The sequence below is a fragment of the Manis javanica genome, chromosome 13 (genome assembly GCF_040802235.1).
Source record: "Manis javanica isolate MJ-LG chromosome 13, MJ_LKY, whole genome shotgun sequence".
Lineage (NCBI taxonomy): Eukaryota > Metazoa > Chordata > Mammalia > Pholidota > Manidae > Manis > Manis javanica.
In genome coordinates, this window is record NC_133168.1 from 37,286,962 (window position 1) to 37,359,050 (window position 72,089).

At 35.4% G+C, this 72,089-nt stretch overlaps 1 protein-coding gene across 1 annotated transcript; it reads left to right on the plus strand.

The window, feature by feature from the left end:
* Positions 1-1,770: 1,770 nt before the first annotated feature.
* Positions 1,771-53,411, plus strand: RFX6 (regulatory factor X6). The gene is made up of 19 exons (XM_017661862.3): positions 1,771-1,993; positions 2,294-2,450; positions 5,238-5,361; positions 7,095-7,156; positions 18,293-18,370; positions 19,440-19,467; positions 33,436-33,543; positions 36,802-36,879; positions 36,995-37,108; positions 39,173-39,222; positions 41,611-41,770; positions 42,712-42,856; positions 44,143-44,252; positions 45,194-45,311; positions 46,770-46,892; positions 47,524-47,730; positions 48,813-49,325; positions 50,164-50,376; positions 52,708-53,411. Exons 1-19 carry the CDS (start codon positions 1,771-1,773, stop codon positions 52,881-52,883), a joined length of 2,787 nt encoding a protein of 928 aa, XP_017517351.3. The 3' UTR covers positions 52,884-53,411.
* The last annotated feature ends 18,678 nt before the right edge of the window (positions 53,412-72,089 follow it).

Below are 72,089 nucleotides of genomic sequence, written 5' to 3' on the forward strand. Positions count from 1 at the left end.
AAGGCAAAAATTCACTAAGGGCTTTAAATGCTTGGTTTGTGTCCATTGATTAATTCGACTGAATAATCGTCAGATATTGTTTGTATGACTTATACACACACACACACACACACACACACACACACACATTCAAACAGGATGTCAAGTGGTCAGTACTTCTAAAAATTCAGAAAGAATTCCCAATAATTTCCTGAATGTTTTCCTTCTGATTATAAGTGGGCAGTCTTTTTGTGTACACACAGTTAATCACTAATACTCCTTTACAGAATGAGTCTGAGGGTGACTATAAAGGTGAACATTCTAAACTTTAGCATTATAGAGCTATGCTCTGGACTGAGAAAGCTCTGAGGCTTTTGGGGACTTGGTAGGGGAGATTGATGTACACAGTTGTACCTGCGGGAACTGTAGTCTCAGAACTGTGGGTGCATGGATGGGTGAATGTCTCTAGCCTGGTCCCAGGAGAAAAACCTTTGACAGAGAAGAGATGACTTTTCCAATACATGGTTTCCTCCAAAATGGGAAAAGCTCAAAAATACCCATAATATTGGCATTTTAAAGTTATAAACTGGGTAATCTAAGGCAATGCTCTTAGACTCCTCCCCATAATTCACCCTTCAGTCCTCCATCACCTTGGTTCCCATTTTTTCTAAGTTAAATTTTGATGTAATGTAGTTTAAATATTAAATTCAAGTTCAGGGGAGATTCGTCTAAGGCTCCACTAGAAGACGACAGTTTGTAGGGTGTGGTGTGGCGATATGAACCAAATCAGGATCCTTGTTTTTCCTGGAAGGCTGGAAGCATATGGTAAACACAGGGCATTTTTGTCAAAATCACAGAAGATGGAAGGAATGAAAGATTATATTGTTCTCAGGCAACACAGACCGCAAGTCTCTACTGACTTCTCCTTCTTAAAGAAGGCACAAGTTATCGTTTTCCACCACACGTGACTATTGCCATTTTGAATTAGAACATTTCAACAAACGTCCACTGCACCACCTCGAGGTATAAGAGATGAGGAATCGCCAGGGACGCGTTTGAAAAACAAAATACTGCACAGAGCGAATGCGTCTTTTCCTCCAAGCTCAGGGCTAGATCCTCCACGGCAGCCATGGCCCAAGATTTGAGCCCTGTGCTCCCGTGAGCAGGGCAGTCTGGACACGTGTGTGATGCGATGGCCTCTGACCCCAAGTCATGGAGAAGAGACTACTCCGAGACAAAATATAGCCGGGCCACGTAGTGTGAAGCTGCGCGGTGCTCTGGGGTCCTCCCCTCCCTGGCTGTGCACAGCCAAGGCTGCCTGGCGGGTGCAGCGTTTATATTTACTGAGAATAAGGATGGGGACCGTCGCATGCCCTTCCTCCTAGATGGGAGTGGAGCTTTCTCGGATCTTCTCGGGAGCTCTGGGTGTTAAACGTGTCCTCGGGCCCAGAGCAAAATGACAGAAAGGGAGGAAGGAGGGGAGGAATATGTGGAGAACGGGACTCCCTTGTTTCGGGCGACAGGGGCGCAGGTGAGGTAGAGAGTTCCCAGGTGAGCAACTGCCCGGCCCCAGACAGGGGAGAAAGGCAGTGCCGCCTCGGCGCACTCAGTTCCCCGGGCGTCTGAGCTGTACCTGTCCGCTGCCTTCCTTCTCCGCGACTCCCCGGGCCTCCGCCCCCGCCCCTGCGGCTCCAGGCCCCCAGCCCCGCCCCGCCCCGCCCCGCCCCGGACTCGGGGCTCCGCGGGCAGCGGGCCGAGCCGAGGGTGCCCAGGTCTCCCGCGGCCAGGAGGATGGCCAAGGTCCCGGAGCTGAGAGATGCCTTTCTGCAGGCTCAGCCTTCGCCCCAAGTTTCCCCTGATGTCCAGGAGGAGTGTTGTGTGCAGCTCCTGGGCAAGGGCTTGCTCGTTTTCCCCCAGGAAAGGGAGTACCTGGCGGCTGAAGCGCAGCCCGGGGGCGCGCTGGGCAGCGGGGAAAAAGGGGAAGACCCGGAGCTGCCGGTGGGAGTTAAATCAGGTGAGTGGGTGCTCTGCCCCCTCCAGGGACGTCACGGGGACTCGGAGGAATTCTGAGAAGGGCATCCCAAAAAATAAACACACCGCAAACACCCATATATGTACAATGTTTTGTCCAGAGGTTTGTGTTTCCCCCAGGGAAATGTTTATCAGCTAGAAATTAAAGGATTTCGCTTAGCTTTTTTCCCACTCGCCTTGCCGCAGCCACAGGCCACCCCATTTGACCCCAAGGTGCTTTTAGAGGCTACGTAATTGATTTTATACTCAGATTTTCTTTATCATCCTTTCAACTTGCAATCAGAAATGCACCTAAGCAATGGCAACTTTTCCTCTGAAGAAGAGGATGTGGACGGTCACGACAGCAAAACTAAAGCAGCGGATCCGTACCTCTCTCCGAAAAAAACCATCACGCAGATTATGAAGGATAAAAAAAAGCAGACTCAGCTCACTCTGCAATGGTAAGACTCGCCCACAGGGCCACCTTTAAGCACCTGTTGCATTTTATTTATTTTTTGATATTTTTATTGAAGTATAGTTGATACCCGACATTATATTAGTTTCCAGTAGCACCTGTTGAGTTTTTAAAGTCAGTATCTTCAGAACCTTTGTTTTTCTCAGTTTGCTTCTCAAACTTTTTAGGAGAGGTTTTAAAAAAAACATTAGAAAATTATCCACATTTATTTTTCACGGACTATTTGGTATGAAGACATATTCTGGTACTGATGAGAAATAATCTGCAATACAAATAAAAACCACATCACTTTGTTCATTAATGACTAAACTATAATTTCTTCAAATGTAAGCAATAATGAGTGTTTTTATGACTTTTTTGCTTGACATGCAGTCAATTCAGTCTTAATATATTTGGTATTTGGTAGCTTTGTGTTAATAAACATGATTCTTAAAAAAAACAAAAGGAAGAAGTATCTTAATATTGCCTTTACCCAAAAGAAGGCAAATTAAAAATTGTGTATTGCGAAAATGTTTGAGTTAGAAGACATAGAAAAATTAAGATATTAACTTAAATAAATGTTTGATTATTTTTATAGCCCCTGACATGTATAATTTACTATAGTGAAATAAAATCAATTTTATTTTGTAGAAAATCTTATAAAACAGAGTTTATCAGTAGGCTTTCTACATATAGAGCATATTTTGTAATATTGATCCAAAAGAAAGAGGGATCTAAAGTAAAAACATAATATTAAACTTCCCCACATAGTTTAAGTTAAGAAATAACTGTATAAATCCCCTCCCAAATTCCAAATAATAAGCAAATAAGTAAAGAAGTCCATCTATTTACTCTTTAGTTAAGTGTAATCTTAACCTCAGGAAAATACAGTAGAAAAAATAGTATCTAAAAATACCAGTAAATTTTATTTTTATGTATTTCAGTGTTGAATTGCAATTTACATATACCAACATTTTGTGATTATATACTTGAATCCTTTCAAATATATTTGAAATATAAACCAAATATTCATCTAAAGTTATGGATTAACTATTGAAAGTCTTAAAAATATGCTAGAGCAATAAAATAAATAACTGAACTAATTATCTGGAATATTTAGACTATATTTTCATTAGGATAATGGGGGCAAAGTGTTTGGATTTTAGAATATTATGAAGGTCTTTTGAATGATCATTTGCATTTTTTCAGCTCAAATTGAGTGAATGGAGATAAACTTGGGTTTTAATTCATAAAAATAAGTGTATTATTACTAAAGAATAAAAATGCCATACCCAAAATTAACAATGTACTTCTGCTTAGGATAATTCAGTATTTTGAAGACAAAGACAATGCCTACAACATCAAAACTGCTGGTGAAGGTGGGCATTATAAGCATGTCATTAAAATATGATTTTTAAGTAGCTGAATATTTCTCAGTAATATTCATAGTTTTTGAAAGTGCAAGATGCTGTTATTTTGTTGGAATTTTCCACACCCTCTCCTAAAAAAGAGCATTACATATTTTTCTAAAAAATATCTAAGTTATTTGTATTTTGAGAATTCTCCCTTAAGGTTATAGATTATACTGGAAATGTTAAAATTTAGAACTGAAAATTCAAGTGAAAACTCTGGGTAACTCCCAATTTTCCCTGTCCACCAGGTGTTTGGTTTAATGTATGTAAGTCTTATTGGGTCTGGGTTCTTTTTTTCCTTCTTGGTAGAAAAATGGATGATGCTTTACCTGCTTTGGGACCATCTTTAGCTTTAATCTCATGCACCCTGGGAATGAATATGTTAAATCAGTTATCTTGAAGAGTTTCACTCAATCTTAGTCTAAATGCATGCCATACTCTATTACATTGTTCCTGTACAGTAATAATTATAATTTTACTATACATAAAATGGGTATAAGTAAACTTTAGCCAAAATCACCTACTGAATTATTAGAAAAACTGGAAATAGAGTCTACAAATTCTAATTTCTTTGTCGTTGTTCAGGTATTTATAACACTTAAATAAATATGATTGCATTTATACAAATTGTGTTTAGTTGTAATTGCAGTCATCCAAATTAAATAGAATTAGCTCTAAATTGTCAAAGTTTGTATAATTATATTTATAATAAAGAGTTGAATTTCTATATGTCATGTTTGGAGGCATCTATAGAGTATTACATTGTTTTGAGTATACAGGATGTTTTAGGTAATTCTAGTATGATCACAGCAAAAAGGTATAGGGATAGAAATACTACAGTACATTTCAAACTTAAGTGAAGTGAGTTTACTTTTATGTATTTTTAAATAAATACATCACCATGATTCTCTAATTCAGGGTTCAGAACTAGTGAACCCTTTGTGAATGAAAGTAAGAGATTGTAGGCATTTGCCAACACGAAGCCTAGCAGCCCTTTAATGTTGAGAATGTTCTTTTAAAAAGCCATCATCTTCAATTTCACTATTCATATTTGTGTTTCATAGTCCGAAGCGTGATGAACAGTGAAAATTTTCATAATAGTCAGATGTATTCTTTGGATGTGGACCAGGCGGGAATGGCTTTATGTTAGCCATGGTATTTTAACTGCACTAGCAGGTGTTCACTGGGGTTCTTGCTCTTCTGTCATTAATCTTTGTGATCTGATTTCCAGTAATATCCAGAATAAAAAAAACAGACTCATGACTGCTTATGACCTCATCTATATGAGTCTATATTCAAAGTAGGCGTTACATCAATGTGAAAGGGTAAAGGAAAGGAGAAGTAAAGAAAAGGTCTGACCTAATGTTGGCCTTTCTTCTTAGGCTTGAAGAGAACTACATTGTATGTGAAGGAGTTTGCTTACCACGGTGCATCCTTTATGCACACTATTTAGATTTCTGCAGGAAAGAGAAATTGGAGCCAGCCTGTGCAGCCACCTTTGGAAAGGTAAGGGTACATATTGGCTATATTACTGATAACTTAAGTCCAGTCAAGCAGATGGTTTGCAGATAAATTTACCTGAACATATTCTTTTACAGAATATTAAGAAATTTGTTTCACAAGCATAAATGAAATCTCTTATGGGCTGTATTTGGAACTACTACATATTTTACCTTGATTTTACCTACTGCATGTTTTACCTTGAACTACTATAAGTTTGGAATATTTGAACTCTGGCTTTCCGAAGGTTTAATGTGACCTTAAAAGAAACTCCATTTGAGTAGACCTCTCAGAGAGGGATACATTAAAGAGTGTGGTCATGGCCTATACTGAGAAGCAAAATTAAGTGGAGGTGACAAGTGTCTTGTTAATGCAATTGGTGATTATGTTTATTATTTAGCTAGCCCAAGTATATGAGTTTTTAATAGATTTTTTATTCCATTACACAAGCAGTACTTTCAATTCGTGATTTCACTGCGAATATGTTCATACCTCAAACTCCAAGATTTTGTAATGGAATTGGTTACATTTATCCCATTTAAAAACATTCTTTTCTACCTAATGTGTATGGTGAGGATGGGAATCTATAGAACTGACATTACTATAGTTATATATGTTTATCTCATTGTAAGATCATTGTGGATCAGGAAACATATTGGTTTCCTGGGAAAGCCTTGTTCTTTGAGATTCTTGTCAGTGTTTATTGTCTAAGAACCTAGGATATTCCAGGAAAACTTAAGGAGCTTAGGTGTCAAATATTGCATGTCATATAACTGAAATCCAAATTGTAGCCTGTAGAGGGACTCATTGTCCAGAAAATAATGAATACTTTGGTTTGACTTCTCAAGTCTTTTATAATAAAATAATTTATGAACTTATTTTGAAATCTATTTGTTTATGGGAAGCAGTGTGATATGGTACATGGTAATCCAGTGATAGGTTCTAGCCTAGACTGTGACTGATGTGTTGTGAGACCTCTGGAAAGTACTTAACTCTCTTCAAAATTCACTCATTCTGCAAAATGAGGAGGTTGAATAAGACAACTTCTAATGTCCACTTTAGCATTACTATTTATTAGTCCACCTTATTCCAGTAATTCTTAACTGTTTGAGGACTTACGAAACACCTTGAGAATCTGATAAAAACTACAGAACTAGTCTCCAGGAAATTAACACATATATAAAGTTTGTATGGAGCACTCAGGAGGTAATGTACAGATCTTGTAAGACCCAGGTTAAGACTTCTGTTTTATGAAGAAGAGAATTTTGTTCTTCAATTAGATTCTAATTTTTAGCAAATTTAGAGAAAGGATTATAGAAAAGGAAAACTTTTAAACACTACTGTGGAGATCCAGTAAGGTAGAGAAAGTTTCATGTGTCCTTTCAGGGTTGGAGATGATATTTAATGGTAGGTAAATCTATGGATAAAATTGTTGTAAAGCAACCCAAATATCCCCACTAAGTACATAAAGTAATAATTGCTTTGATAATGATATCAAGCAAAAGCAGATATTAGCATGATCTGCTTTGGAAATTGAGACAAGGGCAGTAGAACCATCTCATCAAAGAAGTAGCTCCCCATGCCAGTGTATTATTGCTTATCAATGTGTGTATGATATTTTTCCAGACTAGCTGTTTACTCAAAGTTCAACATTTACTTTCTAGAATTAATTAGTTATGAGTGGCTTATAATAGAACCACACACTTTCTAAAATCTAAACTAACTGACTTTCTTTTTAGACAATTCGCCAGAAATTTCCCCTCTTAACAACACGGCGACTTGGAACCAGAGGCCATTCAAAGTAAGACACATCAATGAGCACATGTCAAATATGTATATATGATACCCTGTACATGAGGATGGACACAATACAAGTAATTGTCTTTTTCAGTGAATAGATCCAAGTATTCTCTTCTTGCTGAAGCAGACTTTCACCAACTGTAAGAACTAAAAAGAAAAGAAAATGGATTTAAGAATAATGTTTAAAGAACAAAATTTATACAGAACAATCATAATATATTTTTTATGATGAAATAATTTAAGTGAATCATTTTCATAACCTTTATGATTATGAAGGTACCAGTGTCATGCAAGGGATATGCACATGGCTACACAAGTAACCAAACAGAATCCATGACATTCCTTAGAGCAATAAAGTCAGGAGTGAAGCGTGGTTTGGGGTCTTTCTTTGGTTTTTGTTCCCAGACAACAATTTCTTAATATCCTTTTCCCTACAAGACAAATGTCTTGCACAAATGACCTCTGAGATCACCTCCACTGTAAATATAAACATAAAATAAGCTGCCAGACATTCTCTCTCTTGATAACCTTAGCTTGTCTTTTCTCTTGTGGCAGTCCTTGTAGTTACAGCTTCTTGTCCATCCATTATTTCTTTGGTCCACTGCATTTTCAGTTTTTCTTTTCCTTCTATATACAAGCATATACAGATGTCTTTTATGTCAGTAAAAATAAAATCATCTCAAACCTGTTATATTCTTCACAACTGCTCTGTTGTTTACCTTCACTTTGCCATTTCTTGAAAAAGTAGCTATCTGTTCACTTCTCTTGTCCCTGATCACGTACTCTGTCCTTGTCTATTTCTTTACCTGGGCAAAAACTCTGTGGCTCATTTCTACTGTTACTCATCTTCCCTGGCACCTGTCTATCATTTGAGTCTCCTGATATGTCCTTTTAAGGTAAATAAACACATAGAGCTTCCCCTATGGCTTTCCATCACAGCACTGCCAGGTCGCTCTACTACCACGCATTTTCTAGTTCACCTAAGCATCTCTTTCTGATCTAGTTCAGCATTGTCCAGTGAAATAGAATGCACTCACATATTTAATTGAAAACTTCTAGTAGTCAGATTAAGAGTAAAAAGGAACAGATAACATTGATTTTAATGTTTTATTGAGTCCAACATACCCAAAACATTATCATTTACCATGTAACAAAATTAAAATTACTGTGATATTTTATACTCTTTTTTTCCTATTTGAGACCCTGTGTGTATTTTACACCAATAGCACAGCTCAAGTCAGACTCGTCACTTTTCAAGTGCTCAGTACCCACCTGTGCCTATTGTTTACATTTTGGCCAGCTCAGCCTTGGTCACTTGTCAAAACATAGATCCTACTTTATAAATTTGCTTGAAGCTGCAAGTTTTCCAAATTGACCATCTAAACTTGAATCAGGTTCAATCATATCTCTGTCATGCTCAGAAACTTTGACCAGCTTGTGACAAACTTCTCTCAGTTTGACTTTCAAGGTCCGTTATGATTTAGTCCCCAGCCATTTTCTCCCTTATCATCTACTTCTCATGTCTCAGAATATAGTCTATGCTCATGGTGAATTACTTACTGCCTGGTACCATTTACTTCATCCTCACCTGTCATTCTTCAGTTTATGCTGTCTTCCTCCATGGAAAATGCCCTTTCTTCTGTGGGTATGCTGAGATTGTATTCATTTAAAAGAATGTCTCATCAACTTCCTCTTTTTGAGTCTTAGTCTCTTGTAGGGTCTTCTTCTGCACCCTCATAGAAGTTTATTGGTATTATCTTAATGTGAAATTTATTCATCTTCTCTCCTCAAAAGATAGTATTTTGAGGATAGAGACTTTGTCTTATTCATTTCCATACACTTTCTGTTGTCTGCTACATAGTAGATTATCAATCAATATTTATTTAATTGATTCATATTACTGTTAGCAGTCTTGTGGCCTGATAAAGAGAAAGGAAATGTGAGATTGAAAAAGACAAAATTGGCCCCATGAGCTTGGCTTTTTTCAAAGTTTAATCAGTTTCACTGATTGATTTCTAGTGAATTTGATTCGTACTAAATTTTGTTTGTGGAGGAAAGATCATTAGTGTTTGAAGTAGGTAGATAGTAGAAAAAGGCACTAAGCAATGCAGAGATACCCTCTTCACAAGATCTGCAAGAGGGCAGGCAGGGAGGCCATAGAGAGAGTCAATTAATCCTAGAAGGAGCCTTTAGGATTAGGGATGAATCATTAACCCTGTCCATTGTGGCACAGTGAGGCTCCAGCCTTTAGCTTTATGTAACAGTATGTGCTAACTTCAGGCAATTTGTTTGATATCTAAAAGCTGCTGTGTCCAAGAGCAATCACCAATAATTTGAATTTTTTTCTCCCTTGCTGATATGCCATTTGCTTTTTATTAGGACTTGCCTATTATATTTGTGGCATTTTGATATCATGGAGAAAAAGAAATTATCCATATATAAACTAAGTATGTTGAAAGATATGGCAAGATACATAGTGTATGTACCTTGCAACTGGTGATATTGTGATGTAGTTATTCTTAACCAGATAGTTTTCTTGTCTTCATTAACTTCTAAGAAATATCCTTAGATTTTTTTTATCTTGGAAGATAATATATCAAAAGGCAGTATCACCTAGTTTTTAGGAGTGTGAAGTTTAAAGTTGGACAATTCTAAGCTTTAATCCCATACTTACTTGTACAGTAGAGCTGTATGACATTAGATCAATTGTCCAGCTTTTCATCAGTAAAGTGGGTTTATGATTTCTGTTACATAGGTTTGTTGTGAGAATTAAATGAGATAAAGTATAGGAATGAAAGGAGAAATAAATAGGCTTTCAACTTCACTATCCCTAATAATATAAAATCAATCACTCAATGAACCCCTAAATAACCAATGCATTTAAAATGTATTATTTCTTGAGCACTACACACACACACACACACACACACACACACACACACACACACACACACACCACACAAACACACGTACTCTATCATATGATTAACTTTACTCCTTACAATGACAATACAAGATTGGAGTTTCTACATTTTATGAATGAGGAAACTGCAGTTCAAAGACTATTGGCTCACCCAAGCCACACAGATACTATAAAATAACAATGTTGGCATTTAAATCAAGGTTTATCTGGCTCTAAAGCTTGTGCTTTGTATATTAGCAAATCCTACTTCTTTCTGATAATAGTCATATCAACAATACAGCTGTGTAATTGAATTTTTGACTTTTGAGGAATGAAGTTTCATTTTTCTCATCTAACAGTTTGAAAATTTATTAACATATTAGATTCTTCTTCAAAGAGCTAACAACATTTTCTCAAGCCTCAATCACAAGGCATTTTAAATTATTTTATGTTTATTTAGATATTTGTTTTATATAAAAGTAAATTTGTAGCAGAAATGCTTTTAACTTTTGTCCTAAACATATTTCTGTTTGTATATTTACAATCATTATTTCTAATGGCTGTTTAATATTTCAGAATTTACATTTTATGAAAAATAATCTCATGTCTGTAGAAATAGAAGCCATTGATGAAACAGAGAAATATAAATGACAATTTAAATTCCTCTAATGCACATTCCTGAGAAACAGTAATTCATAATTTCTCCCAATTTTAGCAGTAATGTGACAAAATTTATTGTCATAGTGTTTATGATAGTGCCTTAAACATACTGCCCCTAAATATATATTAAATTATTTAAAAAATAATAATAAATTGGTATTAATTTATTTTAACTTCTGTAGAGTGTATATTAAAATGTATTAACATTATAAAACTGTTTGATAATGGTTATTTAAACTCAAAGTTTGCCAAATTCTCATAAATAGCTAATGTATGTCTGATTATTTCATTAGAATCTTTCAGACAGAATTTATTTTAGATATGATTAATTCAAAGGATTCTTTATTCTGAGCACAAGATAGTACCATTGTTTATAAAACTATCCTTAGATGGCTTTTGGGTTCATGGAACAGTGTCATACTCCAAATTTTACCGGTCAGTGAATGAAAACCCAAATTTGGGAAACACTGATCTTTGTGGCAAAAAGATGGTTAGTAGAGTCTAAAAAATCGGAATGAATTCTGTGTCTCTCTTCAAGTTCTGTTTCTCTGAGTTCTGACATAGTTTAGTATTTAGATGGTCAGTTAGTGCTCACAATTCACATTTGTGCAGATGCTATTTTCTTCCCTGATAAAAAAGTAAAAGGTGAAAAAGTTTAACTAAGTAAAATGAGCCGAAAATGTATTCAACCAAAAGGAAGATATAAAATATTTAAAATAAATACATCAAAAATAAACATAAAAAATCCAGAGGACAGAATCACTGTATAGGGCCAGATATAATTTATCTCAAAATTAGAAGTTGAATAATTTGTTTACAGTGATAAATCTGATGTTCCACACAAGAAGCCATTGCTGCTGGAGGCTACAGAAAAAGGTCTCCAAAGATTAACACTTGGGGACAGAAAGCCTTACCTAGAGCATCTAATCTTGGTGTGCTTTGGGACAAAGCCCAAATTTGCAGGAACATCAGCATCTCAGCTTTCCATCAGTGCCTTCACTCTACAGTCCCCTCCCTGCCGAGGGAACCAAAACGCCTCATGGCAGATGGTGTGCATTCTCAATACCAAGATTAAAACTGACTGTGCTTTTGTGTCTTTTCTTCTCTTTGATGTACCATCAATGACAAAAATATACACGTGATTTTTTTCTGTGTGATAGTTCTAATTTAGACTTCGAATAAGTAAAAATGAAACAAAATTCTACAGGTACAAAAAAATAACTAATGAAAGGGAATTTTTGTCTATTTTATGTTGCAGATATATTCTATCAAGAATAATAATCCATTCATATTTATATCGATGTACAAATCATTGTGCCAAAACTTTTTAAGATGCAAAGAATAGTAAGATAGGGTATGTGCTGTGAAAAAACTTTCACTATTAATATTCATTTATTTAATAAGCATTTTGCTGTATGTCCTGGTGCTGACTAGGTCCTAGGGATACAATGATAAACAAAAAGAGCCTGTATGCCACCCTTGCTCAGAATAGCAGAGTAGAGAAGGTCATGTTAAGCCCACAGAGTAGATTTAATGCACACTGTAGAATGTTTGATTTGAAGTTACATTTTAATTTCTTGTAGACTTTGATCAGTTGAATCTCGGTTTTCAGACATGATGGACAAAAGCTATTATCTTATTTATTAGTAGTGATTTAGTGGGTTAATAAAACTGATATGGCAGCTGCTCTTATCATAGTAAGTTATTGCAAGTCCCTGAACAGCTTAATCCCATCATTTCCTTATCAGTTATCATTTGTGTAGTGTAAACTAACATCAGGGCTACTAGCTCAGTAGGAACATATGTTTCAGGAATTCTATGTAATGACTAAAATGTAAAAGAAGAACTATGGGTGGAGGTATAAATTGATCAGCAAATGAAGAAAAATATTAAGCACCCTTGAAATACTTTTGTAGTAAAAAAGAATAGCAATAATTTCGTGTCCTATTAAAAATTTCTTATATTTTATAACATGTTCACTTTAAAATGTGGGCATAAACATTAATTAATAGTTCTTCATTCATAACATGTAAATGATACCTGTCACTTGATGTAAGGCTACCAACAGTTCATGTTAATGAATGAGCATAATTTTGTTAGTTAATCACAAAGACAACTTGTTTTATGCAAACATTTTCTTAGCGAAATTAGGTAATCATACCCAGGAATTTTAAACACTTATCATATTTACCTTTTTTAAGTAAAAATGGATAAAAATCATAAAGGGAGAAAAAACTGTAAAATGTTTGAGAATCGGTATTAAGAGTAACCCACAAAATCCGGGTTGGATTGTGGTATATAAGTTAAAATCACTGGCTATCCCACTGTGAGTAAAAACTCACTTTTTATTTAATACCCACTAGCATGTGTTCTTGTTATACAAGAATATTTCTGGAAAATATTTCCTAACAAGATTTATCTTAGGGAAATAAATTAACAACAAAATAATGCTAGAGAATGTGGCACACGAGATGAAAAATCCATGTATACTTTGTACGAAATTACTCTCCCCACTTTTATGAGGTTTATCTTTAGCTGTTACGAAGACAGAGAGCTGCTCATTTATTGTCTCTTCGGTGTTCTCAAAGTCACTAAGTCATTACTCAGATGATAATGTGTACCTAGTAAGGCCAAAAGGAAAATTAAAGGGGAAAGATATTTTTGTTGGCTCCAAAAGGAACTGGGTATGATATGTGGTAAAGCATTACATAGTCACTGCAAATACTGAGATTTATGTTCCTAGCAACAGTCTTTCTACCTAAATACACTGATTTTATTCCCTTTATATACATTGTTTAAGTGTACAACTTTTGTTCAACCCCATTATTTTATTGGTAACCTGGAAATGCATAGTGCTAGTAAGTGGTTATTGAGAACTGTGCCTTTAAGAGAATTTGTGTGTTATCAGTTTCTAGATTCCTAGCAGGATACATTGATTCATACAATATGGGAGGGTTTTTCTTTACAGTAATTTCTAAGTGGGGATGCAATGAAGGAAAAAATACACTTCCTTTTCTTCAAATCTTATAGTTTAGTAGAGGAGGTCAATCTTGTATACACATGCCAATGGTATGAGCTGTAAAACTACATAGGATAAATGACCAAGAGAACAGTTCAAAGAAGAGAGAGATTAGTTTGCTTGCAAGACCAGGAAAGCTTCATTCATTAAAGCTATGCCTTGAGGTTTGAGTAAGAAATGAAGGCATGAAGGGAGAATGGCACTCCTCAGGGAGAGCTCAACAGAGTACAGGCACCAGCAAAGGGAAGCACCAGTTATTTGTGGAGAGCAAGTAATTTGGATGGTAATGGGTAAGTTTATATAGTGCTTAGGGCAAAGTTAAAGGAGTGGATTTCATATTAGACAAGAAGTTCTTTAATCTCTTCCAAATTTTAAATTGTGTCAATATGTTTAAGTATATGATACTATTAACGTACCCTTAGTTGACAAATTCCTATTTATAAAATTTTCTTTATGGCACATTGTTAATTTTAACTTTTTTCATGGTACTTAGTCCACAAATATTTATTGATTTCCTGTTATAAGGAGATTACATTCTAGAAGGAGTCTTTGTATGGAACATCAGTTATGGAACATCCTGATCAATGGTGTATAGGTCTTAACGATTCTTGTTAGTTATCAATGCTTATATAATTCATGGTAAACTTAAAAGAGGGATTGTATATGCTGAGTGCAAACATATTTTTACTATATTTCACTTAAGAATTTATAATTATAAATAGAATTGAGATACAAATAATATGTGTGTGTGTATTTTTGCATCTCAAGTATGGTGGCACCATGGGCTATTGAAACAAAGCATATGCTCTGTGGGGCTATGGGCTTGTATTTTGTCCTCAAACCCATGAGTTTTCATACACCTTTTCGAACAAATCACATAACCTTTTTGAACCTCTGCCTCAAAACAGAGATAATCTTTACTTGCAGGCTGCTATGGAAATTTGAGATAAGACATACATAAAGTTCTTTGCATGTAATAGATACACCATAAATGGTAACTATTTCTATTATCACCTATTGTGTGCTTTAATTTTAGTACATAAATTTGGTATCACAATTCTTTCTTTGCATGCTTTTCTCCCACACAAGACTGTCAGCTCTTTCACGGCAGAGACCCTCTTCTGCCTTTCTGGATCCTCAGCACCAAGCACACAGTAAGCACTTCATAAATGTCTGAAGAAAAGAAAGGAATTTCACTTTCACTGGTTCCCTATCAGCTGGCACGTTTATAAGAATGTATTGATAGAAAATGCTCAGCTACATCAACATTCTAAACTATGAGGCATTGCCCTTGATAAAAGAACATGCTGTTTCTCATTTGCAGAATGGAATGCCGGCCAAAGTGGCTCCTTGGGTATTGGTGTGTGTCTGGGTTGATAGTGTCATTTACATTTGACCTACAAATAAAACACACACATATTTTAGAGGACCTTATCATGTGTGGGAGGCTTAGATATGAAATCTTGACTCTGAACATGGCAGGAAGCATTAAATACTTCTTTTTGTAAAAATATTCTGCCCTAATGATTGGAAGGTAGAGGGCAAAATGATACAGTCATTTTATAAAAATAAGGAACAAATGAATTGTGTAATGAAAATACCCTTTCCTTAGAAGTCATAAGAAAAAAATTAGAAATCCATATTCATAAGTATTTATTGGGTCCTAAAAGGTGATGCAATTTCTACAAAAAGTGATCATTAGGATATTTGAAGATGGAAGTAAAATGTGCATCCATGCTGGCCAGTGCGGTCGCCACTCCGTTACTGGCAGGTGGTCTGGCTCAGGAGGGTGTGGACTAGGGTGGAACTCAGAGCACACGTGCTCCTGACCTGATTTCCATGTCTATCCTCTAATTGTATGACCTCTAATATTTGCTGAACTCACAGTCATCTCTTTGACTTAACGATTTTTTTCTGCTGCGTGTGAAGGCAATGTAGTTTCTTCTCAATCTGCATGGCAAAACACTATGCCATTGTATATTCTTTACTTGTTGAAAAAAAGGATTATAGATGAAAAACAAGATCAGAATCATAATAAAACAGGATTATCACTTTTTAAAGCAATGTTTAATGTATGTTGCTTCAGCGAGTGGCTAAAATGTAGTTTTTTAAACTATACCATCTGTAGAACAAATAACGTGCTTTACAAAAGAACAGAAATTACTATGTATGGCCACTTGCTCTCAAACATCCTTTGCTTTATTTCTTCTAATATAAAGACATTTCCTTTGATATCTTAGTTTTAAAATATAATAAAGGAAATATTAATACTTATTTCAGACTCTTAGGTTCATTAATTCTAATAGACTTTGTTGTATATAATCTATATATGCTCATTTGGTCATGGTTTTTAGGTATTTCGCTTATCTGTTTCCATCAATATAGCTGCTTTTGGTAAAATCTTTGACTTAAGATTCCTTCTTTTAGTTTCTAACTGGAGGCTTAAATCAGTTCAATATTTTGGAATTTCCAGAAATTTCATATTTTCTTCATTTCTCCCTTTGTTCCAATATGCATTAAGGGTTCTTTTTCCTTCATCTACCATAAAGTTATTTTCTGTACTGTAAAAATGGAGCTGCTATGAGCCTCCTCTGTTCAGGTTAACAGACTAATATTGTCTTTCTACCAAAATTAAGAACTTGGAAGTTTGTTCCCAGTCTTCCACAATCATAAAATGCCTTCATTTACCTTCGTTATCTCCCCAATACCCTTTTTCAAATATAACAGCTCTTTCTGAAAGTATTTCTCTGTATTATACACATAATTTTTTCATATTTAAAAACTCTTTCCTTTCCATCTCAAATGGCCCAGGGTCATTATAGGTGACTTCTCTGCCCTTAGAACCTAGCAGGAGAGAACCTACCTCTGAACTTCACACTGCAGAGGGCTCTGTTCTGGCCTTCCACCAGTGCATCCCTTCCCCAGGGGAAAGGAGTCCATAGCCTGAGTGAATGTGTCCACCCAAAGACCCCCTTCCAGCCAGGTTCCAGGCCCCACGGCCCTGGAATTCCCTGTCCACACAACCCTAGGTCTAAGCACTATGTGGGTCTCTTTGCCATCCATCATCTGGAAGATACTTTGTTCTACCAGTGTACATTGTTCTGAGGGTGGCCAGTGGCCAGCTCTTTGGGGGAGCAGGGTGTGGATGGGTCTTGGATGTGGAGGCTCTGTGTTTTTACCAGAGGCCCCTCACAGTAAGAAAAGGAGCAAGGACTGGGAAGAGAAGGTGAGGGTGGCTCTTCCCCACCACCATGTCCCCACATGGAACTACAAGATGTAAGAATTCTAAACCCAAACCTACCTACCAGATCATTGTCAAGAAAGGAGGACAAGGACATTTTATTTAGCAGTTTGTTAGCTTAATCTATATTTTTAAAATATTTAGATATATAGTATGTGATCTGTGTTTGTACTGCTGTCCTGGGCCTTGAAAATCTTTAAGGGTGGAATTGTTCTGCCAAGTCCTTTATTACTGAGGTCAGAAAAGGGGCTTTGAAACTCAGATCCTTCATTGTCTGATGCACTTTAAACATAGTTGATGCTAAGTAATGAAAGTTTGTATATGGTTACACAGCAGTCAACTAGAAACCCCCTTATTCTCTTTTATCATTCCTTTTCTGATCCTAGATTAATGCAAATTTCACTGACAGGTTACCAAGTAGGTAGTGGAGCTGCATGGGGGAGCCATGGGGAGAAAGTGGAAGAGCACAAGATAGTAGGCTTTGGCCACCCTCACTAAATACCCATTATTTGACTAACTTTTGTATAACATTTGTAGCAATTGTGCTAAAGTGTGTAATAAGTCAGGATCCTGCAGGTTTGCAGACTGAGCTCCAATATGAGAATAGATTATATGCTATGCTTGCCTGTGTCTCAGGATCCACGGACACATTCATAAGAAATCATAATACTGTTACATTCCATGTTTCACATTTCCATTGATTCAGGACATAGTTTTTCCCCCATTGTTGCACAAAAGTTTGAAGTGAAAATGACAGTGAATTAGGTTTCTCATTCCTCAAGAGGAAAATAACTTTTAAAAGAGCAGACACTTCATACGTATTCCTATGCATGACATCAATATCTTCCCCATGTATAATTTCATACTCTTTTCTCCAATAGGTATACTACAAAGGAAAACTATAATTTTCTTGTTCACCTAACTTCAAATTGAAAAAGCAATTTGCCAATAGATATACTTGCCATGCTTAGAGCCAATGCTGACATTTACAAATTTATGTGCCTACATTTAAAATGCCTACATTAAAATTTTCTTTTGTTTTTGAAACTTAATATTCTAGGTATCTGAAGGGGTTTGGCAGTAGGTGATTTTCCTTTTTTAAGCCCAAAGCCAGAAATAAGACCATAGTAGGACTAGTAACCACCAATCGGGAATTTAGCACATTAAGATGTTACTTGAAATAAAAATTCAGGGAAGGATGTTGATCAAAGGGCTGTAGCTCTTATTTGATGTCTACTTCATTGTACTTTAGTCTCTTTTTCCCCTTCAAAAAACTCCTTCATTAACACAGAGCTGGTTGCTCTCCTTGCTTTAGGTATCATTATTATGGGATTGGCATCAAAGAGAGCAGTGCATATTACCACTCCGTGTATTCTGGAAAGGGCCTGACCAGGTAGAGTTCTACTATCTTCAAGAAAAGTCCTCTGCATTTACCATTTACTTAAATACGCAAAATAGCTATTGAATAAGTGGCTTACTATTGTTGCTTATTTTTAATGTTTTAGTTTAAGCATCAGACCTTAACTTAAATTTTGTATGGACATTTACAATGATGTGGTTTAGATTACTGGATAATTTATATGATTTGCAATTATTATTGGGAAATTAAGGGTGAACCAGGTGTCCCAGAGCAATGAAAAGGAGAAATCAGGGAAGAGGAATTGCCTTCAAATTATTATTTATATACAAGGCTGAGTCTGTTTTCAGGCTATAGTCAATAAAATAAAGGCAGAGAATTATAATTTTTTCCCCCAAGAGATAACATGTTTTAAATATAGATGTACTTGTTCAAGTACATTACAAAGATGAAAAGTTTATTCTAATCATCTCTAATCACATATACCTTGAATACCAACTTAAACTCAGTAAGCTAAAGCTACTGATCTGTTTCAGTCTTTGTGAAAGAACAAACACGAATGAATATAAAGAGCACATTTCTCTGATTTGTCAGTATCAGGAAGAGCTCATTGACAAGTGAGGTGACATGCAAAGAAACTAGTGATAATATACAATTGTTATTTTTTAAATACTGGAGCTCTAAATAATTAAATCTGCATCTGAGATTGCCTTACAGTATGATTTATCAAGAACTGCTCTTAGCTCTCAAAAGAATGAATTATTTTTAACAGTAAAGTAATTTTTGGAAAAAAATAATTATAGTCGCCTGAGTCATACTAAGGTGAACTCAATATTGTGATGAACATACTGGCAGCTTCTTAGCCACTGCTCACTGCAAAGTGAAAATACCGTCTAGGACACAAATGTTTAATATTAAGTGCTCTTTGCTTGCCTCAAATTTTATCTGATTTCCCTAAGTATTCATTTTATTTTTCTTAATAGATTATTTTTCAGCAAATTTGAAAATCAAATTTCTCCAAATTTATTTATTTCATTAATTATGATATGAAGTTACTACTTTTGTATGTATTTTTTAATTAATGGAAAATGTATTGATTTTTAAGGTTTTCTGGAAGCAAGCTGAAGAATGAGGTAAGAATTATTTTCATTTCTATTTTACATCTCTGTAATACGTATTACTAGCTGGACAATAAGCGTTAATCACCCTCATTGGCAAATACAGAAATAAATGTTATTTATTAGGAGTTGATTTGAATGATTTAGGACTTCAGGAAGAGCTAAGTTAGATTTGAGGCAACTAATGATTCTTTACATGGACCTACTTAGGAAACAACATCCAATTAACCGAGGAGGGGGAGTTTTTCAATTATCCTCATCTGACTAACTTCAAATTGAAAAAGCAATTTGCCAATAAATACACCTGCCATGCTTAGAGCCAATGCTGACATTTACAAATTTATGTGCCTACATTTAAAATGCCTATATGTAATTTTTGTTTCTGATTGCCTTAGAGAAAAACTTAAGAGATTGCCAAAGAAAAACCATTAGTGATCCAAGAAATTTCCATTCAAACATAAACAAAAAGCCAAAAGCTGAAGATATGGAAAGAATTGATATTTGGAATATACCCTTTTAGACAAAACCTTTAATAGTTGTCAAGAAGCTCAAATATTATGCTATGGTTTGTTTTAACCACTTGTGTGTGTTCATTTGTGCGTGTGTGTGTGTGTCTAGTAGTCACTTTGCTGATCTCTTCTCCAGATTGGGGATGGGGCATGGATGGTGGACGTGGGAAGAGGAAAGGTACATCATGAGTGCACGTGCGTACACACACACACACACACACACACACACACACACACACACACACACACTTTCTTTCTGGACTCCTCTCCCCCTCCCAACTCCCAACCAGTGAACAGATCAGCAAACTGACTTTATCTAAATGAGTTAGAGTACCATTAGGGACTGCATGGCTAATTGGGCACATGATAAGACCTTCATTATCCTCAAGTTAACTAATCATTAAAAAGAGGTGCCATAGAATGAAAAAGGCACATGACAATGTAGCGTGTGGTAAATCTGGACCTGAGGTAAATTGCAACTCCATTAGTTTGATGAAATGATGCAAACATGTTATCTTAAGAAATAATATAAAAACCCCAACCCTCTGAAATGACCAATTTCTTTCCACCAGTGCTTTTAATACATTTAATGGCTAATTACATAATAAAGCCCTTTATATTGCTCTTTTTATCAATGAAATAATAGCTCTTTATTAGATAAACAATTGTGAAAGTGAAAAAATATTTGACTTAGAAATACACTTCAGTTGACTGAAGTTTATGTCAATAGGGAATTTAAGTAATTTATCTCAGGTGTTCCTTCTACCACACTGATGAGGTTGGTGGTACTAATGTGCTATCAACTGATAGAACATGTGCATGATAAGCCTTGCTATATAGAATAAAATAAAAATGTTTCTCAAGTTTGTTTCTTCCATAGAAGAGTACCTTACAAACTCAGGTATAGATTTTGTTAATCAAATTAAAATAAAATATTTTGGTTAGGCTATGCAGACAATTTTTCTTAAGATACCAAAAGCACTAATAGAGCATCATTCTATTATTATAGAAACTAACACAATTAAGGCCTTTTTTTTAGCTTAAGGATCAGAACAACCTTAAATATTTTTAAATGATGATAAAATATTTCTCTAACAAAGTTGAAATTGTAAAAATAATTTTGCTTTTAGGATAATCAACCATCATAGTTTGCTCAGGATGTAAGACTTTCAGTGTAAGGTCATTTGAACATTAATAACTGTGAGGCAGGGAAAATAGGTGTTAACTTTGCTAATTTACAGCTAAAGAAACTGAGGCTAAGAGATGTATTCACTTTTTAAAAAATTATGAATTCAGTTCTATTTTTTAAAACATATGATCAATATAATAATCAATAGATATATGGGAGTTACAGGTACTAGGGGATAAGATAATAAATGGATAGATTTGATATTTTATAACATAGCAGGAAAAATTATAAAGGGTGAAATGGAGGTTAATATAGTTTAAGTGGTTAAGGGCATTTCCCACAAGTGAAATTTAAGGAAAGAACCTAGAATAATGGGAATTTGGAGCAGGAGTGGACTGGGGGAAAAGAGACGAACAGTGGTGCAGACACTGTTCCAGATGGAACAGCATAGATTATGGTTTATCAACAGTGGTATTACTCACATTTTGGGCCAGATAATTCTGTGGAGTATTGTGTTGTGGAGGATGTCTTGTGTATTATAGAAAGTTTAGCTATATCTCTGGATTCTACACACCACATTCCATTAACATCCAACCCCCCACCCTCCTTGTGACAACAAAAAATGTCAAATGTCAGCCACGGCATATGGAAAGGCAAGCAAGAGAAGCATCATGTTATTAATATATGGATAGTCTGAGTAGGAGAATATGTGGGCTAGGATAATAGCCCTAGGGAGGGAGAGAAGTGACTGATTCTAACTAGGAAATAATGGAAGAGAAACAGGTAGAAAGAGTAGAAAGATAATGGGTTCAACTTGGAACTTGTCATATTTGATGTGTTTGTGAAATACCCAGTACAGACTTGAAATGGGCAGTTGAATATATGTAACTAGAAAAGGGGACTTAGTCATATATTTAGTTTGATGGCAATTGAAGCCATGGTTATGGGAAAAAAATGAATAAAAACAGAAGAGGTTAAAAGAAGAGTTGTGAGCATGGGGAAGAAGAAAATGGTCAGCAACGTAACTGAGGAGAATCCAAAGAGGTAAAAGGGAAGGAGGTGAATTAGTGGCACAGAGGCAAGAGAAAAGAATGCTTCCAATGGAAGGGAATGCTCACTACTGAAAATGGTACTGAAAGGTCAAGCTATGGATTGGAAAAGATCTATGGAATTATTTGAGTGGAGATAATTAGTGACTTTGGGGAGAGCATTTTTAGGGAGCCTGGGGTTTCATTGCTTTGTGATATAAGTGTGATATAAGGTGTCATTGAATGTAACAAATTTAGTCAAGTTAAAGGTGGTAGTTGGAGGAGGACTTGAAGTTTAGTTTTGATGATTAGACTGTCATTCTAATGTTGGTAAAACAAATCCATTTAAGAGTACAGACTAAAGACAAGAAAAAGGAGAAATTGAGAGCACAGGGTCACTGATGAGGGAGGCAGGGAAGAGCATCAGCATGCAGGACATGGTCCTAATGAGAAGGAACACTGCTTTCATTAAAACAGGAAAGAGGAAAGGATAAATTCAGGTTTGAGTAGATTTTTAGATTTTGTGGCAGGAACTTGAGGTAGTTTGGTAGATCTTCTCTCTGAGGTATGGTCAGTACTCAGGTCATCTGAACTGAGTCAAAATCATGGAGAGGAGTTTGAGGAGTTTAAAGAAGTCCCATCTCTTCTCAGTCAGGATGCCAGAGGGACTGTAGCCCTAATGCCCCAGAGCACCCACGGTAAGTACAGAATGAGCTCTTCTATGCATCTGGAACGGTACTAGCTGAGTGCCATCCTTCAGAGCATTGAGGAAATGGTCACTTAAATACTTTTCTGTAGGACTCAATTTTCTCACAGATCCCTGCTGAGAGAAGTGAAAACAGTCTCTGAAGAAAAGAAAGGTATGACAATTTTAAAATTGTAAAATTTAAATTCCAGGAACCAGTAGAAATGCAAAATATTTAGGAGCAATCATAATAACAGAAGCATACTACCTGTTCGAAAACAAAATACAGGTATAAAATAAATTTTTAAAAGAAAAGGCCAGGACTAAAAAATCATGCTTAGTCAGGAATGTTAGGTATTATAAATGTGCCAATTCTCCATAAATTAATTTAACATTTAATACCATAATACAAATTTGAGTGGGTAATTTATTTTTTGGAAATGATTAAAATGGTTATAAACTTGATAAAAGTAATAGTTAAGGAAAACAAACAGGTCAAAAGGCTACTTGTCTGGCAGATATCAAAATATGACACTGTGATGCTGACTGAAACGTAGATAGAACAAATCTACAGTAGAGATTAGATATCTGAAAAAAAAACAGTATATGTAAGATTTTAGTATATGATCAAAGAAACATTACAACTAATGAAGGGAGAAAATATTTTTCAATGAATTATCTTCAGTCCTTTCTGGAGAAAGATAGAATACTAAGTAAATAAAATTCTCCAGGGCATAATGCTAGAAAAATGGATTATTTTGGGGAAAAAAATTACACCTTCTACCTTGTATGAATTCCACGTAAATTATGAAGTATAAAAAGAATATTTAGAAAGAAACATAGGTGTCTATTTCATTACTGGGTGGAGAATGTCTTTCTAAGCATGAAAACAATTTAAGAGATTTCAAAGGAAAAATATAAATACCCAGAAGTTGAAAGCTTCTTTGTATCAAAAACATGATATACAAAATTTGAAGTCAAAGGAAAGACTGGGGAAAATATTTTCAGCAAATATGACAATGGGATAATATCTCTACTAGATGAAGAAATCCTATCAATTTGTAAGAAAACATGAAGGGTACAGGAGATGCTCATCAATGGTTGGAGACAATAACTAGTAGAGTGGAAGATGCACACACCCTATAAGTGAATTCCTCAAGGAACCTTACACACACTGTTAACAAGGAGGCATGTATGAAGATGTTTGTTGCAGAATTGTTTATAATCTCAGAATACAGGAAAGTAATCGTCCATTATGATATAATGAAAGTATAATTTTTTATGTATTTACACAAGGGAATACTATACTGCTTTGTAAAGGAGTAAACTGTAGTTATAAGAATCAAATTAGATTCACCTGCAATATAAAGTTGAATGAAAAACAATTGTTGAATGTATAAGGCTGTATACTATATGTTACCAGTTTTAAAGCAGTAGTATACATTGCCTAAAAATATTTACATATGAGGTAAGTTTTAAGAGATTTGAAGGAATGATACAAATCAAATATAATCTTTTGGAGAAGGAAGGGAATGAGATTAGGAAGGGCAACAGAGACTGTTTAATATTTAAAATGTCTAATGTCTTAATCAGAATGGTAAGTACATGGATATTTATTACTTTTTATCTATACCTTTGTTTTAATTTTAAATAATTCATAATATAAAAGCAAACAAAACAAAAGAAATAAAAAAGGAAGATGGTAAGAATAATTGTCAGTCAGTGGTATGAATTTTATTTACAATTTTTTATTCATAAATGTACACTTCTGGGAATTTACCCAAAGAAAACAAGATCACTAATTCAAAAACTTATATGCACTCCTATGTTCAGATCAGCATTATTTATAATAGCCAAGATATGGAAGCAACCAAAATGTCTATTGATAGATGAAGAGATAAAGATGTTGAACACATATATAATGGAATATGGTTCAGCCACAAAGAAGAATGACATCTTGCCATTTGTAACAACATGGATGCATATAAAGGTTATTATTCTAAGTGAAATAAGCCAGACAGAAAAAGCTAAATACCATATGATTTTACACACTCATGTGAAATCTAAAAAGCAAAACAAATGAGCAAAAAGAAATAGACTCATGTACATAAATAAACTGGTGGTTTCCATGGGGGTTGGGAGTGGGGGGATAGTTGAAATAGGTGAAGGTGATAAAAAGGTACAAAATTCTAATTACGAATTAAAGTACTCATGGGGATGAAAGTACAGCATAGGGAATATAGTCAGTAATATTGTAATATCTTTTTATATTGACAGATGGTAACTATACTTATCATGGTGAACATTTAGTAATGTAGGTAATTGTTAAATCACCATGTTGTATACCTGAAACCAATGCAATATTTTATATCAACTATACTTCAATTAAAAAACAATAAAAATTCAGAAGTAAGTTCTGGTCAAAAGAAAAAGGTTTGGAATGGTCTCTGACAAGGTAACTGTAATACATTCCATAAGTGAAAAGCCAAGAATAATAAAAATGTCATAAGTAAAAAAAATTAAAATGTAGTGGTTCAAATTTCAAATGTCTTAGTGAATGTCTCAGAATTCTTTAATCTTTAGGAGTGAAACAAATAAACAAACAAAACCTAGTTTTAATACTTTGTCCTAATAAAAAAAAATACCTTTTTTTTCAATTAATCTAGTGAGCCAAATTTTAACGAGCTCTAGTAATGAAGTTACCGTAAGTCCCTTATTTCATACATTTCCACAGGAGTTTCCCTGATAGCCTGAGTTTCCTTCTCCTTAACATCAACCATTCATGTCCAGTTTAACAACTTAGTACCGAGATAAATAACAAATCGTCCCTCCTTGGTGTATGCTTTCAAATATTTGTAGACTGTTATCATGCTCTCTTTTAGTCATCACTTAGCCAAACTGTGCAGCTTAAATCCTTTAATCTTTCCTCATAAATCAGACCTTCTTGCCTCTAATCATATTGTTTCTTTTACGTAGTTCCTTCTTGTTTTCTTTTGGAAATAAAATTCTTAATAGTTCACCTGAACTGAAATTATCAGCTGAGGAAAAAAAACAAAACAAAACCAGACTACTGTAGCTGACCTGTGATCTGGCACTTCTTTTAGTGCAGTTAAAAGAGCAAAAATATTAGTGGAATTAAAATAATCATATTTTACTTTTTTCCCAACATTTTAATCCCTTCTTTCTTTTTGTATTACACATTATGGATACATATTATTATTTGATTTACACAAACTTTGTGCACAATTATTAACGTATTCATATGCATTTAATTTGTAAATTTTTCCTTGCCCATTTTTGCCTCCTGTTGATGTTCCACACATGTTGCTAGCTTTTATTACACAAAACTACTATTTATCAATACTGCAGCTTTAAATAAATGTTAAAATAAAAGACATACACTTTGTTCCTTACGTGTTTCCTTAGCACTCTAACATTTTTTACTGGGAAATGTACTATTGGTAACACACACAGTTTTAAAAATAGAAGATAAAAAAATTCTGACCTACTTCTTAGCTTGGAAGAGAGAAGTCCTCTGTGTGCCTTCATCCTAATCACTCCTCCCCCACCTACCAAAGGTTACTGCTCTCCAGAATTAGATGCTAATCACTGCTTTGTTTTTCCTTAAAGTTTATCACTTATGACTGTATACCTAGACAATGTGATAGTTGCACAATATGAATGTAATTAATACCACTTAAGAATGATTAAGGTAGTCAATTTTATGTAGTTTATATTGCCCAGTTTATTATTGCCAATGTATTGCTTATTATTTGCCTAACATAAAAATGGATTCACTTTTTCTGTGACTTTCTGGTTTCATTCAACATTAGATTGTATGATTCATCCATGTTAACATGTGTTGTTTTAGTACCTTGATTTGTAAGGCTGCATAGTATTCCACTGTGTGAAAATATCACAATGTATTTATTCATTCCATTATTGCTGGAATTTTTTCTTTGCATTGCTTGAAAAACAGTATTGCTGTCAACATTCTCCAGGTACACATGTACAGGAGTGGAATTTGGGTCCTAAGGATATACTCATGTGTAACTTTGTAAGTCAAGAACAAATTGTTTTCCAAAATGATTCTATCAATTTAAGTCTCTAGAGCTGTGTGTGAGCATTCCTTTTGCTCCATATTCTCTTGAACACTTCGCATTGAATGGTGTTTTATTTTTTGCCAGTCCAGTGGGTATAAAATGGTATCTGTGATTTTCATTTGAAAATTGCTTTTTATCATTACATTAAAAATATGAGTTTGATTATTATTTTTTGGATTTTATTGGCTAATTCTCTTCTATGAAGTGCTTGTTCAGATCACATAATTTTTCTATTTTAAAAATTTGATTCTTAGTTCTTTTTATATTTTGGATACTAATATCCTGTACATTATATGTTATAAATAATTTATCCCTGTTGGTGGCATGACTCAGCATTCTGAGTGTCTTTTGATGAAAGTAATTTTTAATTTTAGGGTTAGTGTTTTTTGTGTCTTGTTATTACAAATCTGTGTATTCCAGCACACAAAAATTTTTTTCTATATATTACATGAGTTCTTATTTCATCTATAATTGATTTTCTCAATTTTTAAAATTGGTAAAATAAGTAAAACATAGAATTTACTATCTTAACCATTTTTAAGTATATAGTATTAAGTACAGTTGTTCTGCAACCATTATCACCATCCATCTCCAGAACTCTTTTAATTGCATAAAACTAAACCTCTATAGTTATTAAACAATACCTCCCATTTCCCCTTCTCCTTGGCCTATGAAAACTACCATCTTACTTTCTGTCTCTATGATTGTGAATACTCTAGGTACCTCATATATGTGGAACCATACAGTATTTGTCTTTTTGTGACTGGCTTATTTTATTTAACATTAATGTCCTCAAAGGTCATCCACATTGTAGCACATGTCAGAATTTCCTTCCTTTTTAAAGTTGAATAATATTCCATTGTATGTATATACAACATCTTGCTTATCCTTTTATCTGTCAGTGTTTATCTGGATTGCTTCCCTAGTTTAGCTATTGTGAATAATAATGCTGCTGTGAACATGGGTATACAAATATGTCTTTGAGATTCTACTTTCAACTCTTTTGGGTATATACCCAGAAGGAAATTACTGTATCACATAATTCTACTTTTCATTTGTTGAGGAACCACCATACTGTTTTACACAGTGGTTATTCCATTTTACATTGCCACCAACTGTACATAAGGGTTCCAATTTCTCCACATCCTTAACAACACTTGTTATTATCTGCTTTTTTTATATGTATACACTAGTCACCCCAATGGGTGTGAAGTTGTATCTCATGTGGTTTTGATTTTCATTTCCCTAATGATTAGTAATGTTGAAGATCTTTTCATGTTCTTGTTGACTACCAGTATATTTTCTTTGGAGAAATGTTTATTCAAGTCCTTTGTCCATTTTTCAAATTGGATTGTTTGTTTATTTGTTGTTGAGTTTTAGTTCTCTATATGTTTTGGATATTAATCCCTTATTAGATATATGATTTGCAAATTTCTCCCATTCCATTGATTGCCCTTTTACTCTGTTGATGCTGTCCTTTGATTCACAAAAGTTTTTAATTTTTGAAATGTCCAATTTGTCTATTTTTTTTTTGTCTATACCTTTGGTGTCATATCCAAGAAATAATTGCCAAATCTAATGTTGTGAGGCTTTTGTCATGTTTTCTTCCTAAGATTTTATAGTCTTAGGTCTTATATTTAGGTCTCTGATGCATCTTGATGCATTTGTATTTGGTATTAGGTAAAGGGCCACCTTTATTCTTTTGTGTGTAGATATCCAGTTTTCCCAGCACCATTTGTTGAAAAGACTGCCCTTTCGCCAATGAATGTCCTGGACACCCTTGTCCATAATAATTTGACCATTTTTGTGAGGATTTATTTGTGGGCTTTATTCTCTATTATATTCTATTAATCTATATGTCTGTCTTTATGTTAGCACTGAATAATTTGATTACTGTAGATTCATAGTGAGTTTCAAAATCAGGAAGTGTGAATTTTCCAACTTTGTTCTTTTTTCAAGATTATGTTTTCTATTGGAGATTCTATATTAATTTTAGAATAGATTTTTCTATTTCTACAAAAACACCATTGGGAGTTACCTTGAATCCGTGTATTGCTTTGGATAGTATTGCCATCTTAACAATAAGTGTTCCAGTTCATGAACATAGACTGTCTTTCCATTTATGTTTTTTTAAATTTCTTTGAGTAATTTTTTTTGTAGTTTTGACTGTACAAGTCTTTCACTTCCTTGGTAAAGTTAATTCCTATATATTTTATTCTTGATGCTATTGTAAAACTAGTTGTTTTCTTAATTTCCTTTTCATATTTTCTAGTTATAGAAAAAAATTTTGTGTGTTGACTGTATCCTGATACTTTGCTGAACTCATTTATTAGTTATAACAGGTTTTTTGGTGTGTATGGAATCTTTATAATTTCCTACATACAAGATCATATCTTCAGACAAAAATAATTATTTGGATTTAGTCTTTTCTTTTTCTAGTTCCTTAAGTTGTAAATATAGGTTTTTGATTTGAATCTTTTTTGGTTTTTAATATAAGCATGTATAACTATAAATTTCCCTCTTAGCACTACTTTTGCTGTACCCTGTAAGTTTTGGTATGTGGTGTTTCCATTTTCAATCATCTCTAAGTATTTTCTAATTTCTCTTAGGATTTCTCCTCTGATCTATTGGCTATTTAAAAGCATGCACACATTTGTGAAGTTTTCAAATTTCTTTCTGTTATTGATTTCAAATTTCATCCCACTGTACTCAAAGAAGACACTTTGTAAGATATCTAGCTTTTAAAATCTATTGAGACTTATTTTGTAGGCTAACATTATGGTCTATCTTGGAAAATATTCTTGTGTACTTGTGAAAAGTGTGTGTTTTGTGTTGTTGGGTAGGTGTAAACTTACGGTCTTCTCAAGTCTTTTCTGAGTCTGCACTTTTCCTTGGATATCCTCAGTGACTTTCTATTACTTCGGTAAGTGTAGTTGCTAGTAAATATCCTAGTCTTTAATGTCTGCTTCTCAAAAGAGGGAGAAAATGAAGGAGAGGAAAAGCCTTTTAACTGCCCTGGAAGTTACTTCAGCCAGTGATAGAGAGGCTTGCAACAGTGGGATGGTGTGAGGATGTTATAGAGCTGCCTGCCTCCGTGTCTTCACCTCTGTAAGCAGAAAGCAGCAATTGGTAATCAGTCAGAACACAGATCTCCAATATTTGGAGCACAAAAACTGTATTGCCCAGCCTGGTTCCCACGGCTGTGAGAAAGCTGCTTCTCCAATTGTGCGTTGCTGCTCTGGGGCTGTGGGTGGGAGATGGGAGCTGCTACCAGGATGAGAGCTGAAATTGACCAGAATTACCTGGAACTACTGTACCAGCCTTACCCTAGAGGTCATCAATAGATTTCAGAGTTCAAAAATAGTTATACCAGACAGAACCTGCCTGTGCAACTGTTGTCTTGATGGGAAGACAGATTTCTGATACTTCCTGCTCTGCCATCTTTCCAGGATCCTCCCCTGTAATTGATTTTTAAGTATTATATGAGATAGGAAGTCTTTTTCTAATCTCTGGTAATCTGCAGGGCCAATTTTGTCATGTATACATGGAACATTTTGGGGCTATTTATTCTATTCTAGAGTTGTTTTAGCCTATCCCTGTGTAAATATCACTGATTTATTAAAGCTTTATGATATATCTTCATATCTGGTGCTACAAATCTTTTTTCCAGGTTTTTCTTTATAAGGAATGTTATGTCTATTCTAGGTCTTTTGCATCTCCACACACATTTTAGACTCAGCTTATTGAACAGAAAACTCTGATAGGATTTTATTGGAATTGTGATAAAAAAATAGATTTGTATTGAACTGACATTTCCAAAACATTGAATCTTCATATTCATAATTTACTTAATACCTTTTGATAAGTTTAATTTCTCATAACTGTTTTGCACTTCTTTTGTTAAACTTATTCTTAGGCATCTTTTAATTTGTTATTTTATGTGGTATTTTTTAAAGTACATCCTCTTAATACTTATTCCTTAATTTTAGAAATTCAGTTGACTTTTATTAATCTTCTATTCAGCAACTTTGCTAAAGAGCTTTTGTTAATGGTAATAATTTTTGTGCAATTTTATTTTTTCAACCACATTGTCTAGTTTTGTTTCTTCCTTTTCAGTACTTAATCTTTCATTACTTTCTCTGGTCTTATTCCTCTGGCTATTAACTCTAGCATAAAGCTGAATAAAAGAGAGAAGAATGGGCAACTTTATGTTATTTGTGATTCTTAAGAGAATGTCTATAGTCTTTTATCATTGAGTATGATATTTGCTGTGGATTTTTGATAGATATCTATTGAATAATTAAGTGGAGTTTTCCTCTTTTCTAGCATACAGGGGGAGAGGGAGGAACAGAGAAAAAGTAAAAAGTGAATGATAGTTGGACTTGCAACAAATGTTTTTTTTGTATCAGTTATAATGATTATATGTGGTATTCCTTTTTTTTCTGTTAATGTGGTGAATTTAAGTCAAAATTAGCTATAATCATCCTGTAGCCAGCTGGATTTGGTTTGCTAGTAATTTGTTTTTTTTCAGGTACTTTTTCAGATATGATAAAAGCAAAACTGGCCTATAATTTTTTCTTTTTTGGTCCTTGTCCAGTTTTGGCATGGAAGTTTTCAAGTCAGTTGGGAAGTGGTCCTTTTTTTCCATTATCTGGAAAAAACCTTTTAAGTTTTAAATGATCTGTTCCTGAATGCTTGATAAAACACACCTGTTAAAGCTTCCGGACCTGTTTATTTTTCCTTTTGTAGAAAGATTTTTGATTACTAGTTATATTTGTTAATGAAAATGAGACTATTCTGATGTCCCTATTTAAATTTATACAACATGATGCATTCCCATGCTTTAGTTTTTGTTTCTCTGTCTCTCTTTTCCAATTTCATAAAATTACATCTTGGGATGAATAAACATGATTTTCTACCCAAGAGAAATGATATAAGAAAAAAGTGTAAATTTTCCTGAAATTAGAATTTAGGTCCATTGTTGTTATGTTGTTATGTTATGTTGTTATGTTGTTATGTCTATCAAATGTTAGTTTCATATTTGCCTTACCTTTGCCTTTCTTTTAGATTAAATTCTTAATTTTCTCTCATTCTATTATTCTTCTGTACTTATTGACAATGCCATTCTTTCATAATGGAATGAATACTGAGCTCATAAGTGACAAACCCAAAACATTAAGAGTCCTTGAAATATTTCTTGAATTTTAGGACTGATTAAATTAAGTGGATTGGGGTCAATTGGGGGCTGTTATACCAGTTTATGGTAGTTAATCATTTATTTAGTAGTGTAGTAGTTCTTTATTAATTTCTTTAAAAAATTTAATTAGAATAATCCTTCTCTATACATACTTGAAAATAAAGTTTAGCAAAGGTAAAAAGTAAAATCTAACCTGAAAGAAATGAGTTTCTACTGAACTTTTAGTATCGAATTTGTCTGAAAGCATGTATCAAACCAGTCAAGAAGAAACTGGTGTTTCTAAAGTATCTGATGTTTAATGACCCAAAAGTTCTCCCAATTTCTTCCTGGTTTATCATGATAAATCTATAAGAATCTCCAAAACTTAGGAAGGAGAAGACAGGATGGGAATCCAATCTACCTATGTAAGCAGTAAAGATTTTAACCAGTAAAATATTCAATAATGCAGACAAAGAAACCCAAAAACTAGAAAAAGTGGGAAAGCAATGAAAAAGATAGAAATTTGGTCCCTGCCGTGAACATGACTTCCTTTACTGTATTTACCATTTCATTTCTTGTGTAAACTTCTGACTGAAATCTGGTTTGTTAAAATTCTATTTATGGAACAGTAATGACTGATTTGCTAGGGATCTGGTTCTGTCATGAATATGCCCTATCTATTTCTGTGTGGGTTTCTTGGGAGTATTATTTTTGCAGTATTATATATTAGTTTTGTCACTTTTTCTAATATTCTCAAAACTAATAGAAGTGTATTTTCCCCTAGGGATTCAAAAGAACAACAAATATCTGAATTTAGGGTGAAGAAAGGTTCACGTGGGAAAGTCCAGAGTACTCATATGAGAGTCAGAAGACTTAACTCCAAAAACAATCCTACTATCAATTATGTCTGAAGTGAATAAATTCATTAACTTATCTCCTCATTTACTTTGTAAATGATTTGGTAATCCTAAAGTGAATTTGGCAATTCTTCATCCTTTAATAGTTAAAATAATTTCAAGTTATAAAGGTAGATATTTCAAAACTTTTACCATTACCAAATGTGAACCAAAATTAAATTTCTAAAAGTTGTGAAAACTGACAAATGTTCAGAAAGTACAATCCAAAGTAATAGGAAAAATATCCTAAGAAACTAATTATAGTTTAAAACGATAATTCTGTTGACATATCTAATTTATTCAGTTACATGATCTAAACAGTTTACCCAAATCTCCTAAATTGTCATGGTTTACAGGTTGAAGAAAGAAATGTTACAGGTTTCTATTTTGTTACAATTGTACTTTGGAGCCATATAGTTTATAATGATTTATTTCTTTTCATTTTTCTAAATTATAGGGTGGCTTCACTCGTAAATATTCACTTAGCTCAAAAACTGGAACACTTCTTCCAGAATTCCCCAGTGCTCAACACCTTGTGTACCAAGGATGCATTTCTAAAGACAAGGTATCAATTAAAGATATTTCTCTATTGATTTTCTGATATGTTGGTTCCATATCTCAATTTGCTGGGAATCTCATGGCACTTGCAGGAAGCAGTCAGAAATCTGCATAATCAAACACAATTGACTGATTCATAGGGGGGACAAATGTTTACTAGCACTGATTAAGCACTTTCCAATTAATTATTTGCCATCTCCATGATAGTATGTAATCAGAAGGTGCTAAAATAAACCCAAAGATTAAAGATTATTTTTTATTTGAAACATATCAAGAAAGAAAATACTAGGATGTATCTATCACATACAGTTTCCTTAATTATAAACTTTGTGCTTTTGATTAGCTCCGTTTCAGTAAATAGCCTTCAAGCACTTCTCTAGGACAGAATTTATTCCCAGCACTGAGGGGGAGATACCTAGAAGATCACGAAGTCTCCTTCCAATTCTTAAATTATATGCTGTCTTATTTTGCAAATTTTTTTTGAAAGTTAAGGAAGAAATAGCTTTATGGGATTCAGTTTATAAATAATCCTCCAGTATGACTTTTCAGTGCTTATGTACTAAGCCTAAAGCTAAAAAAGTCCTCTATTTTTGAACTTCTGGAGTCATTTGCTGGTTATCTACTGGCTAACACCAAAATCCATTATTAAATCAGGGCATAATGATTTCTGCATTCTTCTTTCAATTAAAGATCACTTTTCATTAGCATTTGAGGAAATACTGTATTAAGTCAGTTCATATTTTTGAGGTGCAAAGATACACGAGTATGATTCATTAATGTTCAGCTTTATTACTTTAGTAATGAGCTTTCTGTAGAAGCTGGAAATAAAAATAACACCTTAATTTTTTTTAGAAAGGTCTATTGATAGATAAATAGAGATGCGAGTAACTTCTAATGAAAGGCATATTCTCCCAGTTAAGAATAGGTGGAATACTGAAGATAATTCTCAGATGCTGACTCTAAGCAGATCTAATGTGGGTTCACTTCCTACTGTTCTCCTCTCCTGTCACATCTTTCATGGTCATCGCATCAATTTTTTAACTGTGTAAGATATACTGTGTGATATTATGACTGAAGATCTGAGATGCCTCTGGTAAATGTTAGCATGGGGCACTTTGTGCAGAAACCTGTGGAAATCAGGGGTACCTCAGGGAACATAATTCTTTGGGGGAAGGTATTGTTGGGTCACCTTTGTGGACAGGATTGCATATATGCGAACATAACATGAAGACGTTTGCTGTGTAAATATACCTGGTGAGGGAGGGAGGATGGAGAGAGCAACACTGAAAAGAAAGGTCAGGAACAAGTTCCAATGGTTTATTTCAGATCCTCTACTGCCTCCAAGCAATTGCTGTGTCAGTTTGAAAAATGGTCTGTAGATGATTTTGCACTCAAGGACCAACATGCTTAAATAACTGCTGATTTTTTCAGTTCATTCCCATCATAAGCACCCCATCACCAACATGAGACACTCTTTGTCTCTTGCGGACAGCTGGGTCCTGCCGTTCACTTGTTAGCCCATAGCCAAGTTCCCCCAGGCAACCTGTCAGCTCCTAGGAAGCCGGGTAGGGCTGAAGCTAAGCACTGTGAGCACCTGCTTTCTTGATTCAGGAAGGATAGAGACTGCGCAGGAGTAAGTTGACCCCAGTGGGGCGTGGTGGCTGAAGCTGAGGGGCCTGCTTTCTGCCTCATCACGTCACTCAAGGCAGTTTTCACTGTCAGCACATGCTCGCTGGCTTTCCTGAAGAGAAGCTTTTCTTGTACTCTTGACCTCTCTAATGTGATGTCTGTTCTCAGAAACCTTGAGCATAATTATGGTTATGAAGAATGCAAACTATGCTGCAACAAAGATGTATTGTCCTAAGATTATGTAAATATTAAACAAATGTACCAATAGATGTAAAATTTTTGGTTATGTATAAAAGAATACATTTCAACACAAATAAATGGAAGTACTTGTGAAAATAAAGCTTACATATACTTTAATCGATTTTAAGGATCAAAAGGGTAATTTTTGACAATAGTTACAAAACCCTTTCTATCTTTCATGCTGTCATTATCCACACTTAAAAAATATGTCTTTGTGACCTATCTAAAAATACAATATCATTGCCTAACATATGTCTTAATGGCATTAATGGTGATATATCCTGCTAGAGGTATCCTGTAATCAGCAAACCTCCTTGGGGTTAGATTGGTAATTTGCATCTCATCATTAAACAACTTTGAGCTAAACCACAAAGATATGTGCTATTAGTAGGCTGCAGGGATAAAGATCGGAGAGCAAAGGGTTAGGATTGGACACTAACCCTCATCACCATCCTAGCTACTGTTAGAATAAAAATAGCTAACTTCACTTTCTTAACATGTATTTATGGCTAAGTCCAACCACTTAATTTGTGTTAGTTCATTTAGTCCTCATGACAACCCTGTTAGAAGTTCTCACTTCTGTTCTTGTACCGGTCTAGGGTCTTGTTCACATAGACCACACAACTGGTAACAGGGAGGGATATTTCTAGTTTATAAATGTTTTAATTTGAATATTGTTTATTTTCTAAATGTGATCTAGTTCTAACCTACTGAAAACTTAAGAATATATTTTGAACTTTTAAACTATGCAGTCCAAATATCTGTGGGCATGTGGAAATAGAGAATTTTCATAAGAGACACTCAATGTTCAATTCCTTTTGAGTAAGTGAGTTCTTTGAGATCATTACTAATTTGAGATAATATGTAGTAAGGTCTTACTGTGAGCCAGGCACACCATGTGGGTAACATTACTGCTCTACTGAGAGGCGAAGCGGCCTGTGGGAAGCGGTGCGGAGGAGCTGGGCGCACTGCTTCAGCTCACTCTGGAACTGAAACTGGAAGCCGCAAGGCCACGCTGCCCGAGGACCTGCTTAAAATTGATGGAAGAGTTGATGTATTTTACTATTTTACATTTATTTCTCTAATCAAATGTAATTTTCTTTAATAATAAAATTAAAACAATGTTTGGGCCCTAAGCTCCCTAAAAGTCACCTTTTTCAATCATCCTTATCATTCTCTACTGTAATTGTCCATTTGATTGCCTTTCTTCCTTCATCAGGTAGTGAGCTCCTTGAAATAAGAATTGTGGCTTTATTTTTGATTCCTCAGCATGGAGAACAATGCCTGGTACATAACAGGAGCTTAAAAAATGTGTATTGAATGAATGAACAAATGAATGCATGGAAAGAAGAAGGCAGTGTCGAAGCAGTGTTAAGGTTTTTCTTTCTTGAAATAGGTTGATACCCTTATAATGATGTACAAAACTCACTGCCAGTGCATCCTGGACAATGCAATTAATGGAAACTTTGAAGAGGTAAGGCTGACAAAGAATGATTTGCTGACCATATTACATCTTTCTTATCCTGTTCTTTATATGAGCTCATGTTGAGAAAAAATTGTAATGTAGTGATTCTTTCTTCTGCAACCAGATCCAGCATTTCTTACTACACTTTTGGCAAGGAATGCCTGATCATCTTCTTCCCCTGCTTGAAAACCCTGTTATCATTGACATTTTCTGTGTTTGTGACTCAATTCTTTATAAGGTAAGTTTTCTTGGGTCTCTTCAACACAAATCATATATTTATTTAAAGAGCATTCTATATAAATTTTTGCAATGAATTTTCCATAAATTTGTGATTTCTGGCTAGAGATCCACTATTAATTTTACTTCTGATGAGAAAGCAAGCAGTTTAATAGTATATATATTTCATGCAAATTTATATTAAGTGAAACACAATAAATGTCTGTTTATCATTAAGAATGATTCTAAATGTGATGTACTAATACATGAAAACCTAATTTTCATAAACCATTTAAGGTGTTTTCAGAGTAAATAACATAACATTTTTTCTACCATATTAGTGTTTTGGGGAAAGGCAGAATTAAACACTTTTATGGGATTAATAACTTGAAAATATTGGAAATCTCTAATTTTAATGCATTTATCTCCAATTCTGATCTCAAACTAAAGAAGAATCTGCAAATGTCTAGAGAAGGATCGTGAAGACATCCTGAACAAGGATGACCTGGTTGTCCTTCTGGCAAAATATCTGGTGGGAAAGGGGGCGAAGCTGATTCGCCCACAATCTGTTCCCTAGTCAGAGAAGCAACAAGGTCCAAGCTGAGGGAGAAAAATAGATTGTGATCTGGATATTTTAAAGTGAGTTTGTCTACATTTACCTGCTAAATTGTCATAAGGAAAAACAAAAGATTTCCTTTTAAAACACAATCTAAGTCAGCAAGAAAACTCATGCTAGAGCCCTGTTAAGCATTTAGGAAATGAAATCCTTCTAAGTTAGTTGATGCTATTAGGTTCTCAGCTTTGCAGAGAAGTGAAGCAGAAGCCAGATAAAACCAGTCCAGAAGCAACTTTGTTACCAAGAATTGATAGGTAGGCTTGAACAGAATGGGGTACCCATAGTTTCATCCCCCATTCAGTTCTTGCTCACCCACTGATTAAGAGAATGAAAGACTAGTACAGTGTATTCTCCACCTTTAGTTCAAGTTGAAGAAGGACAAAGGAGGTGAGGACTGTCTTACTTTCCCAAGTCAAGTAAGAAAATCATTATTCAGAGAGAAAAGGTTTAGTTTGCACTCAGTGATTGTCTGCAATGTCTAATACTTGAAGAAGTAACCAAAATGGGGAAAGAGGTGGCTCCAGGAGTAAGTATAGGAAAGACCTGGGACTCATGCCCACACATTTGGCACCATCAAGGTAAAGCATTTGTACCGTCATTCAACACCTCCAAGTAATATCCTTAAAGCATACTTTTTTTCTCTTCCAACTGGTCTATTTCTTTGAGTCCAACACAAAAATCCTCAATTTAAGTACCTTTAAATGAATCACGTTTTTCCTCCTCACTGTGGAACCAGGGAAGGACAGTGAGCACTATAAATAGAGCAGTATAAAATGAGCTTCAGCCAAGATCTTCATCCATCTCTGGAGGGTGGTCAGCTTTTAGTCCACAGAACAGTGTGTGATTACCAAGGCCAACTCATTGGTAATTGATATGCTGGGCACATATGCAATACTGCCTCTTACGCCTGAATACATGTGCATTTTGAAGTAGGCTACTCAGGGGTTTGTAAACTAGTGTCTACCCACATTTTGAAACATCTTCTCCACTAGATTTCTTGATCCTCTCCTCCAGGCTGGCCCACCCAGTTTATTAGCTAGCCTAGGGGGTCTGCACTGCTCACATCCTATCTGGTTCCCCGCCTCTTTTTTCTGTCATGGTTTATCCTGAGCTGGAATAAGTCAGCCTTATCTAATTTTTTCTTCCTACTAGTTCTCACTAGTGGGTAGGGCTCAGTCCAGTCCTTTCTTTTCAGTATTCCTCCTGTTCTGATAACTAGCTCTGTGTAACCAGTACAATTGCTTAACCTCGTCCTGCAATGATTAGCTTTCCCTTTCCCTCTGCCTTTTACATACACACAAGCACACTAAGACATACGTTCATCTTAGAGATAACAGTATAACTTTCAGAAAAGAGTTAATATGTTATTTTCTAGAAAGCTAGAAATAGAAAGTAATTGACAAAACTAAGTGTCTTGCTATAAAAATGCTAAGTAAGGATTTATGTTAACTCTCCTTTGCTGTGATTAAGGTTCTTACAGATGTACTCATTCCTGCAACAATGCAAGAAATGCCTGAAAGGTAGGTTCAGTCAATAAAATATGATAGTTTCTTAGCATAGGGCTTAACTTTAAACATATGTTAAAGAAAAACATTAAGTAGAAATTCATTCATTTTGCCAAGATTATTTTCCTGTTCTTGTCCCTTTGTATTATTAGTTGGCAGAGATGTGCCTCAATGCTTATTATATTCAAACCTCAGTGGAAAAAATTGATGGAACAATCCTGAAATCCCTTTAATTTGAGAGCTGCCCTCATGAGAAATAAACCTTTGTGTAGTTGACCTTCAAGATACTGAGAAAGTGCTTCATTGGGAACTGGCTAGAGGAAGATAAATAATAGTAATTGATGAGAAATAACCACAATAATGAAAATTATAAGGGAAATTATTTTGTTTTTATTATTAACTTTGGTTTTAATTGTAAAATCAGTAAGTAGCATAATGGAATTACCACCTTCTTTCTAAAAGGAATAAGATATCAAATCAATTATATTCTCCATGATGTATATTACATCCCCAACTTATTTATTTTATAACTGGAAGTTTGTACCTTCTGATCCTCTTCCCAACTCCCTCTCCCCTGGCAACTGGTGACAAATGATAACTTAGATTTACTGTTGTGATCAGCTCACAATGTATTGAAGTATCAAATCACTATGTTGTACACATGGAACTAATATTGTGTAGTGAGTATACTTTAATAAAAAATATCAAATTGAAATGATACTTGAAAATTTTTCACAAAGCCTTTTCTGATGTGAGAACAATAGAAACTTGAAAAAAGAAGTCAAATTTTTCTTTGAAAATGAAGTCTTATGAAATAATGAAATTTATTTTAGTATTTTGGGGCACAAATACGTGAAGGGGTGGACATAGTTGATGCTCAAGAAAGACATGATTATCAATAAAACAAGTTTTATTTTTGAAGTACCTCTTCTTCTAGATTTATTTATTTATTTATATAATGGTTGGTATTGACCCAGTCAACAGTTTCTTTTAATTTTCAATATGCAGTCTTTAAACATCTAATCTGAGCTCTGATTTAGGTACACTTTACCCTTCTATATCACAGCAGAATGGCTGTGCTTATTTGGTGGCAGGTATCCAGCCATATAACTAATGGTAATAATAGCTGAACTTTACTAAACACAACATGAACTTTGAGACTTCACATAAATTAGTTTACTTAATTCCTACAACTGCCTGAAGTGGACAATTTATATATTTAAATCTTAAGTATGCAAGTAGTTCATGTTTGTTATAGACAACAAGAAAAATGCATAACACATTTTAAGAATCACTCACAATGTCACCACATTCTTAATGCCTTTAGGTTATCATATCACAGACTTTTTATTTGGAATATCTATAAACAGACACATTTCAAAAAATGGAACCATAGTATACATACTATTGCAGTATACTGTGAAAATCTTTCCATATCAACAAATATAGATCAACGTTATCTTTTTAAGTGGTTACATAGATTTCCAGCATCTGAGAAATGCTGTGCTTATCCAATTCCTTATCATTGAACAAATGGACTTTTTAAAAACACAACTTGTCAGAGTATTTCAAAGTAGCTGTTATGATCCCAAATTCACAAATGAGGAAATGGAGCAGAAGGTTCATTTATTTGCCTAGAGTCTGCTAATTAGTAAACAGCATAGCCTAGGTTTTAATTGAGGTCTGTTTAACTCCAAATTTGGTGTATTCTTTTTCCTGTGCCATGTCACTTCTTCCTAACATATGCACCATCCCAAATTTCAATTTAAATCTGTTTCACTGAAACATAGTTTTGTTGAGATATATTGTTAACTGACTTTAAATTTTGGTATTTTTTTCATAATATATGCACAACATTTGCAATTTTCTAAATAGACTCCAATAATGAGAATATTTTTGGTAATTTATCCCATACAGTTATATTTAGATTATAAAAATATGCTATTAAAAGCTCATATTAAATATCTGAAATGATGTTATGATCCTTATAAGATGTCTCTTGTAGCCAAGATATGCAAAATTAGGTACACCCTTATATTTCCCATAACTATTTTATAGGACATGATTGAATCATCAGTTAACATTAATAATAAAGTATTATTTATTGGTCACTCTGCATGCCATACTTTAACCTGAGCATTTGCAGTGAATTACTGCATATAAACCTCATAATAATACTGTGACATGGATACTATTCTTATTCCATTTAACCAACAAGGAAGCTAGAGCTTGAGGAGACAGCATTTTGAGCAGGATGATAAAAGGCAGATAGACCAGGCTGAGTCTATATGACTTCAAAATCATATTCTTGCAAATTGCAATACTAGTATACCTCCATTAAACTACATTTATTTAATACATTTTGAACAATTTAGCATTTAACACATAGCTTGTTTTTTGTAGCTTATTAGCAGACATAAGAAATTTTGCTAAAAATTGGGAACAGTGGGTTGTTTCATCCTTGGAAAACTTGCCAGAAGCTCTAACTGACAAGAAAATACCTATTGTGCGAAGATTTGTGTCTTCTCTGAAACGACAAACATCTTTCTTACATCTTGCTCAGGTACGTTGGTAGGCTGGGGGTATTTGAGCCACCCAATCAAAAAAAAAGTCATCTGATAGCAGACTGAGAAACTTAGTTTGGAGACTGTCAACAGCAGTTACGTGCAGTGTGAGATCCCCGAGTGAGTGCTAGAGCAGAAAAAGGACATTAATGGAAAAACTGATGAAATTCCAATTTTGTCTGTAGTTTAGTTACCAGTATTTTACTAACATTAATTTCTGACTTTGGTAACATATAATACTTATGTAAGATGGTAACATTAGAAGAAGCTGGATATATATATATATATATATATATATATATATATATATATATATATATATATATGGAAATACTATCTTTATAACTGTTTTATAATGATAATTTAAAATTATTTCAGAGAAAAAAGTGAAAAAAAAATCTTCTGAATGCAAAGTAAAGTGCAAAACTCTCATTTGCCAAATGAATCCAACTAATACAAATTAAGGTTGTGAGGAATGAGCTCATGTGATACTTGACATTGCAGAACCTCAAAACACAGTACATTTTAAACTGTACAAATTTGGCTCTTTTAAATAAGGAGAAAAAAAGTAATACTTAAATTAGGATTAAATGTTTGTATATTGTTCAAATATACTTTCCTTCTCAGATTGTTAGCTTTATGAAGGTTTCTATACCCCTTAATTTTTAAGACAAGCTTAGGATAGTTCCAGGTAAGAAATACAATATTGCAAATCCTTATTTTATGACCATGGATTAAAACAGTCATTTTCTAATCCCAGAAGTTGTTTTCAAACCTTTAATAGAGATGATCATGACTCTCCATTATGGCTTTTAGTCTTAAAACAACAGTTATAAGTGATACTGTTCCCTCAAGAAACTATTTCTGTAAAAGCTAAAACTATCTTTTAGATAGATAATCAAGGTTATAGTTTAGTGTCTTTCTTACTTTCTTTATGCAGATTGCCAGACCAGCTCTCTTTGACCAGCATGTTGTGAATTCTATGATAGCTGATATTGAAAAAGTTGATTTGAATAGTATTGGATCTCAGGCCCTTCTCACCATTTCTGGCAGCACAGACACTGAATCTGATATCTACACTGAACGTAAGTCTTCTCTTTGTTTAGAGCAGCGTTTCCCAACCTTGGTGCTCTTGACATCTTGGGCAGGTTTACTCTGCTTTGATGGGGTTTGGAGGGTGCTGTCCTGTACTTTGCAGGATGTTTGCGACACCCCTGGCTTCTGCTCATTCGATGCCAGTCTCAGCCTTCCCCCGCTGTTATGACAATCCACAATGCCTCCAGACATTCCCAAATGTCCCTGTGCCCTACAGAATCATACCTGGCTTAGAGACGCATTTCTAATTTAAAAAATTGTTCTCTATTTAAAAGCAGTTGTACCTACTGATTGTGGGAAAACTGGGAAATATAGAAACTATTAAGAGGAAAGTAAAAGACATCCATAATTTTATTGCCTAGAAGGAACTAAAATAGAAATAATCCAGAAATAGTAAAAATGGTTCTGAGTTTTGTGAATTTTCTTTCAATTCTACATTGCATGCACACACATTTCTATGTGCTTTACACTCTGGGCATCATGTGGTGGAAGATGAATATCAAAATGATATCTCCATGTGGCACTGAAATTCCCACTCAGCTTTGAATAAGCCTATAGAATTTTCCAGGTTAATTAATATGTGCAACTAGACAACCAGGGTCAATTTCCGAGGGATAAAAGCCTACAGTTTCTCCCAAACTTTCTCTCTGAAGACAAAAAGTGCAGCCTCTGATAGGCCATCTCATAAATGCTGGACTGCTCTCTGGACAGACCAACCTCAGCCCTGCTCTTTGTTTCCTAATATAAAATTGTATTACCCTTTGGAATTCAGTAAATCTCACTCTTTAATGAAATGATAGTTTAAACTGCCCCTTTAGCTTTTACATGACAGAAGATTATTCACGTAGGTGGCTCAGTTCTGCAGGGTGGAATTTAATTTTTACTGAAAATTTCAAAAAGCAAGAAATCCATAAGTATAGCTTAGTTTATTCATTAGCTTTCAACTAATCTGTTGCTTTTAATGAAAGCATTGGGGTAAAAATGAATAATGAACTATGTTGACAACTTACTCTTCCCTAGTGTACACCTGCTTATATAACATATAAGCCTATATTACAATATATACCAAAATACGTATACTTATGATTAAAATTTTGAAAAGTAAAAAACTAAATTTTTTTTGTTATTGTTCTCAGTATATGAAACTAATTCCTTTAACACATTTAATACTCTATCCGTCTTTCTTTTCTATGCTATAAAGTTAATGATTCTTAGCTTTAGGGTTCAAAGTAGAGTGCAATATCCTGCTTCTTTTCTCTCCTTTTTTCTATGGCAGATGACTCTATCACAGTTTTCCAGGAACTGAAGGATCTCCTTAAGAAGAATGCCACCGTGGAGGCTTTTATTGAATGGTTGGATACTGTGGTAGAACAGAGAGTTATTAAGGTATTTTTCAATGCCAGATTCAGAAAACAAATTTTTGTAATATTTGTTTGTAGTAAATGTGAACTGATTGTCACTTCTTGAATGGTGGGGTAAGGGTGCCCAGCTGTGTGTAAAAGTGTTATGAGAAGCTTTTGAAGCCTTACAAATAAGACAGCCCAAATATCAAAATGAGAAATATGCCAAACTTTGGACTGTTGGGCATGGATTCAATTCTATGTATTGTTTCTTGATGCAGAACCACAAGACACTATGCAGTATCAGTCAGTATTACAGTTGAGGTAGTGAAAGCTAAACTTAGGAGCTGGAAACTTCTGACCCTTTCCTAAAAAAGCAAGTTTCATAAATGCTGATAGAAAATATGGTTTTAAGTATTTACATTTTTTAACAGGAACTCAGTATTTTGTGTCTTCCGTGTTTCTTCAGCTCTTTTAGTTAACCTTCAAGTCATCCATCATGAAACAAGGCAATAAGAACAAATATATCCATCACTAGTTGGTGTTAGCTATTCCATATCAAGGAAACTAGTTATAGTGTAGAGACTTTTTTCTCTTGGAAGGAAAACAGATTATCATTCAGGACTAGAGAAGTCAGAGTTAATCATTCACAGAAATATACAGCCCTTTTCTAACACTTCACCTTCTGTTCTTTTTAAAGTTCTGTCAAAGGAAAATTAAGAGATAAAGTATTTTGTAAATCATTTCATTTTGTTATCCAATTCTATTAGGGAGCAGAACCATACAGATTACAGATCTTTTAATCTTAAAAACAAGACCAAAGACAGACAAATTGAAATCTCTGGGAAGAACATTTTATTTGATGAAATAAATGCATGCCATGCCATCTGTCCATTTGTCAGCTTATCTACCTCTTGATCTTCTGTAGGGTGCAGGTAGTAATCAGATGACAAATTTTATAGTTTCATTTTGTTCCTTTACCTTTAGACGAGCAAACAAAATGGAAGATCATTAAAGAAGAGGGCTCAAGATTTTCTGCTGAAGTGGAGCTTTTTTGGTGCTCGAGTAATGCATAATCTCACACTGAACAATGCATCCAGTTTTGGTACCATATGTGCTTTATGAAATTCTCCTTAAGTGAATGATGTCATTTGTTCCTCCATTCACATTTCCTATCAATTTATAAACATGTGGCACTATCACTTCTCAAATCTAATTATCAAGTGACTAGAGAATGGTTGTTGTGAGCCTGGGTTTGGAGTCAGGCACATGCAGTGAGATCTGAACATTGCTTCTCTCTGGCTTGGACTCTCCTCAGCTAGTCTGCTCATTGTGGAAGATTGGGAATGTTCCATTCAGAGGTCATGTGCACTGTGATGAAATGCTGCCTATGGAAGCACATTGCATGGTACCCTGTGAACGCTTAATGAATGACTGTTATTATCATTACATTCTATCAGTGCTTGGATAAAATTTTCTTTGTTAAACAAATAAACAATAATTAATACATTATTTTTCAAAGACACTACTCTTTGCAACATGGCAAATTTTTGCATTTTTTCTGGGAACCTGTGAAGCTGCCCTATAAGAATCAAAGAGCAGCTTAGAGACATACTCTTCTATGTTTCTCAATCATTTTTCCACCTCTGTGTGACCTGTGGAACAAATTGAGTCAAGTTCACTTTTTCAAAAATTGAATACCTTCTTTTTTCCTAAAATTTCTGGGATTCTTAGTTTGAAGTAATAATGCTCTCTCATGGACAGTTCTATGCTTAGGAGTTGCATTTTCAGAATTTCTTCACATTATAAAATAGAAATTCTTCCCATTATAAAACTAAATTGTTTTAAATTTAATCTTCAATGGAATTAGATAAAATCAGTGAACTTGTATTAAGAGATGAACAAAATGTATTGAGAATATTTTTGGAAATATCTTCTTATATATTTAAGGTTTCTTAAAATGCACAACATTGAAGCCTAACTTTATTATGAAAAAAGACCTTTTGTTGGGAAATCTGTTGAATAGTTCAAAGAAGTTTGAGGTTTTCGAGGACATCTTCCACATGAAAATTACTCTTTTTTTTTTTTCAAATCAAAGAGCATTTTGTTTCAGGCTAGAAAGACATCTTCTTACTTGATATTTTTCCAGACCATGTTGGCTATTGTCTAATTATTTAGTACTAAGTAAACAGAAATAGGGCAGAGTAGAGCTCATTCTCCTCAGGTTAAAGCTTATCACACTCCAGTGTGTGCCCTCTTAAAGCATAAAGCATGTCTCACTTTCATCCGTATTTTCCTTTGATGTAATTAGTGGCCAAAGTGCTGGCAGGACAGTACACACAGTGAGCTGGGCAGGCAGTTCACAGAAAGATTAGAGACCCAAGTTAAGCATGTTGGTCTTAGCAGGTCATTTAAAGTCCAACAAGTATTTGTTTATTTCAGTTGCTCCTTGTAAAGTGTTGCGAGATGGTCACAAAGATAACTTGATTTCTCTTTCTCCTTCCTTCTTTTTCTCTAATTTCATCTTGAAATACTCTGTCCCCACACTCCATCTGTAAACAAGGTTCTTTCCATTTGATCCGAATGCTTCTTGATGAATACATTCTCCTGGCCATGGAGACCCAGTTTAATAATGACAAAGAACAGGAGTTACAGAATTTATTGGACAAGTATATGAAGAATTCAGGTATTTTAAAATGTGTATCTTGTTTTACATATTTCTTTGTTTAAATTGAAGTTCAAAAATTTGTAAGCACACATTCTGTGAGTTTAGAACAGTCTCAGAATTTTTCCACAAACATGTCACCACTGGCACAGTATTCTAACACTGTTGGAGTTAGAAATTTTATTTTCCCCTGTTTATGCAGAGAGTAGTCAAAGAACTTTATTGGAAAATCTGAAGGATACAAAAATGATGCTCTTAACTTCTGAGAACTTAGGTAAAATTGTGAGGTGACTATAATACAAAAAGTAACTATAATTCACCTTATAAATTGTATAGAAATAAGTTTTATAGAACTTTAGAGAAGAAAGGCAACATATCTATTTGGGATGTGGTGACTTGCATTTTGAAGGCAGTCCTCCCAAGTGGATTATTCAATACAGAACACACCTACACCCACAAATATACAGTTAACAAAAACCAGCACCACTGCCAAGACCAGGGATCTGCCAGCCTTGTTTCCCATGGAAAACATTCTTAGGAGTTTGCAGATTTATGACACAATCCTACAACATTTTTATTTTATTTAACTTGGGCTTACCTACTGGGAATATGAGAATGATGTAGCTTCCCCACTTAAAAAAAATCTTTCCAGATGCAAGTAAAGCTGCCTTCACTGCTTCTCCGAGTTCATGCTTTCTGGCCAGTCGTAATAAAGGGAGTACTGTTTCCAGTGACACTGTGAAGAATGAGAGCCACGTGGAAACCACCTATCTTCCCTTGTCATCCAGTCAACCTGGAGGCTTACCCTCTGTTCTACACTCGTTCCCTGCTGGTAATACAGACAGCATGCCACTCACAGGTATGCTGTGAAACAACCTAGAAAACCAATAGACTTCAGTGTATCTCATGGAAGCCTATTCCTTTGTTTTCTTAAAACTGGCAAGCTCCAGGCATTCTAAGAATAAAAAAGGCTTATCTTAATTGACTCATGATAGAACTTTATAATATTTTTGTGATCTTTTCATTCACATTTTTATCAATACCATTACTAACATAGGTATCACACTTTGACACATGTAGTTATATCAGAAGTACAGGTAATTTGTTACTTTCATTTAGTGGAAGAAAACAGATTAAGTGTACATAAAACCCTTAAGATACTTTGAGAGTCAAAAAGTGTGTGGTTTCTTTATTTTCAGCTTTTTAAGAGACTTTATTTCTCATCCATTAAAAAGTAGACTTGGCCATTTTGAGATAACCCTTACAATAATTTTCCTTTTTAGCCTAGGATCCCCTTTTTGTTAATTTGAATGTTTCATGGCTTGAACTAGATAGTAGGTAATACTTTTTAAGTGTGTTTATTGTCTGATGTCTTTTGTGAAATGCTTTCATACACATCACTGGACACACAGAATTTTAAACCTGGAAGGGTATTGTAGTTCTGGTGCCTAATTCCACCAATGGAAAATCTGAGACCCAGTGAGTTGGCAACATTCATAACTTGTTGCTCATCAGTGGTGTTTGCATGATGTGTTGAATTGGCTGCTTTGAAGCCATGGTCATTTTGATATTATTGCCTTGTTTTTTTACCCTAAAAATCAAACCATTTAACATTCAGCTTATTTTTTAATTATGGAGAAATGTGACCAGCAGACTCCCCTTGCCCTTACCATGCTTGAGCTCTATACCCATGGAAGCCATCACAGACTTTATTCCATAGTCACCTACTCTAAACATTGTCACTATTGTGAAATACACATGTCTTTGTGATGGTGCCCTTTAAACCTATAATTTTGGTGTTTCCCAATTCCTTTATTTTTGGAGAGTGGAATGAACCAAGTTAGGAAAAGGGTATACTATTAATCTTTTGAATAACTTTTAAAGATGTGAGAACATCTATTTTAATATGCCACTAGTGAATACTCTGGTAACGTCTTTCAGGTCAAATGGAGCTTTCTCAGAGTGTGGGCCATCTGATGACACCACCCATTTCTCCGGCCGTGGCAAGCCGAGGAAGCGTCATAAACCAGGGGCCAATGGCAGGCCGACCTCCAGGTGTGGGCCCAGGACTGTCAGCCCCATCGGACTGCCCAGCATACCCAGACGCCATTTATCCTACTCACTCTCAAGTCAACCACGACTTTTATGGGACCAATTCTAACTATCAGACTGTGTACAGGGCACAGCCTCACCTCCCAACAGGACTCTATTCTCACCGCCCTGAGCATGGCCGATGCATGGCCTGGAGTGAACAGCAGCTTTCTAGAGACTTCTTCAGTGGCAGCTGTGCTGGCTCTCCATATAATTCTCGACCACCTTCCAGTTATGGACTGTCCCCACATGGCCAAGATTCACACAGTATGCAGTTTTTAAATACGGGAAGCTTCAATTTCCTGAGCAACACAGGGGCTGCCAGCTGCCAAGGAGCAACATTGCCTTCTAATTCGCCCAATGGTATTGAAATTTTTAAAGAACTTTTCCTGGTTTTTGAGATGGTAATAAGGCAAAATTAGATATTGATTTCTTCTGAGTAGCATTTAATTCCATGTAAAGTTTCTAAAGATCATAGAATTGTAGACATTTGGAGTTAATTTCTGCCTCATACAAACATATCTCTAATTCTCGTGGTTCTGTTAAGCCGCTTTACTAAATGCAACACATGATGAAAGAGTATTATGTCCAGCCTTATGTGTGAGACCAGCCTTCATAGCCTAAAACACTAATGTTCTGTCCTTTGAGAATGCTTGTAGTGAATACTGTTTCTTCTGGAGAACTAACAGCAGATCTTAAAGATAGGACTGAAACAGTACCTCCTGTTAGGCTGATAAAACACTTGAAGTTAGGGAGTCAGAAAGACCCATGGACGTCCTCAGCCACCAAAGCCAGCTTTCTTCAGAGGCTCCTCTTATGTGTTCTCTTAAGTGTAGGCCAGTCCATCTCCAAGAATAAGGAATCTGTAAATAAAATTGGTATTTGATAAGTAGTGAAAAGCTAATAACGCTTTTTTCTCTTCATAGGCAGATCTTGTTAACTTAAATAAGGGAAATATGAAAGTCTTATATCTCAGTAATTAATAATAGGATAGCTCCTGTGTATTTTTTAAATAAAAAAAACATGTGAACCATATCCGTTTATAAGCACAAATCCAACTCTATAGTAAATGTACATATTAATGTAATATTTACATTTGTGATATCTCTAAGGCTTTCTCCTATTACCTTGTTCCTTTTTTCCTTCCAGGAATATTCTTTGTAATAAGTTAACGGCGCACTCCTGACATTTTCTGTTGTAGGATACTATGGAAGCAACATAAACTACTCAGAGTCTCATAGACTTGGATCAATGGTGAATCAACACGTTTCTGTCATCAGCAGTGTTCGCTCACTGCCTTCGTACAGTGACATCCATGATCCACTTAACATTTTAGATGACAGTAGTAGAAAGCAGACCAGCTCATTTTATGCAGACACGTCACCTTCAGTTGCATGTCGAACTCCTGTAGTAGGTAAATTATTTCAATAGTTCTTGAAAACATTTCACAAAGTTGATCACCTCAGGTATGCAGTACTACTTTGGAAGGTGACTATTGAGGTGAACTGTTGATTTATTCTTTGGATCTGAAATTATTATTTTTGTACTTGGTAGTAACAGTCTCAACATTTCTCAGTATATGTTCCTGTGCACCCTATGGTCGATCTGCTATTCTTTCCAAAAAAGAATAGCTGTCATCTATTTTGGATGCAAAAAAATAATATAACCTGTTGAATGCAGTCTAAAAGACTGAAGTTTTACAAGGATGGAAATTATGTGTTTTTCTCATTCCATTTTATTTCCCATTGGAACAAGAGGTAGTCCAAGAGGTTTCTGGACCCCATAATCTCCATCAGTACCCTAAAACCAATCCAAGTTTAAAAAAATGGTGGCTTGTAATGGAGATTACTATCACTTTCTCAGTTGTATATAAAATGTGATTAGACACCTCTGTAGAAAATGTTGCTATTTATGTTGTTCTATAGCATTCAGTTTAAGTAAAAACAAGCAAAAACAGTGTGTTTGTTATGAAGTCCCCTAGCACCTTCTTCCAAACATGTTGGTGTCCCCAAGAAAATCCTGAAACTTGTACTAGATGCATCACCAGCAGCCAGCAAAGGATCTGCCACATAGTAGGAACTCAATACATTAGTGAATGTAAAAGGGGCAAAAGCATATGTGCAGACTTAGTTTCTAGTAAGGTATCACAGGGCAAGTATATATGCCTGTAAGCATCAAGGCAGAGTGTTACTGTTGATGTGACATGGCTGAAAGCTTTCAGTGGAACTGACTTCACACCAGCATAAGTAAAGGGCATTGACAACCAAGTGGAGCATAAGGAAAAATGAAATAAATTCCATCTCTCCCCGCTGAGTGTGCTTTTCCAATAATTCAATGGGAAGCACTTCTCTCCTTCCTGAGACCATCACAGACATTCCCTGGGCAGAGTCTAGCAGCTCATCTCATGTTATCTGCAGATGGTCATTGCTTCTAGGTTACTCTAATGAAGCAGAAAATTCCACTTCAGGAAGTTTCCTCACCGTGACACTAAAATGTACTGTGTTGCTATTGTTACTATTAGTTCTGTTTGCTTGCAGAGATAGTGGAAGCTTTGATGGGACATAGTTTGGGTGTGAGATGGATTCTAAGCTTTAGTTGTCAGAGCTGGCTTACAAGTTGCAAAAAGGGCTTCAGGATGAAAAGTGGGAAAATAGTAAGTGGGTAGTAGTGCAAGGGGAGTCAGCACCCACTATATGTTTCCTTAGTTATAAAGCCTGGTTTTTAGTGGCAGAGAAGACCGTAGAAAAATGAAAAGGTAGCAACCATAAATGCAGGAAATGTAGTGTTAATGAGCCAGTTAGTCATTCTTTTTTTTTTGAAAACCTACTACTATATGCCAAACTTTATTCTTTGTGAGAGTTTCTGTCTGTGAGAAGTTTGCATTGTGGTAGGGAGAGACAAGGCAATAAATATACAAACAAATGCATTTAAAAGATAATTTCAGGTACTGTGAAATCAGTTTAACAGGGTAGAATGGCAGATGGTGATGGAGGTGCTCCTTCTGTTACGGTCCTTGGGGAAGGAATCCTGAGGCAGGAACATTTGAATTGGTAAGGAAGCAATGATGTGACGATTCTTCCTTGGAGTCCTAGGCAGAAGAAATGGCAAGTGCATAATCTCTCAAATGGAAATAATTGTGGAAAATTCAATAGGCATAAAGAAGGCCAGTGTGTTTTGAGGGTGGTGAATGAAGGGAGTGTAGCAAAATAAATCAGAAGGCAGAGACCAATTCACATAGGATGTTGTGAATCAGAACAAGGAGCTTGGATATTGTTCTGAGAGCAGTGGGAAGTCACTGTAGCATTTGAGAAGGAGAGTAACAATGTAATGTTCACTTCAACAAGATTATCCTGCAGTGTGAGAGGGCGGGGCCAAGGTGAGGGTCAGGAGGCCACCAGTTAGAAGCTGCTGTGTTGGTCTATGTAAAAAAAAATGGTGGTTTGGACAACAGTTGTGGAGGTGAAGATGGAAAGAGGAGGTAGGTTGGAGATATATTTTGATGATAAAGTTGTCTGAATTTAAGTTTGAAATTGAGTTTTCTTTGTGAAGTGTGTAGAAGAAAGAACAACTGGGAGAACAGCCAGGAGGAAAAAATGAGGATTAATCTAAGAAATCATACACACTCAAATTTAATGCAGATATGGGTGCTAAATGCAAAAGTAAATACAGAGGCTTAAAGTGAATGACACTTGCAGAAAACAGAAAATGTCAATCAATTTATAATTGTTTATATTTTCCCTCACAGCATCCAGCTTGCAAATCCCAATTCCTTCCTCCTCATCCCAGTGTATGTATGGAACTCCCAGTCAGTATCCTGCTCAAGAAACCCTGCACTCCCATGGAGCAAGTGGTAGAGAAATGGTGTCTTCTTTACCACCCATCAACACTGTGTTCATGGGAACAGCGGCTGGAGGCACTTAAGCCAATAATGTTGGATGGGGGTTGAAACTTAAAAAATTTCTACTGCTCAAATATTATTCACTCAGACTGCCATTGAGTAAAGAAAATGGAATATGCAGTGACAGGACATAGTATTTCAAGTCGCTGGTACAGAAGTATGGACAGTCCCACAATAAATGGAGATACTTGCAGCAATTTCCTAGCACACAAATTGTTTAAAAAGCCGTCTCATTATTAATCATAGTTTCAAACATTATCAGAATGGAACCAGTGGAGCTTTGAAGATACAAACATTTCAACTATGGAGACTTAATATTTTACTTCCTAATTTATTGAAAATCAGTGTGCTGTTTCATCTTTGGTTTCTAAAAAAGAAAAAAGCTTATTTAATGCTTCAAAATATCTTTAATTTATTAGGATCTCAGAATCATTGTTTACTATCCCTTATTTGACAAAAAGTCAGATGTGTATGTTCTACCTCCTATGGAACTGTTTACAAGGTCAAGACTTAATTCAGTTCAACCTAAACCAAAGTTGCTTGACTTTCAATTCTTGTGCATCAGTGTGATGATTTCTGCTATATAGCAGTATTCCAATTCTATGTAACTGAATGGAGATTATAAATGCTTTCCTTCTTTATTTAAAAAAGATAATAAATAAATAAAATATGAAAATAATATTTTTGGCTTGGTTGCTGTTAGGGTTTCTGAAGAATGCTGGGGATTTGCAGGCGAAGCTCCTTTTAGTCGAATTAGTTGGTCAAATCACCATAATTCAAGAGCATTTACATATCATATCCATGCATACAAGTATAAGGAAATTGTGGCTTGTAGAATGAAGTCCTATGGATTTGGAAGAAATATTAAATTGAGTTATTTGCTTTAGAAACTGAAAACGAATGTTCGGGAATCATCTGGATGCAAAGACAAATTTAGAAGGAAAGGAGTCATTACATATAAATTAATACAATTTGATACACCATCTACAGCTGTTTCTTTTTCTTTTTCATATTTCTTAGCTGAAAGGTTTGTTTTAAGACTCATGGCCTGTAATGGGAAACCTGATTAACTTTACAGATTTCTCCTGTAGTCTTACAGCAGACCTTATGTTATTTCTAGTTGATTGGGTTTTTCTATAAGCCCCAGGTACATTTTAAAAGGATTTGTAAGCCCCAAATGCCCGTTATACATCATGATGTAATTTGGTAAAGACAAGCTGTGAAACTGTTTTCATCAAGCAATAAACAATTATCTGTGGACTTGCTGAAGTGTTGCTACCATTTGCTCAGTGGTGAGCTCAATCTTCTGAACTAATTGAGCAGGAAAATTTTGCAACAATAACAAATTATGCAAATAGCACACTAAGTGTTCTATTCTTTGTTGCAGTAATATTGTAAGAGTACAAAAGAGAGAGAAATTAGCAAAAGTTTGGTCTGAAGTAGAAAACAAATCAGCTTTAAGAAGTGCTTGAGCATAAGCCTTAAAAATTAAGAACCAAATTTCCTTTATATAGCAATTAAATATATATTCAGCATCTGTATTTTGTCAGACACAATAAAATACAAGATGAAGTGGATGAAAATGAAAATCCAAAGATAAAAAGACACTGCCAATACTTTTGATAAGTTTTGATGTAATGATGAAGGGGTGATGTGACAGGAAGTAGGTGCTCACTGACCATTTGTGAGCTTCTGGGAGGCTGCTTCTCTCATCCAGGTGTACAGCAGGTAAGCGCAGAGACTCTGTGGAAGCAGAGTGAATAAGGAGGGGGAGACAGAAAGAAGCCCAACCATCATTTCAGAGTACATTAGAGGATTGGTAACTGATGAGATAAAAGGAATAAAAAAAGGAATATATCAATAGCAGCTCTAAAGTTTACTTTCCTTAACCCTATTTACAAAACATTTCAGTATAATTAGTAACCCTATATCGATAATCCCTTTGTAGATGAAGGAAAATGATCTGGAGCAGGGAAGCTCAGAAGACAAGTGAGCAGTGTCTCTGGGTTTCAGGTCCAGTTGGCTTATAACAAGTGCCCAGTTTTGACCTCAAGAAGACTAACTTGCTCTTTCTTCCAGGCAGTGGGACTTGAGTTTGTCTCTATTAGATTTAATAGCATGTCTCAATGCAGACACTACTGTCTTCAGGCAGGACAGTTTTTTTGTTTTGCAGGACTACTTTGCATATTGCATAAGGCTTAGTATCCCTGGCCCCAAAGCACTCCTCCCACCCAGTCTTAGGACAACCAAACCCATTCCCCACATTTTCAAATGCCCCTGAGAGGCAGTGCCACTCCTGCATAAATTAAAGGTGACAGCATCTTTAATTTTACCTAGAAGGAGCTTGAAACATTTAATACCTTTCTGCCTATCATCTACACTCATCATTTAAGAATTGTTTCCTTCAGGGATCTAAAGCTGGATGCTCATTTTCTACCATTTTTCAGGTTAATTTTAATACGGTTAAAGGACCTTGCCTAGCTTCTCAATTTTTCTGTTTTTAAAAGCAAAATTATTATTCAAGTAATTTAGAAGTATCAGTTATAAAGAAATGACCTGCTCAAGCTAATGCTTATGTGAAATACAAGACTAAGGTTAGAAATTAAAAAATGCTAGGTTTATAACTCAATTCTTGAGGTACTATCTTTAGATCTTATGTTGCGGTGGCTACTATAGATAAAAGACATATGAAAAATCGACGTTCCAATTAATTCATTGGATTCTTAATACAATTCAGAGATCAGGAACCTTTTATAACAACTTGAAGGAAAAAATAAAACCCAGCTATGTCATTAACATAAAATCACAGATCAGAAAGGATCTGGTTTATTTTCCCCTCCCCAGGTAGTGTTGCACTAAGAAAAGTTAGATTTCTCCTCAGTTATATGTTTCCAAGTACTCTTTCAAGTCAGAAAAGATTTTTTTTTTAGTTATTTAAACTAAATTCCAATTACAGTTTTGATATAATTGTTTCTGCAATTGATCTCTTTGTTCCTGCTTTAAAAGAAAAGGATCCCTGAGATTGAAGCTTACCCATTTCAAGAGCCCATTTTGGACATGAGAAGGGGGATATTTTTCATTGCCATAATGCCTAAATGGAACAGGTACACTGGCATTTAGTGTCAGACCAGGGACGTAAATCACCTGCAATGTGTGGGACAGATTTGCACAGTGAAGAATTGCCCCACTTCAAAAGCCAATAACACTTCTTTGGAGAAATGGAGGTAGACTAATACGCTATGAGGTGATTGCCCCAAGACTTTGCGCAGTAGTGGCACTCTGTACTATGTGGTATCTGATTAATCCAATCACATAAAACTGTGATTATGAAACTCACACACATAGTCTAGAGAAACAGGCAGAAGAGTAGAGCTAGAAGCTGAGAGAAAGAGAGAAGGTGAATTAGAGAGAAAACGAGTTGTCAGAAAAGTCCCTTAGGCAGCAATGGGTGGGCCCCTCTAATAGGACACTGAGATGACAGGCTCACAAACCTGGTGTAGAACACCGGAGCTATGGCTCTGCCATCCTGACCAGTGGGGAACAATGCCCAGTCCTCCTCTGCCTACTCAAGTTTGCCCTGGGAGCCCTTATTGGCCACATCACCATTTAGCCATTCACACCACAGCTGCTTTGAGTCTACCACCACGTCCACAGCAGTATGTGTTTCCTCTTCAAAAAATTTTGATAAACAATCAATTAGAGGTTTACTGAGTATTTTTTTGAACCATTGAATTTATGCTCATACCAATGCAGTCCACAAAAATAAGACAAAGAATACTGCTGCTTCTTTAAAGTCAGCCCAGGCAGTGCATTCTCCACCACCCACCCCCACCAAAGAAAAAAAAAGAAAAAAATCCTTAGACATAAATAAATTATGAAACGCAAACACAAAGTTTCAACTCAAAAGCAGGAGGCAAATAAGAGTGTTGGTCCGAACTCTCTGGAAAGTGGTATTGTAGGTACTCAGATTTCTATATAGCAAGGAGTGAAAATAATTTTCTTACAATAACAGCTATGAGCTCTTACAAAGCCTCGAGTAATAAACAGCTCATACTGTATTTTGAAGGCAGATTTAAAACCCTAGGTGAGTTCCAGAAATTTAAACAAAAACCTTCCAGAAAAGTAAACAATGGCATACAAGACATTTTGTGCTTTGGGAAAGATAAGAAATGATGAATTTATATATAAAAGATTATTGTATTATCTCATTTAATTATTGAATTCTAAATTTGTAAATGGCAGAGAACACAACCTGTCTGCTCCAAAAGCACACTGATTAAATGAAAGGAAAATAAATTTCAGTTACCCCTTGATTATAAGCATTAACAAACACTGGAAAAGACTGGTAGTTTTAAGTAGACTCCAATAAATAATCTATTAACTAATTTTGAGATATTTGATTATGAAATAAAGTGCTATCTGTTCTGATTGGTAAAAAGGTTTTCAATTAGTTTTCTAATATCAAAATCTTGTATACAGTACTTAATTTTTATTGATTGTGGCTGCATAATCCTATGATAGAAATGCTTCCCATTATAAAAATAGTCTATTTCCAGAATGAGCAAAACACTTAGTTTTCTGTATACTCTAATCCAGTTGTAAAGATCTCTGATGTTTCCCTCAAATGTCTCTTTTAATGTCTATAATTTCAATCATACTCACTTAGGTGATTATGGGGATAAAATTGACTTTGTTACTTGACATATCTGAAGATTCTAAAAGCCTTGCTGTCCATTCAATACTGTGGGAAGCTTTGGGTATGTATATAAATGTAGAATTCCTATTTCTAGTAAGAAATTTATTTCATTATTTACAAATATTTCATTTAATCTCAAGACTTAAAATTGATTTATTGCTTAAGTATTAATGAAATGTCTTGGTAGTGTTCTCAGGCTTGGTTGGGTTTTCTTAAGGAGTAAACATGTTGATGGTTCCAAAAGACACTCCATTCTATCCCACATTTTAGCAGACATCTGCTCACACTGGTGATGATTGGAACAGACAAGATCCCTCCACTATGGAGCTTACCGTTTATGAGATAAGGCGGGGAGTAAGCTAAACATTTACACAATTGGTTACAATTAAGAAATAATTAATTGGATTATGAAAGGATGTGAAGGCTGCTCATAGAAATTATAACAAGAGTTGAGCTCATAGAGATGCATACAGGGCAGGGCTGGGGTGGAGAGAGCCAGTCAGGGAAACTTGGAAGCAATGACATACTGAGACTAGAACTAATAGGAAGTACGCGATGTTAGGGAAAGAAGTTGTGGGATTGCAGGACAAGTGTTCAGGACAGGAATCCAGCATTAAGGGACCAATGACTGCAAGTAAAAAATGACAAGATGTGGCAGAGCACAGATAGCTTAGAAAAGTAGCCAGAATGAGTTTAGAGAGGTATCCCCAAAGCTTTCAAATCTTAGTAATGACCATAGTGATTTACTGGTAAAGCATGGAAACATACGATTGCGAAGATCTGTGTAGTGTTAGAAGAGATTGATAAGAAAATAAGCTCAGATTTTCATAAACTCTGAAATACAAATACTTTCATTATGAGAACAGCATTGCTTTTCCAGAATCCACTATTAAAAATAGGCTTTAAGCTCCTTTTATGTGTTCTATGACAACACATAATTAAGGAAATCAGTCTAATGGTTTTTCTTTTCTTTTAAATTGAGATATAACTGACATATACATAACTATTAGTTTTAGGTGTTGGTTTTCTTCATAAAGGTCTCATTTGGTTCTCTTATTAAAAATGATGATTTCAGCAAATAAAATGTTTTCATAAAATTCTTTACTCTTTTTCCACAAATTTAACCCACAACTTCCTCTCTTAAAAAAAGGCATTTAAATATCAGGGAAAGGAAAAATACATTAATGCTTTTAACTGGCATTATAAGGAATTGCCTGGATGTGATTAATTTTAACCCTAAAGTTGAAGGGAACTAAAGGTGAAAAGAAGGTCAAACCCAGACTTCTCAGTGTGGTGTGGACCACTTCTTTTCCTGAAATAGCTGTCATAGAGTTTCCAAGTGAATTGGGTGAGAAACATATTTACAAAAGTGAAAAATTAACTACTCAAAATGATACCTGTTCTAAAGTAAAGAGAAACCATTGTTTTTATTAGTTAAAAACAAGGGTGGTGTTCTTACTAATCAATAGTCAGAATGAGGGTCAGAGATTTACAGCCTTCAAGTATCTTTAAACATGCCGAGGCAAATAGGAGCTTCATGGGCAGTTGTTAATGAAGAATTGTCATTTAGCTTTGTGTACTGTAGCTTATTAATGCTTTACACATGAAGCCTAAGGAAAATAAAACTGTTTCCATATTTTATATTACAAAATAGCAAGATTTTTTACTTTTGAATTTTTGGGGTAATAAATTTGTGCTCTTTGCCACCCTGTCTCCCCACATATATACTGCTTTTCACTCATTACTCATTGACTGGACAATTCTACAATTTATAATATTCATTTTAACTCCCTGCTGCCCAAAGAAATTTCACCTAGAAAAAGTGTCTGAAGATGTATTTTCACAGGAAGCTGAGTATTCAGTTGCCTGGGAGTTAAAGGCATAGTATAAAACTAAGAGAAATCCCTCTGAGAGTCCATTGACCCTTGGATGAAACATAACCTCTTAGCAAATCATTGGCTCTTTCACTCCCTGAGGCTCACCAGGGAATATAAGGGAAAAGTGGCCAAGAACTGACTAGTGAATTCTAGAAACCAAAAAGAATGGCTTATTTGACACATGTTTCAGTGTAGGTGGCTTGCGCTAGTGAAACTCCTGTATAGCTTCTCCTGGGCTCCCTGCATTTGAGAACATGAGAATCAAGATTCAGATAGGGTGGAGCAGGGATTAAAAAGTATCAGGATGATTGGGTTAGTCTTGAGTTCTCATAGAGAAGACACCACCCCAAGAACCACTAATTTGCCTCTATATGACATCATTGAAGTGGTTGTCTAAGTCTCTTTAAAAGAAAAAAGGATTAATATAAAATTATACCAGAGTAGAGGCAAAATATATAGCAATTAAAAATGCTTATTACAGTCAGATAAATTTGTGTGTGAAACCACATTATGTGACCAGTTAAAGACTCTGAGACTCATTTTTTTGTCTGTAAAATGGGCTAAACAGTAGTATCTACCACAAAAGGTTTTTGTGAATATTAATTGAGCTAATGCTTATAAAATATTTAGCATGATTATTTCTGACACATTGCACAGGCTCTGTAAGTGATAACTGTGTAAGTGATAACATTATTATTATTATTCAAATCCCATGGAGTAAGTTGTATTATTGAAATCAATACAAACTGTTCTTGGGAGCCTTATATATAATGTAGGTTGCTTTATTGCTAGAGTTGTCTACCAAGAAAACCTAAGCCAGTATAATTAAATAAGAATGTATTATGTAAAAGTAAAGGAAAAAAACAAAATGTAGCAAATCATTAACTACTCCCACAAGGTTTCATGGAAATGACATCCAAGGATACAAGGTCGTCTGATTTTTAGATATGAAAACATGATTACAAGCAATATTTAAGAGTAATTTGTGTTTATACAAATTTTACTGCATTCACACATTGATGTAAATTTTTCCTCTATTAATCAGTCATTCTGAAAGGGAGCTGTCAATGTTTATTTTGGTCTGATTGTCTTTACATAGACTTGTAATAAGCAGCCATATAAGATTTTTTTGTGCAAATTTCTATTAGGAAGACAACATTTTTCACTGATTAATTTTATTCCCCCTTAAAAGTCAATTAAATTGGTATTTAAAAGTGTAAATGGTGAAATTTATAATCAGAAATAATGATGTGTTGGACATTTTATGACTTCAAGGTTAGGAAAAGGTACTTTCTGTTCTCTTTATTATTATTATTATAAGGAATATCTTTACCCTAACCAAAAGCATTCTGCCAAGCTACTAGTAAGCTGAACATCTCCTCCAAAATGCCCTACAGACACCTGACGCATAGCATGTACAGACCAGGAGACATTGGCCTTATTCTCAGATGCTGTTCTCATCATGTTTTCTGTCTCATCATTATAATGCTATGGATGCCAGAAACCTGGATGTCATCCCCAAATCTCCCTCACTGGTCACTCTGCTCCTTCTAACTATCTTCCTGAACTCTCTTCTTGTCCTCTTCCTCCTCCTGTACAATGCTACCATGCAAACTATCATCTGTTACCAGGATTTTGGTATTAGCCCCAATTCAGTCAGTTTCTCCATCATTTCCAGAGAGAGTTTCTTAAACTATACCACTGCACAAGATCTTTCTCTGCCTCCTCTTTCCTTGACCCCAGAACAAAGCCCAAACTCATCAGCATGGATCTGAGGCTTTTTCACTTTTTCTGCTTAGACCTAATATTACTCAATATTCAAAACTTGTCTACATTTGTAAGGTTCATAAGATTTTTAGATGTCAAAAGTAATCATCATGTAGCTACTAGAATTTCCTTTATGTTTTGTGGTCAGAATAGAAAGTATAGGATTATGAATGATAAGTGGTCAATAGAGATGAAATGCTTATAAAAATCAATAGCTCTATTAATGGCTCTGAAATATTTCAGGACATTAGTATTTCACACAAACAACATAGAAGGAAACCTTATTTAATGGAATTTTTTGGCTCATTTCTTAATTTTTCTAATGTGTGCCAAAGTGATGATACTGAAAGACTGAGGAAGTAGACCTTGCTAGACCTCAATGACGTATCGGCAGGTAGAGGCTTTAAAAGCTGATATACAGGAATTCAATAAATGCAATAAACTCTCTTCCTCTTCCTTCTGCCTATTCTGTGCTTGGCTCATTCATACTCAACCTTCCAGAATGGATGTTGCATTCTCTAAGAAGTCTTTCCTGAAACCCTGAAGTCCAGGTTAGCGTCCCTGTTATATGCTCCCTTTAAGTCTGTATTTCCCTGACATAACACTTACAATGTTATTTTTCTGTCTCCTGAACTAGAGAGGTTCTGAGATGGCTCTGACAATTGTTAGGTGTATTGATGTGGTACCACAATAAATGCATGTTTAATTAAAATTGTACATAAGGAAAGCATTTAAGTTCATAATGAATAATCACCTTTGGGTCCATGGCTCAAGATGCTCTGTACCAAATAACACAATAAGGCCAGGGCCAGGCGAGATCAATCACTGTCATCCAAGAGGCACCCAGAATGACACAAAGGATGAAAATTTTTCGAGGCTGTGCTGGCCCTGGCATAAACAACAATCTGAAGTATTCCTTGAGAAGAAAGTTGTGCTATTTTTTTTGTCTTAAGATTTGATTTTATTTTGAATTGTAGACAAAGTTGAAACACAAGGAGATTCTAAGAGCTAAGATCTAATTATTTACTTTAGTAGACAAGGCCCTCAGTAAATATTGATTAATTTGCTGGTTGGTGATCAAGGAGGCCTGGAAGATGTCTCTGGAGGTCATGAGATCCAGGTGTACATCCTAAGCAAATGCTTGCCCTTTTGCTCAAGGAGGCAGATGGTAGGATGTCCTTAACAGTATTATTTGTAATAGAAAAAATTAAAATCAGCTTGAATCAAGATCATTAGATGGATAGGGAAGAATAAGAGAATTTATACAATGGAATATTATTCTTCAGGCAAAATTGAAGAATTAAATCTACATGTATTAACAGGAATAAACCATGAAAAGATCATGTTGAGTGAAAAAAGCAAGTTCAAAACAATAACTAAAGTCTAATATTTATGTAAATTAAGAAACCATAGCACAAAACTATTTATTGTTATGGATCTACATAATGTGGCAAAAGTATAAATATGTGATTGGAGGTGTGTGTATCATCTCCAGTATGATTACCTTTGGGGAGGGAGACAGGGGAATAAGACTGGCTATTGGGGATCTTTGGTGGTTCCATACGAATTTTTGAACTATTTGTTCCAGTTTGTTTAGGAATGTTGTTTTTAATTTGATAGGGATTTAATCAAATCTGTATATTGATTTGGGCAGGATGGCCATTTTGATGATATTAATTCTTCCTAGCCAAGAGCATGGGATGAGTTTCCATTTGCTAGCGTCCTCCTTAATTTCTCTTAAGAGTGTCTTATAGTTTTCAGGGTATAGTTCTTTCACTTCCTTGGTTAGGTTTATTCCTAGGTATTTTATTCTTTTTGATGCAATTGTGAATGGAATTGTTTTCCTGATTTTTCTTTCTATTAGTTCATTGTTAGTGTATAAGAAAGCCACAGATTTCTGTGTGTTAATATTGTATCCTGCAAATTTTCTGTATTCCAATATCAGTTCTAGTTGCTTTGGAGTGAAGTCTTTAGGGTTTTTTATGTACAATATCATGTCATCAGCAAATAGTGACAGTTTAACTTCTTCTTTACCAATTTGGATTCTTTGTATTTCTTTGTTTTGTCTAATTTCTGTGACTAGGACCTCCAGTACTATGTTGAATAACAGTGAGGAGAGTGGGCATCCCTGACGTATTCCCAAACTCAGAGGAAAAGCTTTCAGCTTCTCGCTGTTCAGTATGATGTTGGCTGTGGGCTTATCATATATGGCCTTTATTATGTTGAGATACTTGCCCTGTATACCCATTTTGCTGAGAGAGTTTTTATCATGAATGGATGTTGAATTTTGTCAAATGCCTTTTCAGCATCTATGGAGATGATCATGTAGTTTTTGCCTTTCTTTTTGTTGATGTGGTGGATGAATTTGATGGATTTTCAAATGTTGTACCATCCTTGCATCCCTGGGATGTGTCCCACTTGGTCATGGTGTATGATCATTTTGATCTATTTTTGAATTTGGTTTGATAATATTTTATTGAGTATTTTTGCCTCTACGTTCATCATGGATATTGGTCTGTAATTTTCTTTTTTGATGGGATCTTTGCCTGGTTTTAGTATTAGGGTAATGTTGCCTTCATAGAATGAGTTTGGGAATATTGCGTCCTCTTCTATTTTTTGGAAAACTTTAAGGAGAATTGGTATTATGTCTTCTCTGTATGTGTGATAAAATTCCAAGGTAAATCCATCTTGCCCGGGGGTTTTGTTCCTGGGTAGTTTTTTTATTACTGCTTCAATTTCTTTGCTGGTACGTGGTTTGTTTAGATTTTGTGTTTCTTCCTTGATCAATCTTGGAAGGTTGTATTTTTCTAAGATGTTGTCACTCTGTTCTAAGTTTTCCAGTTTGTTAGCACATAGGTTTTCATAGTATTCTCTAATAATTCTTTGTACTTCTGTGGAGTCTGTCATGATTTTTCCTTTCTTGTTTCTGATTCTGTTGATGTGTGTTGATTCTCTTTTTCTCTTAATATGTCTGGCTAGAGGCTTATCTATTTTGTTTATTTTCTCAAAGAACCAGCTTTTGGTTTCTTAGATTTTTTCTATTGTTTTTTTCTTCTCAATTTTATTTATTTCTTCTCTGATCTTTCTTATGTCCCTCCTTCTGCTGTTTTTAGGCCTCATTTGTTCTTCTTTTCCAATTTCGATCATTGTGATGTTAGACTATTCATTTGGGATTGTTCTTCCTTCTTTAAATAGGCCTGGATTGCTATATACTTTCCTCTTAAGGCTGCTTTCGCTGCATCCCACAGAAGTTGGGGCTTTGTGTTGTTGTTGTTATTTGTTTCCATATATTGCTGGATCTCCATTTTAATTTGGTCGTTGATCCATTGATTATTTAGGAGCATGTTAAGCCTCCATGTGTTTGTGAGCCTTTTTGCTTTCTTTGTACAATTTATTTCTACTTTTATACCTTTGTGGTCTGAAAAGTTGGTTGGTAGGATTTCAATCTTTTGGAATTTACTGAGGCTCTTTTTGTGGCCTAGTATGTGGTCTATTCTGGAGAATGTTCCATGTGCACTTGAGAAGAATGTGTATCCTGTTGCTTTTGGATGTAGAGTTCTATAGATGTCTATTAGGTCCATCTGTTCTAGTGTGTTGTTCAGTGCCTCTGTGTCCTTACTTATTCTATGTCTGATGGATCTATCCTTTGGAGTGAGTGGTGTGTTGAAGCCTCCTAAAGTGAATGCATTGCATTCTTTTTCCTCCTTTAGTTCTGTTAGTATTTGTTTCACTTATGCTGGTGCTTCTGTGTTGGGTGCATATATATTTATAATGGTTATATCCTCTTGTTGCACTGAGCCCCTTATCATTATGTAATGTCATTTTTTATCTCTTATTACTTTCTTTGTTTTGAAGTCTCTTTTGTCTGATACTAGTACTTCAATACCTGCTTTTTTCTCCCTGTTGTTTGCATGGATTATCTTTTTCTATCCCTTGACTTTTAGTCTGTGCATGTCTTTCAGTTTGAGATTGGTCTCTTGTAAGCAGCATATAGATGGGTCTTGCTTTTTTATCCATTCTATTACTCTGTGTCTTTTGATTGGTGCATTCAGTCCATTTACATTTAGGGTGATTATTGAAAGATATGTACTTACTGTACTTGCAGGCTTTAGATTCGTGGTTACCAAAGGTTCAAGTTTAGCTTCTTTAGTATCTTACTGCCTAACTTAACTCGCTTATTGAACTATTATAGACACTGTCTGGTGATTCTTTATTTCTCTCCCTTCTTATTCCTCCTCCTCCATTCTTTATATGTTGGGTGTTTTATTCTGTGCTCTTTTGTGTTTCCTTTAACTGCTTTTGTGGGTAGTTGATTTTATTTTTTGCCTTTAGTTAGTATTTGGTTGGTCTGCTTTCTTTACTGTGATTTTATTTTCTCTGGTTACATCTGTTTAGCCTTAGGAGTGCTCCCATCTAGAGTAGTTCCTCTAAAATACCTTATAGAGGTGTTTTGTGGGAGGCAAATTCCCTCAACTTTTCCTTGTCTGGGAATTGCTTAATCTCTCCTTCATATTTACATGATAATCGTGCTGGATACAGTATCCTTGGTTCAAGGCCCTTCTGTTTCATTGCATTAAATAGATCATGCCATTCTCTTCTGGCCTGTAAGGTTTCTGTTGAGAAATCTGATGATAACCTGATGGGTTTTCCTTTGTAGGTAACCTTTTTCCTCTCTCTAGCTGCCTTTAAAACTCTGTCTTTGTCCTTGATCTTTGCATTTTAGTTATTATGTGTCTTGGTGTTCTCCTTGGGTCCCTTCTGTTGGGAGTTCTATGGGCTTCTGTGGTCTGAGAGACTATTTCCTCCCCCAGTTTGGGTAAGTTTTCAGCAATTATTTCTTCAAATACATTTTCTATTCCTTTTTCTCTCTCTTCTTCTTCTGGTACACCTATAATGTGAATATTGTTCTGTTTGGATTGGTCCCACAGTTCACTTAATATTGATTCATTCCTGGAGATCCTTTTATCTCTCTCTGCATCAGCTTCTATGCGTTCCTGTTCTATGGTTTCTATTCCACCAATGGCCTCTTGTATCTTATCCATTCTGCTTATAAATCCTTCCAGAAATTGTTTCATTTCTTTTATCTCTTTCCGGATGTCATCCCTTAGCTCTTGCATATTTCTCTGCAGCTCCATCAGCATGGTTATGACCTTTATTTTGAATTCTTTTTCAGGGAGATTGATTAGGTCTATCTCCCCAGGTTCCTTCTCAGGAGAGGATGTCTAGGTTAGTCTGGTCTGTATCAAATTCTTCTGCCTTTCCATGTTGATATAGGTAGTTCTGGGAAGCTGGTGCATGGATTGGCTGGAAGAACGTCCCTTCTTGCTAGTTTGTGGCCTTCCTCTCCTGGGAGAACAGCGACCCCTATTGGCTTTTGCTGGGCATCTGCATGCAGACGGGGTTTCTAATTCTTGCCCAGCCACTGTGGAAGAAGCTCTGCCCTGCTGCCTCAGGCTGCTGCTCCACTATGGCGGAGCAGTGTTGGAGGGGAAACAGGCAGGAGGCTGTTTATCTCTGTGAGGGGCCTCTGAGCTGCGCTGCCACCCAGGGGGTTAGGGTGCCCATAGTTCCCTGGGATTCCCAGCTGCTGGGCTAAGTTTCCCAGGATGTTTCCATCCAGCCGTGGGGTCCCTGTCCCTTTAAGTCTTTTAAAAAGCACTCGCTTTTCTTTGTCCCAGGGGCACCAGCTGCGGGGACCCGCTCACAGGTCTTACTGTCCTATTTCCCTAGTATCCAGCACCCCATGCACTGTGTGTCTGTGCTCTGGTGCGGATAGCTAGGGCTGGGTGTTTAGCAGTCCTGGGCTCCCTCTCCTTCCCTGATCTGACTACTCTCCTCCCGCCGGGAGCTGAGGTGAGGGGTGCATGGGTCCTGCCAAGCTGTGGCTTGTATCTTACCCCCTTCATGAGGCGCTGGGTTCTTGCAGGTGTAGATGTAGCCTGGCTGTTGTCCTGTATCTTCTGGTTTCTCTTTTAGGCATAGTTGTATTTGTTGAATTTTCAAAAATATATATGGTTTTGGGAGGAGATTTCTGCTGCTCTACTCATGCCGCCATCTTGGCTCCAGCTCCACCTCCTCTGCCCACTTTTTAATTGGATTATTTGCTTTTTGTTTGTTGAGGTGCATGAGCTCTTTGTTTATTTTTTATGTCAACCCCTTATCGGATATGTCATTTATGAATATATTCTCCCATACTATAGGATGCCTTTATGTTCTACTTATGGTTTCCTTTGCTGTGCAGAAGCTTTTTAGTTTGACATAGTCCCACCTATTCATTTTTGTTTTTGTTTTCCTTTCCCATGGAGATATGTTCATTAAGAAGTTGTTCATATTTATATTCAAGTGAGTTTTGCCTATGTTTTCTTCTAAGAGTTTTATGGTTTCATAACTTACATTCAGGTCTTTGATCCATTTTGAGTTTACTTTTGTGTATGGAGTTAGACAGTAATCCAGTTTCATTCTCTTACACACAGCTGTCCAGTTTTGCCAACACCAGCTGTTGAAGAGGCCATCATTTCTCCATTGTATATCCATGGCTCCTTTATCATATGCCATTGACCATATGTGCTTGGGTTAATATCTGGAGTCTCTATTCTGTTCCACTGGTCTATGGGTCTGTTCTTGTGCCAGTACCAGACTGTCTTGATTACTGTGGCTTTGTAGTAGAGCTTGAAGTTGGAGACTGAGAATCCCCCCTGCTTTATTCTTCTTTGTCAGGATTGCTTTGGCTATTCAGGGTCTTTTGTGATTCTGTATGAATTTTAGAACTATTTGTTCAAGTTAGTTGAATAATGCTATCAATGTTTTGATAAGGATTACATTTAATCTGTATATTGCTTTAGGCAGGATGCCCATTTTGACAATATTAATTCTTCCTACCCAAGAGCATGGGATGAATTTCCATTTATTAATGTCCTATTTAATTTCTCTTAGGAATGTCTTGTAGTTTTCAGGGTATACATCTTTCACTTCCTTGGTTAGGTTTATTCTTAGGTATTTTATTCTTTTTGATGCAATTGTGAATGGAATTGCTTTCCTGATTTCTCTTTCTGCTAGTTCATCATCAGTGTCCTTGTTTCTTATTCTTTGTCCTATCAAAGACTCCTACCTTCTGCCCCATTCTGCAGTTCTCCAAAAGGAGAACATCTGCTTCATGAAATGTTAAATAAAATTTATTTGTATTACCTAACTTGTCTTCCTTGGTCATTTTTTAGAACATATTATATTAACATTCATCCTGAATATCAGGAGAAATTTCTTTATGATCCCTTTAGATAAATGATAGCAAAATAACCTTGTTGGCCTAAATGACAAAAAAGACCTTCTGAAAATGAATATCCTTGTTCATATAACCATGAGGACATGATAGTCATCTCAGCAATGGATGAACACAATGCACTATGGAGAACAGAAGCAAGTAGACTCAAACCAGCAGCAACCATGCTTAGTGAAACTTAGGCAATAAGTTAACTAAGGCATGGAGGTAGTGATTTGATCCCCTATCAATGTCAGTGTCACAATCTGTTCTTTCAAGTTCAGTTATTATTGATGAGGTTATAAACATATGGCTTTCTCCCTTGAAATGATTTATCCATGCAAACACACCTCTCTATAGCCTAGCAACTCATCTGCCTTCTGCTTTCAATGTTATAGGTGTATCACACATTCCCTTAGATAAAAGGAATGATTCAGACACTTCTTCCACACAACTCTTTGAAAAAACAAAATCCAATTTCCACCCAAGGTGAGTGCAAACAACAATGTCCAACAATCAAGGACTTTCCTGAGTCTTATGAAGGAGACCAACTCCATGGACTGGTTTTTCTGAGGTAGGCTTGTGTGTTTGTTCTTCTGCTGGAGTATAAGTAACTCATGGGAGGAAGCTCAGTGTGTCATATAAAAGCTGTGCCAGGAATTCCTGGGGTTGCTACAGTCTGTATAATCAGTGAAGAAGATACTACAATATTCCATGTGAACAGTAGTTAAGGTCTCAACTCTTATGATGAATTACACAGGGTAAAAACTAGAAAATATGACTTGATTAATAGAACATAGTTTATAGAGGTGGTAGTAATAAAAATGGGAGAAAAAGGACTGATCTGGAGTCTTGGTGTGTGGTGCTGCCAATAACAGCTTAAGAAATATAGGAGAAAGTAGTGTTTGTTTGAAGGTTATATGAGTGGAGAGTGACAAGAAACACAATCATTTTACACAATTAAATTTTGAGGTCTTTTTGGGGTGTGCCTAGATTGGCTTATTTCTGGTCTAAAACTCTCGGGAACTATGAAGGTTGGAAATATGCATTTGATGGTCAATGAGATAAGGTGTTAGTTAAAACTCTAAGTGTCAATGATATTGTCCAGGAAGAATTCAGACTAGGCAGAACAGTGAGCCAAAAGAAGATACCAGAGAAAATCCTGCATTTAAAAAGACACAGAGAAGGCATCCATGAAAGAGACTGTTGGTTAGAGCTGGGAGCATAAAAACAGGAAAGTTGTGATTTGACGTCAAGGAAATGGAGCCTTCCAAGAATACATGATGATAAAAGCAAACATAGTGTAGATGCTCCATAAAGAAAGGTTTGGAAAATACCTATTGCACTTGGCGATATGGAGATTGGTGATCTTTGCAAGGGCAATTTGAATGGACTGTTCTGAGCAAAAGCCAGATTGCATAGGTTTAGAATGCATTGTAAATGGGAAGTGAGAAAAGGAAGACAATGAATATGGAATGTTCTTTTAAAACCTTTCTTATAGGGTTCAAAGATGGCTATTTTTCTTTTTTTGATGGAAAAATGTAAGCATGTTTATGGACTACTAAGAAACAATTGGCAGAGAAAAGCACTGATGGCATAGGAGAGATGAAGATAAAGGATGGAGTGATATACTAGAAAACGTCCTTTTCCAGGCATGGTTGCATCAGTGGAGTATACTGATTGTTATTATTTTGTTGCTTACAACCTTACTATGACATTTTCTATTCACATGCTATTCATTACCTGTTCATACACTTTGGCAGAATCTGCAACACAACCCATTCATTTAGGAACCTTGTTCTTCCAAGATTTCCTGCAAAATTCTGGCAGAGGAAAATTGAGATGACCTGGTGATTGGTGAGTGAAGGCAGAATCCAACCAAAAAAATTTCTTTGTTTGGTTGTGTACTGCTTTCTTAATTGCTACATTAGCAATAAGATGACCTCATGATTCAGTTTTTCTCATCCAAAAGATAAGTTTAGTTGCCAAAGCAACACAACCATAGAACCTTCATGGTAAGGTGGAGATTTTTGCAAAATTCAAGTCAATGGGCCCATCTCATGGATTCTTTGACTTCCTGAGTTGAATTAGGGTAGGTTTTAAGCCCCTGCATTATAGACATATATAGAGAGAACACACTAAGATAGATTATTCTCCTGTTCCTTAGGTGAAGCAAGAAGTTCTGATAAGAATAACAAGCCATAGATACATGTACACTAGTCTAAAGAGGAATTGAACTCTCAGCTTTTTAATTACCCAGAAAAATGCATAGTAGAAACCCTTACTCCATTCCTGACTCCTAACCCACCCATCAGACTCACTCCTCCACCTGAATGTCTGACCTGAAGGACAGAGTGAGAATTGAAAATGTGGTAAAGGTGTCCTGCTATGCTTATGTGATCATTTTTATTTTCAGGAGAAAAATCATATTTATTTCTGGGAACACTACAAACATGTTTGATAAATCAATACCCATCCTTGATAAAACAAACAAAAATAGCTCTTAGTAATCCCTCCAATGGAGGATACTTTCTCAACATGATAAACAACTCAAAACAGCTAAAGTCACACTTAACGTTGACATACTTGAGCAACACTTCCCAAGGGTGTCCTCAGGAAAATGGATCTGGAGTTTTATATATAAAATGTTATCATGGTGTGTTAGGGTAACATAACAAATGCCAGTATTTCAGGGGCTTCATACAATAGAAATGTATTTCTCCCTCATGTAAGAGTCCATCGTGGAGGTTTCTGGGTAGTGGATAGTCTTCTCCATGGGTTGATGCAGGGACTCAGGCACCTTTGAGCATATGGACCCACCCTTCCCCGGGGCCTTGGAATTGGCCTGCAGCTGGTGGAGAGGAAAAGAGAGGATGGCAAGTGCACCCCCACTTCTCAGTTTCCTCGGCCGTGTCCCTATGTGATCATTTTTACAAGATGAAAATTTAATGCTTTTTTTAACTTCATGAATATATTAAAATTTTAAATGGTCTGATGTGAAAATAGCCACACAAAACAGCCTTATCAGAATGACATGTGGTTTCCTTAGATTCCTATGTTCTCTATCTTTCCAATTCCTAATAATCTCATTTTCTATCAATGACCATGTCCTGTTTCTCTTTTCCCATCTTTCCCCTCTGAAGTTCATAGTTGACATGACAAGTCTTTATCCACTGTCCCAATCCCACCACCAACTATCATTACCTTCCAACAGCATTTCTAGAAGCCTTTTCTGAAGTGGTTAGTCAATATGTCAACCAAGAAATATTGTTAGTCTCTAGTCACTATTATCCTGAGATGTGGTAACATAAGGTTTCCAGAGCTAACAACTATTGGCAGGTATACCTTATCTTATTTTTTGGTGCTCATCTGTACAGAGAATACTACTGGGAATTAAAATCTGAGTCCTAAGCCCCAGAAACAGCATAAGGAACTAGATACGGACAAGAAATGTGCTTGTAGCATAAGAATGGCCCCAAAGACCAATGGTTTAATTAGTTGTTACATAAGAAACTTGGGAAACCTGATGTTAATATCATTTGAATGACATATATCTGAAAAATAGTCAGGATTCATAGAACTCCAAGAACCTGCATAAATCTTCCTCAGCCCTTGGAAGAAATATATTAGTGTA

Bases quoted from the DNA above. Each gene is read 5' to 3' on its own strand.
- RFX6 (XM_017661862.3), top strand. From the start codon at position 1,771: ATGGCCAAGGTCCCGGAGCTGAGAGATGCCTTTCTGCAGGCTCAGCCT. The intron at 7,157-18,292 runs GTAAGACACATC...TCCTTGCTTTAG, and splicing joins GGAACCAGAGGCCATTCAAA to GTATCATTATTATGGGATTG. The intron at 33,544-36,801 runs GTATCAATTAAA...TTCTTGAAATAG, and splicing joins GATGCATTTCTAAAGACAAG to GTTGATACCCTTATAATGAT.